General features: G+C 50.3%; 1 long non-coding RNA gene across 1 annotated transcript; it reads right to left on the minus strand.

The window, feature by feature from the left end:
- Positions 1-10,742: 10,742 nt before the first annotated feature.
- Positions 10,743-43,029, minus strand: LOC138248935 (uncharacterized). The gene is made up of 2 exons (XR_011194666.1): positions 42,953-43,029; positions 10,743-11,480 (listed from the first exon to the last, which is right to left on the minus strand). It is a non-coding gene; the product is annotated as an uncharacterized lncRNA (long non-coding RNA).
- Between the last annotated feature and the right edge of the window lie 29,060 nt (positions 43,030-72,089).

The raw sequence follows: 72,089 nt of genomic DNA on the forward strand, positions 1-72,089 counted from the left end.
CGGTCTTCTGTTCTTCTGTCTTCTGTTCTTCTGTCTTCTGTTCTCCTGTCTTCGGCTCTTCTACCTCCTCCGTCTTCTTCCCCCGAGCCTGCCCTCCTGCTCCTTCCTCATCCCCCTCCCTCACTCGCCTCCCCCTCTCTCACCCCTAGCTAACCCGTTCGCTATCTACCTCCCTCACTCCTCCTATCTTCCTATCTCTCTAGCTCCCTATCTCACTATCTAACTCCCCCACTCTCCACCTCCTCCTACCTACCTATCTGTCTATCTATCTATTTCCCTATCTATCGACTTCTCTATCTATTTTCTCTATCTATTTCTCTATCTCTCCCCCCCTCCCGCCACCCCCTCTACTACCTATCTCCCTATCCTCTCACTCTACCTCTCTCCCTCACCCACCTCTACAACCCCCCCTCCCCTATCTTCACAACCCTACTCCTATCTCTCTCCCTAATCTCCAAACCTCCTAACACTCACCCTCCTCCACCCTAAACCCCCTCCCCCAGCTCCTCTCACTCTACCTGTCCCCCCCCCTCCCTCGCGCTTTCCCGCCGCGACCTCCTGCACGCCCCCGCCCCCCAGCTCCCATTCGCCCCCAGCTGACCCCTCCCCCCCCTCCTACCTCTTATGGCGGCCGCTGCGCGACAGTGGTAGCGACCCTTGACCCAAGGGTAGGTCGCTCCCCCTGCCGCTGCAGCTCCTCCAAGTTCCCGAGTTCCTGTGTTCCTGAGACCCACCTAACTGTAAGTACCCCCCTCCTCCCAGCCCCTCGCCCTGCCCCGCGCCACTCACCTTCTCTCCTGCTCCTGCTTCTTTTCCTCCTCTCTGTCTCTTCCTCCTCGCCCCCCCTCTGCAATCTTCTTCTGTGTTCTTCTGTTCTTCTCTTCTGTTCTTCTGTTCTTCCCTTCTGTTCTTCTGTGTTCTTCCGGTCTTCTGTGTTCTTCTTCTCTGTTCTTCTCGGTGCTTCTGTGTTCTTCTTCTCTGTTCTTCTCTGTTCTTCTCTGTTCTTCTGTTCTTCTGTTCTTCTGTCTTCTGCTCTTCCGGTCTTCTGTTCTTCTGTCTTCTGTTCTTCTGTCTTCTGTTCTCCTGTCTTCGGCTCTTCTACCTCCTCCGTCTTCTTCCCCCGAGCCTGCCCTCCTGCTCCTTCCTCATCCCCCTCCCTCACTCGCCTCCCCCTCTCTCACCCCTAGCTAACCCGTTCGCTATCTACCTCCCTCACTCCTCCTATCTTCCTATCTCTCTAGCTCCCTATCTCACTATCTAACTCCCCCACTCTCCACCTCCTCCTACCTACCTATCTGTCTATCTATCTATTTCCCTATCTATCGACTTCTCTATCTATTTTCTCTATCTATTTCTCTATCTCTCCCCCCCTCCCGCCACCCCCTCTACTACCTATCTCCCTATCCTCTCACTCTACCTCTCTCCCTCACCCACCTCTACAACCCCCCCTCCCCTATCTTCACAACCCTACTCCTATCTCTCTCCCTAATCTCCAAACCTCCTAACACTCACCCTCCTCCACCCTAAACCCCCTCCCCCAGCTCCTCTCACTCGACCTGTCCCCCCCCTCCCTCGCGCTTTCCCGCCGCGACCTCCTGCACGCCCCCACCCCCCAGCTCCCATTCGCCCCCAGCTGACCCCTCCCCCCCCTCCTACCTCTTATGGCGGCCGCTGCGCGAACGCACGCAGCGGGCACGCCGCTGGCGCGCCAGAGGCAAGCCCGTCTGCGCCCGTCCGCGCCTGGCCCGCGCCTGGCCCGCGCCCAGCGCCACGACCCCTGGTCCCCAGCTCCCCCAAGCCCCGCTGATCCGCTACGACCCCACCACCCTCCACGCCCTCAACCCAGGGCGCTCCAAAACCTGCTTCCTAGCTCACCCCAAACGCACCCATGGACCCTTCGCCTGCAACTCCTGCAAACGCATCTTCCACCACGCAACTACCACGACCACAAGCCCACGCGCCATCAACCACCTCAAGTGCATCCTGATCAACGCTCGTTCCGTCCACAAGCACGCCGTTGAACTTTGGGACCTCCTGGACTCCACAGCCCCGGACGTCGCCTTCATCACGGAGACATGGATGAACGCCTCCTCTGCTCCAGACATCGCTACCCGCCATCCCCGAAGGCTACAAGATCTCCAGAAAAGACCGCACCAACCAAGTAGGAGGAGGTGTCGCCATCATCTTCAAAGACTCCATCAGCGTCACCATCTCCACCGAAGACCCCCCCCTCGCCGCTGAACACCTGCATTTTCAGATTCGCACCGACCCAAGGACCACCCTCAGAGGATCCCTCGTCTACCGTCCTCCCGGACCTCGCGCCTCTTTCAGCGACGCCATCGCCGACTTCATCTCCCCGCACGCCCTCGCCTCACCGGACTACATCCTCCTAGGCGACCTCAACTTCCATCTGGAACAAAACAACGACCCCAACACCACCACCCTGCTCGACAACCTCGCCAACCTCGGCCTCAAACAACTGGTGAACACCGCCACCCACATCGCCGGACACACGCTCGACCCTATCTTCTCCGCCAGCAAACACGTCTTCTTCAGCCACACCTCTGCCCTACGCTGGACCGACCACAGCTGCGTCCACTTCACATTCCGACGCGAGACCTCCCACCTCCGCACTCAACCCATCCCTCATCGACAGTGGAACAAGATCCCTGAAGAGCAACTCTTCTCCGCTCTCGCCGCCAACCAACCCACCCTCACCACCGACCCCAACGACGCAGCTCTCAACCTCACAAACTGGATCTCCAACTGCGCTGACAACCTTGCTCCCCTCAAACGCACGCATCGACAGACCAACACCAAAAAACCTCTCTGGTTCTCTGACACCCTCAAAGAATCAAAGAAAACTTGTCGTGCCCTTGAGAAGGCCTGGCGCAAGGACCACACCGCTGACAACATGACCGCCCTCAAGAACGCTACACGCGAACACCACCACCTGATCCGCACTGCCAAAAGGAACTTTTTCACCGACAGACTAGACAAAAACAGCCACAACAGCAGAGAACTCTTCAGCATCGTCAAAGAGTTCTCCAACCCCAGCGCCAGCGCCAACGCCGTCACGCCCTCACAGGATTTGTGCGAATCCCTCGCCACTTTCTTCCATCGCAAGATCAGCGACCTCCACGACAGCTTCGGACACCAGACCCAACCATACACCACTGAACCCGCTTCCCCGGACATCACCCTCAACAACTGGACCCACATCAACACGGAAGAAACCAAATCCATCATGAACTCTATCCACTCCGGCGCCCCTTCGGACCCCTGCCCGCACTTCATCTTTAACAAAGCCGACGACATCATCGCCCCGCACCTCCAGACCGTCATCAACTCTTCTTTTTCTTCTGCTACCTTCCCCGAATGCTGGAAGCACGCTGAAGTCAACGCCCTACTAAAGAAACCTACGGCTGACCCAAGCGACCTGAAAAACTTCCGCCCCATCTCTCTTCTACCTTTCCCAGCCAAGGTAATAGAAAAGACCGTCAACAAACAGCTGACCACCTTCCTGGAAGACAACAACCTGCTCGACCCTTCACAAACCGGATTCCGAACCAACCACAGCACGGAAACCGCCCTCATCTCAGTCACAGACGACATCAGAACCCTGATGGACAACGGTGAAACAGTCGCCCTCATTCTCCTCGACCTCTCGGCTGCCTTTGACACCGTCTGTCACCGCACCCTAATCACCCGCCTACGCTCCACCGGGATCCAAGGCCAGGCCCTGGACTGGATCGCCTCCTTCCTCGCTAACCGCTCCCAAAGAGTTTACCTCCCTCCGTTTCGCTCAGAACCCACCAAGATCATCTGCGGCGTACCTCAAGGCTCATCGCTCAGCCCGACACTCTTCAATGTCTACATGAGCCCCCTCGCCGACATCGTACGCAAGCACGACATCATCATCACCTCCTACGCCGACGACACCCAACTTGTACTCTCCCTCACCAAGGACCCCGCCAGCGCCAAGACCAACCTACAAGAGGGTATGAAGGACGTCGCAGATTGGATGAGGCTCAGCCGCCTAAAGCTGAACTCTGAAAAAACGGAAGTCCTCATCCTCGGCAACACCCCGTCCGCCTGGGACGACTCCTGGTGGCCCACGGCCCTCGGCACCGCACCGACCCCCGCAGACCACGCCCGCAACCTCGGCTTCATCTTGGACCCTCTTCTCACCATGACCAAGCAAGTCAACGCCGTGTCCTCCGCCTGCTTCCTCACTCTCCGCATGCTCCGTAAGATCTTCCGCTGGATCCCCGCCGACACCAGAAAAACCGTGACCCACGCCCTCGTCACGAGCCGCCTGGACTACGGCAACACCCTCTACGCCGGGACCACAGCCAAACTCCAAAACCGCCTGCAACGCATCCAAAACGCCTCGGCCCGCCTCATCCTCGACGTACCCCGCAACAGCCACATCTCCGCACACCTGAGACACCTGCATTGGCTCCCAGTCAGCAAAAGGATCACCTTCCGTCTTCTCACCCACGCACACAAAGCCCTCCACAACAAGGGACCGGAATACCTCAACAGACGCCTCAGCTTCTACGTCCCCACCAGCCCCCTCCGCTCCGCTGGCCTCGCACTTGCTGCCGTCCCTCGCACCCGCCGCTCCACGGCGGGTGGGAGATCTTTCTCCTTCCTGGCGGCCAAGACCTGGAACTCCCTCCCCACCAGCCTCAGGACCACCCAGGACCACTCCGCTTTCCGGAGACTCCTAAAGACTTGGCTGTTCGAGCAGCGATAACCCCCCCTTTCCCCCCTAGCGCCTTGAGACCCGCACGGGTGAGTAGCGCGCTTTATAAATGTTAATGATTTGATTTGATTTGATTTGAATACTTTAATCAAATGAAGAAGGCATTGACTTGAAAGGTCTTCAATTTTTGTTTGAAGATACCCGCGAGCCACTATAAAGTGAAATGGCAAATGAACCATGAAATGATCAATGCTGGATACATTTCCTGACCAAGAAGTAATCTGTTGCTCAAAATTATTTGAAGACTGACATTTTCTTCTTTAGAACTTTTTTGTTTTGATACAATTGATTTTCAGAAAGAACATACTATGTTTTAATTTAGCAACTTCGCTTTGATGATCTAATTCATTTTTGAAAGACTATTTTGAAGGAACTGAAGAAAGTGTCTTCAAGAAAGCAGAGGATTTGCATAGCTTTCCAATTATTGTTAATCATTTTTATTTCAGTTGGACTTATAGGCATGTTGGTGTTCACACAATCGTCTGGTGGGGATCTCCCAAACACTACTGGTAGCTCACTATTTCTGAATACTAATAAACATTGTAGGTTAGAACATAGAAATAGGTATGATAAAAACATTGAAGAAAACGTGTACCTACATAAGATCATGGATTAGTGGGAGAGGCAAAGATATACTAATAAAGATTAATGTTTCAGTAGCAATAACCGGTAGTGATAGTGAGTGTTGTTCTAATATTCAAGTTTTATCAGATAGGTCTTATGAGTTTTAGATTTAATTTTCAGAAACACGAAGAGGCAGACGATGAGATGATTGACGAAGGAGGAGATTGATCTTGATTAATAGATTAAAATCTATAACAATTTCATAGTTACAGAGGGAAATCTTTCAAGATCAAGAATGATGACAGAGATGTAATAGTGTGATGATGTAATGATTCAAGAAAGATGTCAGAGTTGAAATAGCGTCCTGGTGTGATGATTCAAGAATGATGCCAGAGTTGTAATGGTGCAATGGTGTGATAATTCAAGAATGATGCCAGAGTTGTAATGGTGCAATGGTGTGATGATTCAAGAATGATGCCAGAGTTGCAATAGTGTGATAGTCTGATGATTCAAGAATGGTGTCAGAGTTGTAATAGAGTGATAATTCAAGAATGATTCCAGGATTGTTGTAATATTGTGATAGTGTGATGATTTAAGAATTATGTCATAGTTCTAACAGTGTGATGGTGTGATGATTCAAGAATGATGCCAGACTTGTAATAGTGTGATAATTCAAGAATTATTCCAGGATTGTTGTAATAGTGTGATAGTGTGATGATTTAAGAATTATGTCATAGTTCTAACAGTGTGATGGTGTGATGATTCAAGAATGATGTCAGAGTTATAATAGCATGACAGTGTGATGATTCAAGAATGATGCCATATTTGTAATAGGATGATAGTGTGATGATTCAAGAATGATGTCAGAGTTGTAATAGTGTGATAATTCAAAAATATGTCAGAGTTGTAATATTATGATGGTTCAAGAATGATGCCAGAGTTGTAAAGGTGCAATGGTGTGATGATTCAAGAATGATGCCAGAGTTGTAATGGTGCAATGGTGTGATGATTCAAGAATGATGCCAGAGTTGTAATGGTGCAATGGTGTGATGATTCAAGAATGATGCCAGAGATGTAATAGTGCAATGGTATGATGATTCAAGAATGATGCCAGAGTTGTAATGGTGCAATGGTGTGATGATTCAAGAATGATGCCAGAGTTGTAATGGTGCAATGGTGTGATGATTCAAGAATGATGCCAGAGTTGTAATGGTGCAATGGTGTGATGATTCAAGAATGATGCCAGAGTTGTAATGGTGCGATGGTGTGATGATTCAAGAATGATGCCAGAGTTGTAATGGTGCAATGGTGTGATGATTCAAGAATGATGCCAGAGTTGTAATGGTGCGATGGTGTGATGATTCAAGAATGGTGCCAGAGTTCTAATTGTGTGATGGTGTGATGATTGAAGAATGATGCCATATTTGTAATAGGATGATAGTGTGATGATTCAAGAATGATGTCAGAGTTGTAATAGTGTGATAATTAAAAAATATGTCAGAGTTGTAATATTATGATGGTTCAAGAATGATGCCAGAGGTGTAATAGTGTGATAGTATGATAATTCAAGAATGATGCCAGAGGTGTAATAGTGTGATAGTATGATAATTCAAGAATGATGCCAGAGGTGTAATAGTTTGAAAATGTGATGCTTCAAGAATGATGCCAGAGTTCTAATAGTGTGATGGTGTGATGATTCAAGAATGATTTCAGAGTTCTAATGTTGTGAGGATCCAAGAATGATGTCAGAGTTGTAATAGTGTGATGCTGTGATGATTCAAGAATGATGCCAGAGTTGTAATGGTGCAATGGTGTGATGATTCAAGAATGATGCCAGAGTTGTAATGGTGCAATGGTGTGATGATTCAAGAATGATGCCAGAGTTGTAATGGTGCAATGGTGTGATGATTCAAGAATGATGCCAGAGTTGTAATAGTGTGATAGTGTGATGATTCAAGAATGATGCCAGAGTTGTAATGGTGCAATGGTGTGATGATTCAAGAATGATGCCAGAGTTGAAATAGTGTGATGGTGTGATGATTCAAGAATGATGCCAGAGTTGTAATGGTGTGATGATTCAAGAATAATGCCAGGGTTGTAATAGTGTGATAGTGTGATAATTCAAGAATGATGCCAGAGTTGTAATAGTGTGAAAATGTGATGATTCAAGAATGTCTGACTTTTAATAGTGTGATGGTGTGATGATTCAAGAATGATGCCAGAGTTCTAATAGTGTGATGGTTCAAGAATGATGGCAGAGTTGTAACAGTGTGATGATTCAAGAATGATGTCAGAACTGCAACTGTGTGATGGTGTGATGATTAAAGCATGATGCCAGAGTACTAATAGTGTGATGGTGTGATTATTCAAGAATGATGTCAGAGTTCTAATGTTCTGACGATCCCATAGTGATGTCATAGTTGTAATAGTGTGAAGGTGTGATGGTTCAGAAATGATGCCAGAGTTGTAATAGCATGATAGTGTGTAGATTCAAGAATGATATCAGAGTTGTAATAATGTGATTATTCAAGAATGATGCCAGAGTTGTAATAATGTGACAGTCTGAAGATTTAAAAAATATCAGAGGGGGGAATTATAGTAGAAGATTTATTTAGAAAAATTATTCATAAAATAAGTTTTGCTTTGTTAGCATAACTTGGTTGCTTTTCAAGAGTGCTTGTCACAGTGCAGAAAAATGAATGTTTATTTGTTGTGCACAAACTACACTTGCTTGTGTTTTTTTTTCCTTTCATAAAATGATCAAAATTCCGCTGCAATACATAGGTGGTCAGTATGATCAGTGCGGTGTGTACCGCCAGCCGGCATGACGGGCCACACCGCCACATAATGAACAGTATGCGGCCCTCACTCACCGCCAGGCTGCCTCCGTCAGACAGCCTGGCGGCGGTCGGAATCATTATCCAACAGGGCAGCGGTGCTGCCCTTTGGATAATGATTCCTCAGCCTCCAGCCTTTCCCTGGCTGGTTTCCCCACCAGGAAAGGCTGGCGGGAGGGGTGCACCGGGGCACTCCTGGTGGCCCCTGCACTGCCCATGCACTTGGCTTGGGCAGTGCAGGGGCTCCTGTGCAGTGCCCCATCGCACAGGTCACTGCCCGATTTTCGGGAAGTGATCTGCGCGACTGGTGCAGCTGCACCTGCCGCACAGATGCATTGGCGTCGGCTCTATGTGGAGCCGCCATCAATGTCCCGGCCAGGCCTTCCTGTGGGCCGGCGGGCGGAAACAAAGTTTCTTCCCACCGGCCCACAGGAATGTTCATTATACGGCTGGCGGGGATCCGGCGATGGTGGAGGTCAGTGGTTTGACCGCCAGCATGAACACGCAGTTTCGACCGCTGTGTTCATAATGAGGGCCGTAGTCTCTGACCTTTATGTGAAAATGTATCTCATGGTTGAGTTCCTTGGGAAGGAGTGTATTTCTGTTGCAACATTGCAAGCCTGTGAGCTTAGCCTCTGTCGTTGTGAATGTTCATAAGTAGAGCCCTAGTTCTAGTTAGGAGAGCCATGGCTATGAGATGGAAGGATACCCATCTTCCAGGCATAACACACTGGACTGCAGCAAAGCAGAGTCAGTGGCCCTGCGGAGGGAGGGGTTAGAGGGTTACACAAGGTCCCCATTGCGTTGGAGTGGGACACGCTCCTACACGAAATGCAGATCCTCTCCGAGGAAAACTAGACTTCTATTTCCTCCTCAGATGAGCGGGTCCTTCCTGCCCCCTCTCTCCCCAAGTGTTACCCCTCTGTCGCTGGTAGGAGTCGACTGTCAATTACAGAACCCATTACCCAATGGTCATACCCTCCACGTGTCAGGGATGCGAGCCCCACCTCATTGCCCCCTGCGCCATGCGGCTGTACATCTACTCTCCCCTAATAATACTATATACTTATGTACGATCTGACCTGCTAGTTGTGATGGTTTTGAACATTGTTAGTTGATTGTGATACTATGAACCAATATCTCTTGCTAAACCAAGCTGTAGAATGTAATGTGGCGAAACCCTTTGTGATAATACACATAGATACTGGAAAAGTATGTATAATCAAATGATGTCCAGTCTTTGTACCGCATAAACTGATGTAAAAATAAAAAAAGTTGGTTCAAAATAAGAATGAATGTGTAGAAGCAGTTTGTTGTTTCTCTTGTGTTTTTGGATTATTAAAACTTATGGCTTTTTCTGTGTAACAAGTTATTTATTAAACAACCAATGAGTATAATGTACAAGTACATCTAATTCTGAAATTAATGATGTGATCGGTTCAGTGCAAGTAACATTTTTCGTGCTGCCTCTCTATGTAAAATCATGCTATGAATCTGTGTATTTTCTTAGTGCAGAGCATTGTAAAAGACGTGCTTTTTGGGAAAGAGACAGCCTTTACTGACTTTCCTGTGAGACTTTAAATTTCATCTTATTCTGCATGTTGCTTGGAGAGGGCGCGATGCTTGTGGTCCTTTCTGTATTTAGGCTTATTTACTATTTACTGCTAGTAATATGACTGACTGCCAGGTGTACTGCTCTCGTTTAAGTTCTTAAAGGCACATTGCATCATTTAAATGTTTAGGATTTTGATTTTATGCTAATCCTCTTGGCTATAATGACTTGCTTTCTGTAATGACACTGTTATTTGAATCCATGTCCAAATACTGAGAGCTGGAAAAGCCTTGTTGTGCAGGTTTTCTCAGTGCTTTGACTGAAAGTTAAAGCTCAGGATTCTCCCTTCCCTGCCAATCGAGCCTCCCTAATTAACGAAGAGTGTAGCGTCGACAAAAGCACGTCCGGCGTGGGGTCAGCTGGAGACAGACAGGGTTTTGACTTCTCTAGAGTACTTCTCTCACAGTCATCACGTCTCTGTAAGTACTTGAACCTCCACAAACCGGCCTTTCATCCTTCAAAGGTTACCCTTAAGGCTTGAGCAGATGAAAGGCTGAGATGTCACTGATGACTGGGGAGGGAACTATGTGTTGACTTGTAGGAAAATATTTTCCCTGTGGAAGGAAAGTACTAGAAAGTGCCCCCCTTGTATTGTTGGTTTGCCCCCAAATACTGTGGAACATGAAAGTGCCTTGCAGAGAGGTGGGGAGAAAGCGCTGTCATAGCTCATCGATAACAGATTACTGTGTGCGTGATAATGTCATGGGTTAATTATGATAATTAGAGGTGTTGAAGGTTGTACTCCTGGGTTAGCGGGTGAACCATGGATATGTAAATATATACATGTAGGAGCTGTTTACATTGAAGTCAGGAGCTCTGGAAAGCTGGATATTTCCCTGTGGTTGGTGAGGGAGCACAGTGTGGTGGTTTGACACAACAGCACAATACTACCGACAAAGGACCGCACCATCCCACCCAGAGCCTGACGGCGGAGTACATGAAGACAGGAGGCGGTCACTTCTCTCTGATCTTTATTGCATTTGGTTAAACTATCATTGTTATAAGCTTCTGCAGAAATCTAGTGATTGGTAGAAACCACACACCATACACAGTCATTTGACTGTGGAGCATAAGATAATACAGGCATCTTCCTGACCAGGGTTCTACTACTGGAGGCAGCCATCCGTGGTCGCATTGTGTGCTTTCATGGCATGGGGGGGGGGGGGCTAGGCATCTTCTCAGTTACAGTTCTATGCACTGCTTGCAACCTACTACAGCAAGCATTATCAGCTTTTAGCCAGGCAGGATAGAGCAGCAAGGAATGAGCTCCTTCACAGTGTAGCATGGGATATCATATCCCTCTTCACGGCACAGCTATTATGCACTGTTGGCAGCCATCCCTGGAACGTACTATGTCCTTACAGTCAGGCGGGATCGGAGGGCATATTGGCGTGTAGGCACAGTAAAGCAGCAGGTTGCACTCACAGGTGCAGCGCCAGCTCCAGCGGGCGGACTCTCCAGAGGTGCTCTCCCCTAGAGGAATCAGGCCGTTCTGAAATTTGCCACATCCTCGGTACCCCTCCCTTCCGCAGGGGCAGCCAACATACTCCTTGCAGCACTGCTGATTCGCTTTTTGGCACCTGAATGCCTCAAGAGCGCAGCTCTCCTCCGAGCACTCCTCTGAGCGGACCTCAGGGACCAGGACGGTGGCCAACCAGAGGCAGAGACAGGGCACCGCCAGCGCTTGAACCAGTTTCTGAAAAAAGAAGACGAGGCATCGTTATACAGATATGGGCTGTGAATAATAAACCACATCTATTGTCACTAAGCGCAGTGCCCATATATGTTGAATATGAAATATCTACAGGGCAACCATGAGGCTGCCAGAAACAATATGCATGTAATAAATTTTACAGTCACATATAGTATGACTTCATCATAACATTTCTTAGTGAATCATTGTGTATGTCTGGTGTGTAAGCATGTCAGAACCCATCAGAAAAAACTCCAAAAGGGGGAACCTACCTGAAGGAAACCTCCTACCATGCCAAACCTCAAACACTGCCAAAACATCTCCACTCAACATAACCCAATTATCTTGGAATCAAGAAACGTTACCTTCAAGATCATCAAGTAACAAAACACCTAGGAGCAAAATGTTGATTTCGGAATTACTTTCTAGGACATCCTAAAGCCGGGGTAAGGGTTAGGCAGGATAATATACTGCTCTGTGAACAAAGCTGCCTTATGATGTGGGGGATTAGTGTTCAGGGCGGTAGGGATCCACAGATGTGCCCTGCTTTCATTTGCTAAATTCACTCCCCAATCTCTTCAGAACGTTCAGCTGTGGTTGAAGAATATAAGGTTCATCTAAGTTTCTTTTCAAATGATGCGGTCTCCGGCTTGTGTATCACTGCCTCTTGGCTGGTGTCACAGCTTGCTTTCAAGACGATGACAGAATCCAACAAGGCCATTGAGTGGTGGATACAGAGGTTTGGGGGTGCAGATGCCATGAGGTTTGGAGTGCAGGGGTGATCAGAAGACATTTAGGATCAGAGGTCATTGAGGACTTACTGATGTTAAGGTTTAGAGAATATTAGAAATTGGGTCTTTAGTTGGCACAGGTGTACCCCCTGTCCAAGTAGGGGCCACAAACCTAGTCAGGGTAAGTCAGTTACACACCATAAATTAACCTGTGCTCACCCTCTGGTAGCTTGTCCCAGGCAGGCAGGCTTAACTTAGGAGGCAATGTCTAAAGTATTTGTGCAACACCTAAAACCGGAAGACAGTTGAAACACCACAAAAGAACTCCACACCAAGTTAGAAAATTAGATTTATGGCCCGATTCACAAAGGCAAACTTAGACCTGAAGTCTTAGTTTAGACCTAAAGTCTAACTTAGACCAAAAGTCTAACTTTACTAGTACACAGACCAAACGTCTAAGGGCCAGATGGATCAAACAGTTTTGCTTTGGACCTTTTGCGATCGCAAAAACGCATTTTGGTATGTATCAAGTCCAATTTGTGATTCCGAATCGCAACTTGGATTTGCGACTACATACGATTCAGTATTAGGAAGGGGCGTGCCATGGGCATCCCATCCTAATACCGAATCACAGAGGTATGTATGATTGGTTTGTGACCATGAGTGCGATCGCAAAACAATCGCAGTTACTACCAATTTCAAATTGGTGGTAACCCATTCGCAATGGGGAAGGGGTCCCGAAGGGACCCCTTCCTCTCTGTGAATGCATGCGAAAACATTTTTTAGGAGCAGGCAGTGGTCTCACCACTGCCTACTCTTAAGAAATGTAAAGAAAACCTTTACATTTTCTTTTTTAAACGCATCCTGTTTTCCTTTAAGGAAAATGGGCTGCATTAAAAAAAAAAAAGAGTGCTTCATTTAAAATCAATCACAGACTGTGATTGTAGCCATTTGCAATGGGTCACAAATTGCGACCTATCTCATCAATATTAAATTAATGAGGTAGGTCCATTTGCGAGCCCTTGCGAATCGCTATATGAAACTCCTGGAGTTTCATACATTCCAATAACGATTACCTAATTGCGATTCACAAAAAATCGCAATTTGGTAATCGCTATTGGAAAGAATGATATATCAGGCCCTGAGTTTGCTATAGTAAAGTTAGACTTTAGGTCTAAACTTAGACTTCAAGTCTAATTTGGACTTTTGGTATAAGTTTACTTTTTGTGAATCAGGCCCTACATTTTTATGAGTTATACAAGACCAAACGACAAAAGTCCAGTAGAAGTTAGTATATGAATTTTTGAAGATCAAAGGAAACTGCGGTGCATAGAAATCATAAAGAACCAACCACAGCTTTCTGATCACGCTAGACTAGGGTAAATCCAAAGTTCACACTGACCACGGTGCAGTACGGGCTGGCAACAGGGACCAACACTGCCCCACTGAAAAAAGTACCTTGTGGAGGGCTCGAGTCAATGTTGAACATCTAATGCGAAGAGCAGAGGAGACGATGTGAAGGTGATGCACCAGTTCTAAGTTGTGCAGCCAGGGATGCGTTGTCATCGAGTTATGCAGTTGCCAATGTGATGTCCTCGAGCAGTGGTGCGGCGTTTAACCCGTTTTACGATAAAGGCACTACATTGACATTGAGCAGCCCAACCAGAGATGGGTTGATGCCGAACCTCTCAAGTGTAAGCGGTGCAGCGTTGTCGAGCCACACAGTTGATGATGCGACGTGTCCTGCAGCAGCAATGCGTTGCATTGAAGGAGATGTGTTGGTTCCAACTGGCACAATGATGGAAATGTGTGGGTTTTGTAGAACACAGCCAGCAAACCCAGCTCAAAGACCCAGGACTGGCTTGGCTCCACTTGGCAGTGCAGGACTCACAGTTGGCAGAGATCAGAGGCTGTAGCTGGGTTGTTGGAAGTCTTTGATGTCCCTGGGACTTCAATACAGGAGGCAAGCAAGCAAGTCCTTGGAGTCACTTTGGTTCTGGGGTTGTAGAGATGCAAGTCCAGTCCTTTTCATTCCAAGGCTAGGAGGGCAGCGGGCAGCAGGGCAGGCAATCAAAGCAAGAGTCCAGCAAATTTAAGGAGATTCCAGCAGAGTGGCAGTTCTTTCAGCAGCACAGCAATCCTTCATCTTGGCAGAATGTCCTCAGGTCTAAAAGTGTACTGATTTGGTGGTTTCTGAGGTCCAGTAATTATACCCAGTTCTGCCTTTGACGTGGGGGCATTTCAAAGAGAGGCCTTTAAAGTGCACAAGGTCCCTATCCTTCCTGCCCTGGATCCAGACTCACTACAGGGTGGTATGCAGCCCTTTATGTGGGGTCAGGCACAGGCTATTCCGATGTAAGTGTCATCTCCTCGATCCCATCCTGCCCAGGATGAGCCATCAGGATGCAGATGGGAACTCAGTCACAGCTACTCTCCCTGTTTGTGGATGTCTACAGGGACTGCACAAAGCCCAGCTGTGACTTACCGAGACATGTATTCGGAGACAGACAGAAGGCACAGAATGGTTGAAGTAAGAAAGTTCCAACTTTTTAAAAGTGGCATTTTCAGCTTTACAATTTAAAATCCACCTTCACCATAAATTAGGATTTTAAACTGTGATTCCAGAGATACCAAACTTGGGGGTCCTATCTCTCACCAATTGGAAATTACACTTATAAAATGTAATAAGGTCATTCCAATGTTAATCTATGGGAGAGACAGGCCATGCAGTAGTGAAAACGAAATTAAGAGGTTTTCACTACCTGGACATGTAAAACTTAAAATCACATGTCCAACCTTTTAAATACACTGCACCCAGCCCCTGGGGTATTTACACACTTGTATGAGTGTCTCTGTATAATGTGTTGTGTGATGTGAAGTGCCCTGATATCCTACACTGGTATCAGTAGCTGTTGGACATGGCCTGGTTGGGGGGATTTCCCTGAAACCTTTTGCTTTTTACTCTTGTTTTTTTGCTGACGCTTTGCACAGCTTTACGACTCTGGGCACTTGCCCACTGTACTGCAGTGAGAAAGTGCGAGCGCCCTTCCTACACATGCCAGGAAGGGTCATGCACTTGGGTGGTTGCGGAACTCTACCAAGGAGTGCCCTGTAAAGAGGTACACCACATACACAAGGCAGCCCTGGCTACTGGTGGGACGCTGCACTAAGTGTGCCGCCCCCCCGCATAGCCTGACCCGCATATATCAGGCCTGACCGCACAGGCCTGGGGAGGCGCAGGTGCATCTGCATCTAGGGGGGCATCTCTCATGCTTTGACCAACCCTAAGCAAGCCTTACGCTACCCCTAGGGTGCCCCGTGAAGGGCGGCGAGGATGGTAGGCGTAAGGCAAGGCAGGGCCACCAGGGTGTTCCCTGTCCATACAGGGAAGAACCCCTATGTGGAGTCTCCCTACCTAGAGGATTGGGCCCTCCTATAGGTTTCGCTGATTCCGTGTGAGTGGCCCTAGGGCCCGGGGCACTGTCCCACTGTGGCCCTCTTCCTACACCTGGTGGGAAGTGGTGCTAACCAGTATGTACTGAACCTGCCCCTGCGGGTCAGAGTCAGCACACTTGCAATGCTATTCTGACATGTGCTGAACCTGGCCCGGCAGGTCATTATGTGATCACTTGTCTCATGATGTCCGATAAGAGACTAGGGAGGTCATTACAACATTGGCGGTAAAAGGCGCTTACCGCCGTGCAGAAGACCGCCAATACACCGCCGCAGCGGCGGTATTCCGCCACAGCTATTATGATACACATCTCGGAATCCGCCGAAATTCAGACACCCACACAACACCGCCACACCAAAGGTCAGTGATAAACTGGCGGAAACAAATCCTCCACCTCCACGCCAACAGAAACACGCCCATGCTGAATCCACGCGGCGGTCATTCAGCCGCGGTATTCCATTGGCAGTACACACCGCTGCGCTCAAAATACACACACATCTCCAAAAAACCGCCACATTGGACAATTCAAAATACACACACCTGATACACATATAAACACCACTCCCACACACCCAATTCAATATAAAACACACACCCACATCAACCACAAACCCCTACGACCAAAAAATATTGGCGAAGGCCAGAGAGAGAGCACAGAATAGAAAACACCATCACACAGAGGCACCACAACACCATCACCCACACAACATCCACGCACAAAACACCACACACCACTACACTCACCACACTCATCACCACATACACCACCCCACACCTCATCCACACCACCCCATGGCACGCCAAAGACACCCCCGCTTCTCTGAGGAGGAGCTCAGGGTCATGGTGGAGGAAATCATCCGGGTAGAGCCACAGCTATTTGGCTCACAGGTACAGCACACATCAATAGCCAGGAAGATGGAGTTTTGGAGCAGAATAGTGAACAGGGTGAACGCCGTGCAACAGCACCCAAGAAATAGGGAGGACATCAGGAAGAGGTGGAACGACCTACGGGGGAAGGTGCGTTCAACGGTCTCCAGGTACAACATCGTGGTACAGCGGACTGGCGGTGGACCCCCACCTCCTCCCCCACAACTAACAACATGGGAGGAGCAAGTCTTGACCATCTTGCATCCTGAGGGCCTCGGAGGAGTCGGTGGAGGATGGGACACTGGTAAGTCAAATCTTAACTATCATATCCCCCACCCTACCTGCATGCTATCACACACCCCCTCCCTCACCCCCTCCCCTATCACTACAACTCCTCACTAATGTACCCATGACACTAACCACCCATCCCAACACCAAGCCTTGCATGACACAACTAAGCATGGACACCCCTCACTAAAGCATGCCTACTGCACATACCCAGAACACCCCCCCAACCATCATCACACAAACCCACACACAGGAAGGCTTGCACTGGGGTACACAAACACCCACCCATTTCACACCATTACACACACACACATGCAATAATCATGCTCTTATGCCCCTGCAGGAACCTGAAGGACCGTCACCACACCAGAGGGTCCAGAGAACACCACTCCACCCCCAGAAGAGGCCCACAGTGACGAGAGCAGCTCTGCCCTACTGGATCCTGATGACCAGCCCGGACCATCGTGGGCCTCGGGACAGTCGGTTCCCCTTGCACAGGCACAGCCCAACACCGGCCTTCCACCCTCTGGTAACACCAGCACAGCACCCACCCAGCGGGCCCAAACCTCCCTACCCAGGACAGGTCAATCAGCAGTGTGTCCACCACTACAGGGCACCCAGGCTAACCCACCACCCCAACAACAACAGGGACCTGGGGGCAGTGGTAGTGGGCACATGGTCCAGGGGACGGAGGCACAGTAACACAGGGGAACTGGGAGGGCTGCTGTGGGACAGGGGGCGGGCAGGCCAAGGGAGCCCACTCTCCACGAGGCCCTCACCTCCATCATGGGAGCATACCACCACTCCCAGGAGACGATGGCGACGGTCCTGGACAAGTTGCAGGAGACCCTGCGTCTGCAGGACGAACTGTATTTGGGGTTCAGGGAGGAGCTCAGGACCATCAGCTCCGCCCTGGGCACCATCGTAGGGGTGCTGAAGGACATACAGCAGACCTTGAGGGACACCGTGGCACTCCATGGGGCCCCTGACACTAGCCAAGACGATGAACTGCCCACCACCTCCGCCGGCGCTAGTGGACAGGACGCCCCGCCACAGGACCACCACACCAGCACCCCACCCCCTGCAGACGGTGAACCACCCCGCAAGCGGTCCCTGAGATCCAGGATCAGGACAGAGCAAGATGGCAAGACCCCCGCCAGGAAATGAGACCACCCTGATTGTCCTCCCACTGTCCCACTTTGTTACCCTGTCCATATTCAAACTGCCCCAGCTCCACTTCCTATGCCCAGGTGGGCAGTGCACCTGTGAGACTAATAGACTGGACTCTGCCATGGACATTTCTCCACCATCCCCCATTACCATTTTACAACCCCCCTCGAGTCAGTCTGTGATTTCGTAAATATGTATTATTAATGACAGTGTCATAATGGGTTTACCATTGTCAGGCTAACATACCTATGTCACACATCACAAGCCCTTGAAGGATGCAAGCAGTTGACACGTAGGAAACCACACCTGTGAAACCGTAATGGAAGGGTACAACTCAGTTACCAAGTAGTGAATTAAATCGAGAAACAGGATAGAGGTAGATGTGTGAAAGTTAATGTAATGTTAAACCTGAAAATGTTCTCACCTGTGTGTCACTGGAAATATTGCTGTATGACTGACTCCCTGTTGTCGTTGTCTTCTTCCTCAGCTTCATCCTCATCACTGTCCACAGGCTCCACAGACTCCACAGCTGCTACAACACCGTCATCTGGATCATCCTCCTGCAGAAAAGGCACCTGGCGTCACAAAGCCAAATTATGGAGCATGGAGCAGGCGATGATGATCTAGCACACCTTCTTCGGTGAGTAGAATAGGGATCCACCTGTCATATGGAGGCACCTGTACCTGGCCTTCAGGAGGCCGAAGGTTCATTCGATCACCGTCCTAGTCCGCCCATGGGACTCATTGTACCGTTCCTCTGCCCTGGTCCTGGGATTCCTCACTGGGGTCAATAGCCAGGAAAGGTTGGGGTAACCAGAGTCCCCCAATAGACATACATGGTGCCTCTGGAGTTGACCCATCATATCAGGGATGCTGCTATTCCGCAGGATGTAGGCGTCATGCACTGAGCCAGGGAACATAGCATTTACCTGCGAGATGTACTGGTCTGCCAAACAGACCATCTGGACATTCATGGAATGATAACTCTTCCTGTTCCTGTACACCTGTTCACTCCTGTGGGGGGGGACCAGAGCTACATGGGTCCCATCAATGGCACCAATGACGTTGGGGATATGTCCAAGGGCATAGAAGTCACCTTTCACTGTAGACAAATCCTCCACCTGAGGGAAAATGATGTATCTCCTTACGTGTTTCAGCAGGGCAGCCAACACTCTGGACAACACGTTGGAAAACATAGGCTGGGACATCCCTGATGCCATGGCCACAGTAGTCTGAAAAGACCCACTTGCAAGGAAATGGAGCACTGACAGCACCTGCACGTCAGGGGGGATTCCAGTCGGATGGCGGATTGGTGACATCAGGTCTGGCTCCAACTGGGTACATAGTTCCTGGATAGTGGCACGGTCAAACCGGTAGGTGATGATGACATGTCTCTCTTCCATTGTCAACAGGTCCACCAACGGTCAGTACACCGGAGGATTCCGCCATCTTCTCATATGTCCCAGCTGACAGTGCCTACGAAGGACAACAGCGAAGAACCAGTCATTATTCCTCCAGGTATGTACCCACAGTTACACACAAGACTACACCACTCACAAAACCCTTCCTGTATGTGTGTTGAGTGTAGGCCTAGCTATGTGTGACGCAGTAGTAAATGAAGCCATGTGGGCCCCTGAAATGGCGGCTGCCTGACCTCTAAACTGGGACAATGGGATTGTGGTGTAACTGTGCTGGCGTTGTACACCTTCGCGGTAGACGGTCGTAGACTGCGGCGCAATGCTACATTGGTTAACATTGGACCCTATGGGTCCCAGGAGCCAATGAACAGGTGCGCTGGCGGTGATGATGCGCACCGCCGCGGACGTCACCACCGCGGACGTCACCGCCATTTTCTAGCTGTTCAATCACTAGATACCTGACCTTCGACAGTAGAGGACCTACACTGCAAGTGCTGCTGTGACCTCGGTCTGGAAGCGACGATGGCTGCTGCGTCTGGGGAAAGGGCCCCTGCCTTCACTGCACAGGAGTTGGAGAAACTTGTGGATGGGGTCCTCCCCCAGTACACGCTACTCTACGGTCCTCCAGACCAACAGGTTAGTACACAGGGAGCACGTTGTATGGGCTAGGCCTGGGTGGAGAGGGCTGGTTGGAAGAGGGAAGGGGGCAGAGTTCATAGAACATTAATGCATGGGAATGAATGGGCCACATGGCCAGAGTAGGGAGGGGGCCACTCACAACGACGGTGCAGTTGGTAATGACTGTTCCTCTTCCCTTGTGCATGTCATGTAGGTCAGCGCCCACCAGAAGAGGGACATCTGGCGTGCCATCGCCAAGGAGGTCCGGACCCTGGGGGCCCACCAGAGACGGGGCACCCACTGCCGGAAGAGATGGGAGGACATTCGCCGCTGGAGCAAGAAGACGGCGGAGGCTCAGCTGGGGATGGCCTCCCAACGTGGGAGGGGTGCCCGTCGCACCATGACCCCCCTGATGTTCCGGATCCTGGCGGTGGCCTACCCGGAGTTGGATGGGCGCTTGAGGGCATCACAGCAGACACTAGGGGGTGAGTACAACCTCATTCTGCAGACTTTGCATGCAGTGGAGGTGTCTGGGTGGGGAGGTGGGCTGTGGGTGTCCCTAGGCCAGGGCGAGTTAGGTAGGCAAGGCCCCTCCATAATGTAGGCCATTTGGCACTCTACCCCACCTCAGCAGAGTGCCAAGTCGAGGTATAGTTCCCCCTGTGGCATCCATGTGCGCAGATGTCCACCATTGCCATGTAGGCCATATCCCAGAAATTGCGTGTGCAGAAGTGTAGTGCTTTCCTCTTATTTAGTTTCTAAGCACTAACATAACACAACAGAAATGCACTTCTGAGGTCAAAGAAGACTTTTATTGTTGTAATTCTTCCCCAACCACAATTTTTATGTATGACGAATTAGTAGCTTTCAAGTCCGCGTTAATCAAACAAAATATATCAGTTTGCAATATATACAGCAGGTTATATTTATAAGATATTGAATGCAAAGCAAAACAAATACTTCACCGTGTGGGAACTATCTACAGCTTCATCTTTCTAAGGTCTGCAAGCTGATGACCCCTGTCAGCCGCGAGAAAGAGAGATTCATCTACCCACACGGGATTGCTGGCAGCCTGCGCCAAGCTCCAGCACGAGGTCCGGCAGATTCGAATCTGACTCTCTGCAGCCTGTTACATTCGTTACAAAGGTGTGCCCCCTCCTCTCAGACCCGGGAAACTGAGCAAGCCTTTTGGAGACTGGCCAGGTCTCCAAGACTACTCCTGTTCCCAAGCTCAAGCGAAGAAAAAACAACACCCATGTACTCTCTCTTATCATGTCTAGTCTACTGTGAGAAAAACATCTTGGTTCTCTTGTGCAAAAACACTGCTTGGAAAAATACAGCTTGGATTCTCAACTGCAATGTCTAACTCCACGTTAAAGGCAATGGGCAGCTAACCTAAATATCAAATGCAATGTCTTATATCATGTCAAAGCCCATAGGCAGCTGAGCTGAATACAAAATGCAATGTATAATATCATGTCAAAGCCAATAGGCAGCGGAGCTGAATATAAAATGCAATGTATAATATCATGTAAAAGCCAATAGGCAGTTAAGCTGAATACAGAAAGTAATGGCTAATGCAATGTCAAAGCCCATAGGCGGCTCAACTGAACAAAACATACCATGTGCTACTGGTGAACATTGAGCAACTAAAATGCGCAGTGGTGAAACACAAAGTCATTGGTCAAAACAAAATTCAACAAATGGCAGTACAAGAGGGCAGGAGCACGGCGTAATGCAGGGGGCTGCTGCGTCTGTCTTGTCCGCCAGCGGTAGCGGTATGCCATGCACTAAAACTCTCTTTCTTCTGTCTCCCCCCCCCTTTTCCTGCTCTCCCTGTCCTTTTGTACATCAGCATCAACAGGCGGAGGTACAGTGGCACCGGAGCACGAGGGAGCTGCATCCCACATGGCCATGGAGGGCCACACCACGGACTCTGAATGCACCAGTGGGACGGAGGGCGAGGGGAGCTTCACGTCGCCCACCGGATCACTATGCAGCGACACGGACTCGTTCGCTGATGGGGGCTCCCTTGTGGTGGTGGCACCATCTGTGCTCCCCACCTCTACAGGTACAGCCGCCACCTCTCCTTCCAGCCCCGCCCTCCCAGCAGCCCCTCAGCGTTCGCCCCGTGCCCGCTCACCCAGGAGGGTGGGCATCACCTTCGCCCCAGGCACCTCAGGCCCTGCCCCAGTCACCCCTGCTGCCCTCAGTGAGGAGGCCATTGACCTCCTCAGGTCACTCACTGTTGGGCAGTCTACCATTGTGAATGCCATCCAGGGTGTAGAACGAGAGTTGCAACACGGTAATGCATTCCTGGAGGGCATTCATTCTGGTCAGGCTGCCCTTCAGCGAACCCTGCAATCTCTGGCCTTAGCACTGATGGCAGCCATTGTCCCTGTGTCTAGCCTCCCCCCTCCAGCTTCCTCCACCCAGACCCAATCCCCTTCACCCCAGCCCATCCTAAGCACACCTACAGACCAGCATGCACACAAGTCACCACACACAAGTAGCTCAAGCAAACATAGGCACCACACACACCACAGGCCCTCACGCAAGCCTCACCCACATACAGACACAGCAACATCCACTCACTCCACTGTGTCCTCCTCCTCCTCTTCTCCCGCCTCCCTCCCAGTCTCGTCTACACACACACCTGCATGCACCACATCTACAGGCACCATGAATCGCACCAGGACACCCAGCACCACAAGCCGCTCACCTGCACTCACCACCTCCACTGCCATTTACACGTCCCGTGTCCTCTCCCAGTGTGTCTGTGACGCCCCCTCCCAAATTACACAAACGCCGGCAATCACTCACCCAACATCCATCCACCTCACGACAGCCTCCAGTACCTGCACCCAAAACAGCTAAAGTGACACCTCCGACAACTACCTCCTCTTTCTCCGCTCCCAGACCTCCTCCAGCTACCCATCCCAGTGTTCGTCAGAAACTGTCCCTCTGTGAAATTGACATTTTTGCCCCCACCCCCCCCTCCAATTCAACAGTCCCGTTGTAGCGCCTCAGCCAAAACAGCCTCCAATACCAGTGGTGTGTGTTCAAGGCTTGTGGAGTGCACCGGCCACTAGGGCAGGCAGTAGGACCCAGAGCCAAGGCACTGGCAGCCCACCCCCTGTAAAGGCTCTAAAATTGGAGAGTGGACGACGGGACTGTGTCAAGACTCCTGGTGGGAAAACAACTGACATGGGTTCCAAGGGGATTGGAGAGTCAGCTGTGACTCCACCAAATCTGGGGAAGGGCCAGAGGAAGTCTGCCCAGCCTGTTGTGAGTGTCACGGCGGAGAAGTGCGCCATCATTTCCGGTGGTCGAGACACAACCACCAGCACCGTCGTCACTGGTCCAGAGACCACCGCCAGAGTCACAGCCCAGGAGGGCCCAAGTATCATCACTGGTCCAGAGACCACCACCGGAGTCACATCCCAGGAGGGCCCAAGTATCGTCACTGGTCCAGTGACCACCACCAGAGTCACAGCCCAGGAGGGCACAAGTATCGTCACTGGTTCAGAGACCACTGCCGGAGTCACAGCCCAGGAGGACCCAAGTATCGTCACTGGTCAGGAGACCACCGCCGGAGTCACAGCCCAGGAGGGCCCACGTATCATCACTGGTCAGGAGACCACCGCCAGAGTCACAGCCCAGGAGGGCCCAAGTATCGTCACTGGTCCAGAGACCACCGCCGGAGTCAGTGCCCTGGAGGGCCCAAGTATCGTCACTGGTCCAGAGACCACCGCCTGAGTCAGTGCCCTGGAGGGCCCAAGTATCGTCACTGGTCCAGAGACCACCGCCGGAGTCAGTGCCCTGAAGGGCCCCGGCTGCCACAGCCCCGCTGGGCATGGATGGAACGTCATGCCACACACCAATGCCCAGTGTAGAGAACGTCATGCCACACACCAATGCCCAGTGTAGAGAACGTCATGCCACACACCAATGTACAGTGTAGAGAACGTCATGCCACACACTAATGTCCGTATCAGAACCGCCATGTCAAAGCACCGCTGAACAGTCCTGAACCGCCATGGCAAAGCACCGCTGAACAGTCCTGAACCGCCATGTCAAAGCACCGCTGAACAGGGCAAAGACCGCCATGGCAAAGCACCACTGAACAGGGCAAAGACCGGGTAGGAATGAATGGACCACCACATCAGGCATCCTTATCCCATGTGCAGCTGGGACAGTGACAGGACAGGAACTTTCACAGGGAGACTCATCCAGTCTGGGCACCAGTCCCCCCAAGTACCAGTAGAGACCTGCATCTACTTGAGAGACTGTGGCTTTGCACTCCCCAGGATGGCACAGTGGGCAAACCACCCACTGTAGAGACTTGAGAGACTGTGGCTTTGCACTCCCCAGGATGGCACAGTGGGCAAACCACCCACTGTAGAGACTTGAGAGACTGTGGCTTTGCACTCCCCAGGATGGCACAGTGGGCAAACCACCCACTGGAAAGACTTGAGAGACTGTGGCTTTGCACTCACCAGGATGGCACAGTGGGCAAACCACCCACTGTAGAGACTTGAGAGACTGTGGCTTTGCACTCCCCAGGATGGCACAGTGGGCAAACCACCCACTGTAGAGACTTGAGAGACTGTGGCTTTGCACTCCCCAGGATGGCACAGTGGGCAGACCACCCACTTGTGAGACTTGAGAGACTGTGGCTTTGCACTCCCCAGGATACATCAATGGGCATGGAGCCCCGTTGTGGATCTGGCTTTGCAGTCATCCGGCTGAGGTGCCCCCCCTTCGCTTCCCCCTGAGGTGCCTGTAGTATTTCTATCTGATGCCCCAGCAGTGTTCTCTCCGATTGTGGTCAGGTATCGTTTGTGGGCCTCGCCCATGCATTTTTGGACTGTTGGTGCATGGACATTGTTGTGTACTTATCTGCACTACTTCTCGTATTGTATATAATTATGACTGATTTTCAATTATATATCTGTATATTTTTGTATGACATGTATATTGGCACATTACAATGTTTGAACGAATTTCGCATTGTCTATTCAGTCTTCCGGGGGGATTATGGGTTGTTACTGTGATTTTTGTGAATGCATTGGTGTGTATGTTGTAATATGCGAGGGTGGGGGTGTTTGGTGGATGTCCCCCTAACTTTTGCCTCCCCCCTCCCCTGTGTTGTAGGTGCAGTACTCACCGTTGTCTTCGGCGCCTACGTAGCTGTTGGTCGTAGAGGAGCAGAAAGACAAGGGCAGGGAGTATTTGGAGTTCCGGCTCCATGGAGTCCTCGTTCCTCGTGGGATGTGTTCAGGTGAGCGTTTTCCCATAGCAAAAGCTGTTTCCGCCGTGTTTTTATCCACAGTGAATCCGCCCCGGAAAAGGTGGCGGATTGGCGGGTTGTAATACTGTGGGCGGTACATTGTCTCCCGCCTGTCTGTTGCCGGTGACCGCCGCGCTGCTTGTCTGTACCGCCGTGGCGGGCGGTGTGTTAAAGTGGCTGTCTTAGTTGGCGGTTTCCACCAGGGTCATAATTCCCTTTTTTTGTCTGCCGGCCTGTTTGCAGTATTTCCGCAGCTTTAACACCGTCCGCCAGGGTTGTAATGACCACCTATGTTTTTCAGGGAATGTGTTATTCTTCTCATGTGTGCATACTGCAAATGTTGTTTTAACTCAGTTGGGCCTAGTACTGCTAGTGTTGTTTCGAATGGTGATTCCTGCCTAGAGTTACATGCTATTCATGCTGTGTTAATGTGTGTGTTGAATACAAAACCTATTTACATACAGCTCATGTGCAGTCTCTTTTGTAATGCTCAGTGTAATTGCTGTGTGGTAAAGCTGTGCCAGTGCTTTACACGTTGCCCCGTGACAAGCCAGACTGCTCTGTGCCAAGCTACCCAAGGGTGAGGTCAGGCTATACAGTCAGTGTAATCAACCACCCCTCATGGGAGTGGTAGGTTCTGCCTGGCAGGTTCCCTTGTGTCCTCTGCCAAGAGCCTGGGCATCTGGTAGAAAATCAGCTGTCCATGATCCCTCAGATCAAGGCAGTGACAGCGAAGTGGTTCATCCTATTGAAAGCCAGCAGGGAGGTCGCTCCTCTTCTGTCACCAGTTGAGGATCCCTCGGTTCAAGTGACAGAGGGCGGGAGCTTCTCTGTCCTGGCCCCATCTTATGGAACTTTCTTCCTTTCCCGGTCAGGCTGGAACCCAACTTTGAGAGGTTCAGGAAACATTTGAAGACCTGGCTACTTAAGCAAGCTTTCATTAGCGTGAGGTATCTGTCCCTCCCTCCTGGTTGTTGCAGCACTACGGCCCTGATTTAAGAAAAGTGGTGCTGCACCCAGTGCAGCGCCACTCTTCTTGCGCTGCTTGGCGCCCCCTTAACGCCGGCATGTGTGCGCCGTTTCTTAGATACAGCGCACCACGGCGGTAGTTAGGGGAGCTAGCAACAACATTGTTGACACTAGTTTGGAGCTTTGCAGGATTAGCGTCAAAAATGTTGATGCTAATCCTGCAAAGCCCATTGAGGCTCGTTGTAAACAATGGTGTGCCTCCTTTTAACAACTGCTCTGAGCAGATGGTAAAAGTGCCCGAAATAAATTACGCAAAGAAATCTCTTAGATCTCGTTGCACCATTTTTTCGCGCCCCTAACGGGGGAGCTCCCCCTTTGCGTACATTTTACCTGGCGCAGGTCATATTAAACCTCATGAAAGAGCCCCTTCTTTCAACCTCTATCTTCATTTAAAAATACTTCCTGTGTCAGATATTTTTGACTATTTTGCAGGAAAAATCTCCGTTTGCATCCTCCTGAGGACCGGGTGCACCAGGAGAGTCTAACTAACAAAGGCCAGACCTGCCAGGGTGGGGCACAGACTTGTCCCACAGTGACCTTTCAGCCCCCACCAGATCTGTTCCCTGAAGTCTGTTGTAAATCATATCTGACTCCAAGGAGCCCCCACCGCAAGGATACAGCCTTGGACTTTATCCCACTGTGGAATTCTTAGGTTGCACATCAAAGAGCTTTAAAACCAATAGTGCAAAGTGAATGTCCGGTTGTGATGGGAAATCCGCAATTGGTAAAATGGCGGGTCCAGTTATTCCACACTTACGGCCTTATTATGCGATTTGGCCTTTGTTCCACTACCAGAACTCTTGTGTTCACTCAGGGGTCATAGGAAGCATTTAGGGCCTCTGGGAGTCCATTGTGAATAAAGTCTCCAGGCTGGAATTACAAACATTTCTTGCTCTATGATGGTGAATGATGTCCTTGGGATAGACCCAGTGTTTCAGCCGACCACATACACTCACAGATGCTCCATTTTGGGTGCCTGGACCCCCGTCCATCCTTTTAGAGACTTGTAAGCCTTAATTCACACTTTGGTACTTGGAACAACCAGCCACCAGCGAGACCGAGGAAACACATTCCCAACACCAGAGGGGAGAGGTTTGCTGCACTCACCCTCCCTGACAGTGGGTTGTGCTTTTGTCCCTGAGGTGATTTCTGCTGACATGGCAACAGCCACCTCTGGGAAAACTCAGTGACGGATATGCCACCATGGCACTGATTAAAGTATGGTGGATTTACATGCGAAGATACCAGGCGGCAACATTTATGATTCTGGGAGGTACTTCGTTGCTGCCCAGCTCTGCAGGTTCATGCGTGAGGTGCTGCCCCAGGCTTTTTTCCTTTGAATTCTTGGATTAATAATCCCATTTTATAACGGAAGCAACAAGACTACAAGTCCCAGAATTCAAAGAAAAAACCCGAACTGGGGTAGCATATCACGCACGGCTGAGATTTATTCACCTGAATCCACCTATTGTGCGTTAATTGCCATGGAATGGTATGGAACCAGTGCTTAATTTTGTGAAAGAAAGGGTGCCGGTGCATGAAGCACTGCTCAGAAGTCAGCGGCCGGTGCAATTAAACGTTGGGATGCCGCATACTAAACTGGTCTTTGATCCAATCACAGACACTCCATGCCAGTGGTTAATTTCTTAATAAAAAGTGCCGGTGCCCAAAGCACTCCTCTGAAACATGTGGTTGCTGCAGTTAAATGTGGGAACAAGGAACACTGAGGCAGTGTAATCCTAAAGCCATCTCAGGCCTCTTTAATCCATGTACAGCCACTCCCTTTCCCTTCAGCTCACTCTTGCAGCTTTCCGCTTTCTCCCTTTGTGAGGGTTTTCCGTCTTTCTTTGCTCCGTCTTTCCCATATGTGCCTTCTGCTCCTAGTAAATGCCTAATCCAGAAAGTGCCGGCCCTCAAAAATAAGTGCCGGTGCCCCGCAACAGAAACCACCAGCTCAAATTAAGTACTGCTCCCTGCCCCTTTGTCTCGCTGCTTTCTCTCTCTGTGCCGGTTTTTCTGACTTTCTCGTCTCCCATCTTTCCGATCTTTGTGTGTGTCCCTCTCTTGCACTAGGGAAATATCTGACGGGGAAAAAATAGGTGCTGGTCCCCAAAAAGTGTCTCCCACCAGCAACCACCGGCTCAAATTAAGGGCTGGCTATAACTGTACAGAGCTGTTTTCCTGGGTGGAACTCTATATGCTCTCATTTAGCACTTGCTGTGACGTGCTGAGCAGCTGGTAGGTGTAAGTGGGAGGCCGGTGAAGGGTTGTAAGGGTAGCAGTTAGACCCAGCTGTCATATAATTTACACCGGTGTAATCTCACATAATCTTCAGCAGTTTGAGTTACAATTGTTATGTGAAATGCCAGAGATTACACCATTACCACACCTTGCACATTTGAGACTTTGTTCAGGCAGAAATCCTATAGAGAAACAAAGAAAGAAGGAGATTTAGCAGAATACAAGCAGCTGTTCGTGTTACCTGTGATGTTGTGCCCGTGGCGGCTGCTGTCAGGAATGTGTGGAGGGGCAGAGTGTGGAGCAGGAGGGGCAGCGTGCTGTGCGAAGCGGAATAATAATCACATTTTTTTTCAAAAGACTTACCTGCCACTTCCGGCCCTCTGTTTTCTTCTGCTCCCGTCGCAGGTCCTTCCCTTGTTGCTCCCCTCCCCACCCAATCCAGACCCTTCTCTCATGTTGTTACCCAGCATGAGAGAAACGCTGGGATTGGCTTGAGCGGGCTGAAATGCCGCTCAGAGAGGGAGTGAGAGCCTGCACTTGGTCTCCACCCAGCTGTGAAAAACAGCTCGGGTGGAGAGCTCTAAGTGCGCATGTAGGTTTGGCCAGCCTAAGACGGCCAGCCACACCAACATGCACACCCAGCGGCTGATTTTAGAGCCCCTAGTGCCTCCTTGCGCCACATTAGCGTCATTTACTTGTGCAAATGTGGTCAAGCCAGGCTGAAATAAGGGCGCTAAATTTACAGAGTGGCACAATGCATGCACTGTGCTACTTTGTAACTCTTTGTGCTACATTATGCCTGTGCCAGGCATAATGTATGCAAAGGGGGCGTTCCCCCATTAGGGGGGTCTGAAAAAATGGTGCAAATAAATCTAAGAGATTTCTTTGCGTCATTTTTTACGGCACTTTTAAGACCAGCACAAAGCAGGAGTTAAAAGGAGGGGCACCATTGTGTTCAATGGGCCTCAATGGGCCTCGCAGGATTAGGGTCAAAAATGTTATGCTAATCCTGTGAAGCTCCTAATTAGCGTGACAAATGTTGCTGCTAGTTCCCCCAACTACTGCCATGGTGTGCTGTATTTTAGATATGGTGCACACATGGTGGCGTTAGGGGGCGCTAAGGGATGCAAGAAAAGTGGCGTTGCACCAGGTGTAGTGCCACTTTTCGTAAATCAGGGCCTTAGAGTGCACTTAACGCTCCTCCTCCCCTGCTGACACTGTGGATGGCCCAGCCCTACACCAGTCAGCAGACTGGCTAAGCAGAAAAATAAAATGATGATAAATACTTTTATTATCATTTTATTTTCCACTTTTTGCTGCCGTTCTGCAGTAGGGCGACGCTTCTCTGCCGTAGCGGAGGGGCCACCCCTGGCCAGTCTCACATACAAGAAACTGGCTCTTCTTGGGGCTAGCCTGGGAGGATTTGTTTGTGTTTAAGATTTATTTATTATTTTGCTGGTGGGATGACTCAGTGATTTGAATGCTCGTCTTTGACAAATGCTGTAATGTGAAGGTGACAAGCCTGAATACTGGTAAGCGAGACTGAACTTTCCATCCCTCTGAGACGGATAAATTAGGGCCCAGATTTAAGGGCCCCTAGCGCCATTCCGACGCCACATTAGCATCATTTTTGTTCACGCTAATGTGGCGTTGGAACGCCAAAAATGCGACGCCATAATTATAAACTGGTGCAATGCATGCATTGCGCCACTTTGTAACCCCTTGCGCCACAATATGCCTGTTCCAAGCATAATCTATGCAAATAGGCATTCTAGCGCTAGGGGGCTGAAAAAATGGCACGAAGAAATCTAAGAGATTTCTTTGCAGCATTTTTATCGGCATTTTTAATGCCTGCTCAGAGCAGGCGTTAAAGGGAAGCTTCCATTGTTTTTAATGGTCTCTGGGTGCTTTGCAGGATTAGTGACAACATTTTTGGCGCTAAACCTGCAAAGTCCCGGGCTAGTGTAAAAAACGATTAAGCTAATACCTCTGACTATTGCAAAGGTGTGCCGTATTTTAAATATGGCACACAGGTGGTGGCGTTCCGGGGGCGCTAAGGGGCACAAGAAAAATTGCACTTTTCATAAATCTGCCCCAAAGTATCATAAATTGGGTAGTGGTAAAACTGGTTATTTATAGAGCTTAAAAATGGCAGAAGAGCTGTACGAAGCTCTACATAAAACAAGTTACTGTTAAGAGAGGGTCTTACAATTCTTCTTAGATGGATTCCCTTTAGTTGTTCTCTTTGCTCAGTGTAATCCCATTCAGGCTCCCTCTATCTCTTGTTATCGCAGGGTGGTGGCCACCTTGTGGTCACCCTCTGGGGATGAGCGAGCTTGTCCTCGCCTGGGGCACTGACTCCCACCACTCCAGTTCTTTCTTTCAGCAGATGCTCTCTCTTCTCCTTGTGCATTTACCGAAATAGATGGTCTGATGTACATTTCTTATTGCTAGGTAATTGATTTGGATTTGTCGTTTCCATCCCTTATTTTTTCCTCTGGACCACGGTGATCTCAATTTTTGACATATAGAGCGAAACTCTCTTCTGTGTCCCAGCCCCTCCTCTTGCAATGGCATTTACTGATTTGCTAGAGAGACTCCACTGCATGAAGTCTTAATAAGTCTCAAAGCTCATCCAGCCATCATTATACAAAGAGGCTTTCTGAATCCTTGGGCTGGGGATGGTTTGCAATGCAGGGAAGGGTCACTTGAACCTGTTTGCTAATTTCCAATAGGTGGCTCTGTTCCCATCCAATACATGGCAATGAACATGGCCTGGGCTTTTTGGCAGCAAAGTTTGTTATATCCTAGCACGATTCTGTCCCCTTTGGCTGTGATGTGCAATCTGCTTTTAGGGGCGCTCTGGGTGTTGTTAGATTTTGGCGCTGCCTCAGGTTTACGAAAACTCGTAAATCTGGGGCAGCGTCAAAATGCAATGGGTGTTGTTGTTGCACGCCCACAGAATCACCCATTGGGGCATAGTTACGAGCCCCTAGCACCACTGAAGCATCACTTTTCATGACACTCTAGTGGTAGTGTCGAATGGTTGAAAATGCAGTTTTTGCTTTTGCATCTTCTGATAATTTGATCTGCTAATACCCTGCAGTCAAATCAAAAGTGCTTAGATACTTGGCAGATGCCAGTGTATCTATTAGCTCATCTGCCCTGGGTATAGGTTGAGCATCAGTTTTGGTTACCTGGTTGAGACCTCTATAGTCTACGCAAAACCGCATTTCCTTCTTTCCATCCTTGGAATTAGGTTTTGGTACAAGTACCACAGGAGAGGCCCATGGACTTTCAGAGTGCTCAACCACTCCCAGTTCAAGCATTTTCTGCACTTCTTGCTTTATGCAGTCTCTGACATGGCCAGGCTGCCTATAGATCTTACTTTTGACAGCCAAGCTGTCTCCAGTATCTATAGTGTGCTCACACCAAGAAGTGGTGCCTGGCACAGTAGAGAAGAGTTCAGAAAACTGACCTAGGAGATTTATGCAGTGGTCTTTCTGCTCAGCAGTAAGACAATCTGCCAAAACTACACCTTCCACTAGAGCATCTTGTTCTGTGGAAGAGAAGAGATCAGGGAGAGGGTCACTCTCTTCTTCCTGTCCCTCCTCTGTTGCCATGAGCAGGGTGAGATCAGCCCTGTCATAGTAGGGTTTCAGGCGATTGACATGGAGCACCCTAAGGGGACTCCTGGCAGTGCCTAAGTCAACTAAGTAGGTGACTTCACCCTTCTTTTCAACAATTATGTGGGGTCCACTCCATTTGTCTTGGAGTGCTCTTGGTGCCACAGGCTCCAAGATCCACACTTTCTGCCCTGGTTGGAACTGAACCAAAACAGCCTTCTGGTCATGCCATTGCTTTTGGAGCTCTTGGCTGGCCTGAAGGTTTTTACTGGCCTTTTTCATGTACTCAGCCATCCTAGATCTTAGGCCAAGTACATAGTCCACTATGTCTTGCTTTTGAGCTTTTAAAGGTTGTTCCCAACCCTCCTTAACAAGTGTTAGAGGACCTCTCACAGGGTGTCAAAGGGGCTGAAGCCCACTCCTTTTTGGGGTACCTCCCTGTAAGCAAAAAGGAGGCAAGGTAACAGGATATACCATCTCCTGCGGAGTTTTTCAGGGAGTCCCATTATCATACCTTTGAGAGTTTTGTTAAATCTCTCCACCAGTCCATTTGTTTGTGGATGATAGGGTGTGGTGAACTTGTATGTCACACCACATTCCTTCCACATGGCCTTTAAGTAAGCAGACATGAAATTGCTTCCCCTGTCTGATACCACCTCTTTTGGGAAGCCCACCCTGGAAAAGATTCCCAGGAGGGCCTTTGCCACTGCAGGAGCTGTAGTGGTCCTTAGAGGAATTGCTTCAGGATATCTGGTGGCATGGTCCACTACCACCAAGATAAACCTATTGCCTGAAGCAGTAGGAGGGTCAAGGGGGCCAACTATGTCAACCCCTACCCTTTCAAAGGGAACCCCAACCACAGGCAGTGGATTAAGGGGTGCCTTTGGAGTGCCACCTGTCTTGCCACTGGCTTGACAGGTTTCACAGGACTTGCAAAATTCCTTTGTGTCCTCTGACATTCTAGGCCAATGAACCAAGGGGACGAGCCTGTCCCAAGTTTTCATTTGCCCCAAATGTCCAGCTAAGGGAATGTCGTGGGCTAGAGTTAGGAGGAACTTTCTGTACTCCTGAGGAATCACCAATCTCCTGGCAGTTCCAGGTTATGGATCCCTTGCTTCAGTGTACAAGAGGTTGTCCTCCCAGTAAAGTCTGTGAGAGTCACTGACATCCCCATTTGCTTGTTTGACAGCTTGCTGCCTTAGACCCTCTAGTGTGGGGCATGTATGCTGTGCCACACTCAGCTCCTCCCTGGCAGGCCCTCCTTCACCCAAAAGTTCAGCAGTGTCTGCTTCCAGCTCCTCTGGTGTAGGTTCTGCACAGGGTGGAAATTCTTCTTCCTCAGAAGTTGAATCCACTGTAGAGGGAGGGATAGTGGGTAGTGTTTTACCTTTACTAACCCTAGCTTTAGGGAGCACTTGGTCCATTCTTCCAGGATCCAAGTCACCCTGTCCTTTTTGCTTTTTGGCCTGAGCCCTTGTCAAAGCAAAAATATGCCCTGGAATGCCCAGCATTGCTGCATGAGCCTCCAACTCCACTTCTGCCCAAGCTGATGTCTCTAAATCATTTCCTAATAGACAGTCTACAGGTAAATCTGAGGCAACCACAACTTTCTTTGGACCAGTAACCCCCCCCCCCCAGTTGAGATTCACAACAGCCATGGGGTGGCTAAGAGTGTTATTATGAGCATCGGTTACTTGGTACTGGTGACCAAGTAGGTGTTGTTCAGGGTGGACCAGTTTCTCTATTACCATGGTAACACTGGCACCTGTGTCCCTGTAGGCCTGAACCTCCACACCATTTATTAGGGGTAGTTGCTTGTACTTATCCATGTTAAGGGGACAAGCAACCAAGGTGGCTAAATCAATAGCCCCCTCAGAGACTAACACAGCCTCTGTGGTCTCCCTAATAAGATCAACCCCAACTAAGTTACCAAAAGTGAGCCCAGCTACTCCCTTGGATTGGCTATTAGTAGGTTTGCTCCCACCACCACTGCTATTACTAGGGGCACTAGGTGTAGCAGCAGGGGTTGTAGTGGTAGGAGGCTTGGTGCTTTTCTTTGGACTACTGGGATCTGTTGTCCAATGGCCTTTTATTTTACATAAATAGCACCATGGTTTATTTTCTTTGTTTTGATTTGAAGAGGATTTGGGCCCACCACCACCACCAGAGTGTTTTTGTGGGCCTGATGAAGACTCAATTTTAGATTTGTCCCCACCCTTGTCAGAAGACTTACCATCCTTCTTCTTGCCATCTTTGTCACCCCCTGTATGAACTTTTCTGTTCACCCTTGTTCTGACCCATTTGTCTGCCTTCTTTCCCAATTCTTGGGGAGAGGTTAGATCAGAGTCTACCAGGTACTGGTGTAACAAATCAGACACACAATTATTAAGAATATGCTCTCTCAGGATTAAGTTATACAGGCTTTCATAGTCAGAAACTTTACTGCCATGTAACCACCCCTCCAAGGCCTTCACTGAATGGTCAACAAAGTCTACCCAGTCTTGTGAAGACTCCTTTTTGGTTTCTCTGAACTTCATCCTGTACTGTTCAGTGGTTAAGCCATAACCATCTAGGAGTGCATTCTTAAGAACTGCAAAATTATTGGCATCACTTTCTTTTACAGTAAGGAGCCTATCCCTACCCTTTCCACTGAAAGATAGCCATAGGATAGCAGCCCACTGCCTTTGAGGGACCTCCTGTACAACACAGGCCCTCTCAAGTGCAGCAAACCACTTGTTAATGTCACCCCCCCCCTTGTAAAAGGGAACTATCTTGTGCAGATTCCTAGAATCATGCTCTTTTTCAGGATGACTATTTGGAATACTGCTGCTGCCACCATGGGTTTCAAAACCCTATTTCTGTCTTTCTCTTTCTATCTCTAAGGACTGCCTATCTAAATCCAGCTGTTGCTTCTTGAGCTTCAGCCTGGATTGTTCCACTCTCAATCTATTGAGCTCCCTTTCTAACACTCTGTCATCAGGGTGGGTGGGTGAGGCATGTCTTGAGACAGAAGTATGGTGAGAATGAACAGAGGGAGACCTGACCCTAACAGATAGCACTCTAACAACCTGGCTAACAGAAGTAACACTCCTACTATGATGGAAAGGAACACTCTTACTGTGATGTGAGGTAACACTATTACTGTGGTGTGAAATCACATCAGTACCAGTTATGCTAGGTGGTCTGCTGATGGACAGGTTGGGAAGGTTCCCTTCTAAATCCTTTGCTATGGGTGCCCCAGGGTCAGATTGGGAACCATCAGCTAATTTCTTAACAGAAGTGCCAACTCTGGTCTTATCTTGTTCAATGAGCATATTAACCAACAGTTCTCTACAGGGATTCTTCCCTACCCCTAAACCTCTTTCAATGCAGAGACTCCTTGCTCCTTTCCAGCTAAGGTGATCATAAACAAGTTTGGACAGATCAACAGTTTGGCCTGTGCCAGACATTTTAGAAAGTGTTTAAGGGATAGAAAAAGAAAGAAAACGTTTTTAGAACTTTTTAAAGAACAGAAAAAAAACTTTTCTAATTTTTTAAGAACTTTTTAGAAAGTTTAGAGGTACTTTTCAGCACTTAGCAAAGAAGTGAGAGAAGAAAAGCAAAACGTTTTGGTTAGGTGTACATACACTGAACTTGTTTTGTATATTTTTCTCTTATGAAAAGTACAATGACAAAAGTGGTAAGTAGTTGCAAAGTACTTATCCCACCGCTGCACAACCAATGTAGGAGGCTGGACTGGCTGGTAGTGAGTACCAAGGGGTACTTACACCTTGCACCAGGCCCAGGTATCCCTTCTTAGTGTATAGGGGTGTCTAGAAGCTTAGGCTGATAGAAAAGGTAGCTTAGCAGAGCAGCTTAGGCTGAACTAGGAGATGAGTGAAGCTCCTACAGTACCACTAGTGTCATATGCACAATATCATAAGAAAACACAATACACAGATATACTAAAAATAAAGGTACTTTATTTTTATGACAATATGCCAAAGTATCTCAGTGAGTACCCTCAGTAGGAGGATAGCAAATATACACAAGATATGTGTACACATTACCAAAATATGCAGTAATAGCAATAGAAAACAATGTATAGTCACAATAGAATGCAATAGGGGCACATAGGGATAGGGGCAACACAAACCATATACTCTAGAAGGGGAATGCGAACCACGAATGGACCCCAAACCTATGTGACCTTGTAGAGGGTCGCTGGGACTGTAAGAAAACAGTGAGGGTTAGAAAAATAGCCCACCCCAAGACCCTGAAAAGTGGGTGCAAAGTGCCCCTAAGTTCCCCAAAGAGCACAGAAGTCGTGATAGGGGAATTCTGCAGGAAAGACCAACACCAGCAATGCAACAACAATGGATTTCCAGACGAGAGTACCTGTGGAACAAGGGGACCAAGTCCAAACATCACGATCAAGTCGGCAGTGGGCAGATGCCCAGGAAATGCTAGCTATGGGTGCAAAGAAGCTGCCACCAGATGGTAGAAGCTGAGGATTCTGCAAGAACGACAAGGGCTAGAAACTTCCCCTTTGGAGGATGGATGTCCCACGTCGTGAAGAGTCGTGCAGACATGTTTTCCCGCAGAAAGACCGCAAAAAAGCCTTGCTAGCTGCAAGGGTCGCGGTTAGGGTTTTTGGATGCTGCTGTGGCCCAGGAGGGACCAGGATGTCGCCAATTGCATGAGGAGACAGAGGGGGGCATCCTGCAAGACAAAGAGCCCACTCAGAAGCAAGCAGCACCCGCAGAAGTGCCGGAACAGGCACTACGAAGTGGAGTGAATTGGTGCTCACCTGAAGTTGCACAAGAGAGTCCCACGCCGCCGGAGGACAACTCAGGAGGTTGTGCAATGCAGGTTAGAGTGCTGGGGATCCAGGCTTGGCTGTGCACAAAGGAAATCCTCGAAGAGTGCACAGGAGCCAGAGTAGCTGCAAGACACGCGGTTCCCAGCAATGCAGTCTAGCGTGGGGAGGCAAGGACTTACCTCCACCAAACTTGGACTGAAGAGTCACTGGACTGTGGGAGTCACTTGGACAGAGTTGCTGAGTTCAAGGGACCTCGCTCGTCGTGCTGAGAGGAGACCGAGAGGACCGGTGATGCAGTTCTTTGGTGCCTGCAGTTGCAGGGGGAAGATTTCGTCGACCCACGGGAGATTTCTTCAGAGCTTCTAGTGCAGAGAGGAGGCAGACTACCCCCACAGCATGCACCACCAGGAAAACAGTCGAGAAGGCGGCAGGATCAGCATTACAATGTCGCAGTAGTCGTCTTTGCTACTTTGTTGCAGTTTTGCAGGCTTCCAGCGCGGTCAGCAGTCAATTCCTTGGCAGAAGGTGAAGAGAGAGATGCAGAGGAACTCTGATGAGCTCTTGCATTCGTTATCTAAGGAATTCCCCAAAGCAGAGACCCTAAATAGCCAGAAAAGGAGGTTTGGCTACTTAGGAGAGAGGATAGGCTAGCAACACCTGAAGGAGCCTATCAGAAGGAGTCTCTGACGTCACCTGCTGGCACTGGCCACTCAGAGCAGTCCAGTGTGCCAGCAGCACCTCTGTTTCCAAGATGGCAGAGGTCTGGAGCACACTGGAGGAGCTCTGGGCACCTCCCAGGGGAGGGGCAGGTCAGGGGAGTGGTCACTCCCCTTTCCTTTGTCCAGTTTCGCGCCAGAGCAGGGCTGAGGGATCCCTGAACCGGTGTAGACTGGCTTATGCAGAAATTGGCACCATCTGTGCCCATGAAAGCATTTCCAGAGGCTCCTCCCCTGCCTTAACACCTTTTTCCAAAGGGAGAGGGTGTAACACCCTCTCTCTGAGGAAGTCCTTTGTTCTGCCTTCCTGGGCCAAGCCTGGCTGGACCCCAGGAGGGCAGAACCCTGTCTGAGGGGTTGGCAGCAGCAGCAGCTGCAGTGAAACCCCTGAAAAGGCAGTTTGGCAGTACCAGGGTCTGTGCTAGAGACCCGGGGAATCATGGGATTGTCTCCCCAATACCAGGATGGCATTGGGGGGGCAATTCCATGATCTTAGACATGTTACATGGCCATGTTCGGAGTTACCATTGTGAAGCTACACATAGGTAGTGACCTATGTGTAGTGCACGCGTGTAATGGTGTCCCCGCACTCACAAAGTCCGGGGAATTTGCCCTGAACAATGTGGGAGCACCTTGGCTAGTGCCAGGGTGCCCACACACTAAGTAACTTAGCACCCAACCTTTACTAGGTAAAGGTTAGACATATAGGTGACTTATAAGTTACTAAAGTGCAGTGGTAAATGGCTCTGAAATAACGTGGACGTTATTTCACTCAGGCTGCAGTGGCAGGCCTGTGTAAGAATTGTCAGAGCTCCCTATGGGTGGCAAAAGAAATGCTGCAGCCCATAGGGATCTCCTGGAACCCCAATACCCTGGGTACCTCAGTACCATATACTAGGGAATTATAAGGGTGTTCCAGTATGCCCAGGTAAATTGGTGAAATTGGTCACTAGCCTGTTAGTGACAATTTGGAAAGAAATGAGAGAACATAACCACTGAGGTTCTGATTAGCAGAGCCTCGGTGAGACAGTTACTCATAACACAGGTAACACATACAGGGCACACTTATGAGCACTGGGGCCCTGGCTGGCAGGGTCCCAGTGACACATACAACTAAAACAACATATATACAGTGAAATATGGAGGTAACATGCCAGGCAAGATGGTACTTTCCTACAGGCGTTAACCTACTTTTTGTGGCATAACGCCACCTTGTAAATACGGCCCCTTCACATGCAGCACTTTGTTCTGTATTTACTCGTACAAACCCATAGAAATTCAGCAGTTATAGTTACAGTCCTTTCAAGTCACTAAAACTCGCACCGTAAGGGAACTATAACTCGCGCCCTCGCCATGCACAGCCAATTACTCCATGTTATAACATTGATGACATCTTCTATGCCATTTTTCATACTAACTGGGGACCGCCCCCTTTGCATACATTATGCCTGGCGCGGGCATCTTGTAGCGTAAAGGGTTGCAAAGTGCTGCAATGCGTGAATACAGGCAGCTGTTTACACACATTCCTAGTATATACGTGCTGATTAATTTGCTAAAACCGACAGGCGTCTAAGAAGAGGTAAATACATGGGAAAATGCAGCATTCTACGACTCCGTTTATTGTCTAAACACAAAACAAAACTGGATAAATACCAAGAAGTCAGCAAAAAAATACATCTGGATAAAAACAGAAAGAAATGGTAAGAAGATAAGTACCATAAAACCGGGAGCCCTCTTTATAAGCAGCCTACAGGGTGCAGGAGGGTATATTCCCAGCAGGACCCTGCATTAGGTACGCACTGCCCCCACCCCCCCCGGCACGGGTACACGCCTGAGGCTTCACACGGACGCAGGAGTCTTTAGGGTGCTGGAGGGTATATTCCCAGCAGGACCCTGCATGACTTACGCACTGGCCCCCCCTGGCACGGGTACACACCTGAGGCTTCACACGGACGCAGGAGTCTTTAGGGCGCCTGAGGGTATATTCCCAGCAGGACCCTCCATGTGTTACGCACTGGCCCCCCCTGGGGCGGGTACACACCTGAGGCTTCACACGGACGCAGAAGTCTTTAGGGTGACTGAGGGTATATTCCCTGGATGACCCTGGATGAGTTACGCACTGGCCCCCCCTGGGGCGGGTACACACTTGAGGCTTGACTCGGACGCAGGAGTCTTTAGGGTGCCGGAGGGTATATTCCTAGCAGGACCCTGCATGACTTACGCACTTCCCCCCCCCGGGGCGGGTACACGCTGAGGCTTCACACGGACGCAGGAGTCTTTAAGGTGACTGAGGGTATATTCCTAGCAGGACCCTGCATGAGTTACGCACTGGCCCCCACTGGCACGGGTGCACACCTGAGGCTTCACACGGACGCAGGAGTCTTTAGGGTGCCGGAGGGTATTTTCCCAGCAGGTCCCTGCCTGAGGTACGCACTGGCCCCCCCTGGGGCGGGTACACACCTGAGGCTTCACACGGATGCAGGCAGTCTTTAGGGTTCCTGAGGGTATATCCCCAGCAGGACCCTGGATGAGTTACGCACTGGCCCCCCGGCACGGGTACACACCTGAGGCTTCACACGGACGCAGGCAGTCTATAGGGTGCCTGAGGGTATATTCCTAGCAGGACCCTGGATGAGTTACGCACTGGCCCCCCTGGGGCGGGTACACACCTGAGGCTTCACTCGGACGCAGGAGTCTTTAGGGTGCCGGAGGGTATATTCCTAGCAGGACCCTGCATGACTTACGCACTTCCCCCCCGGGGCGGGTACACGCTGAGGCTTCACACGGACGCAGGAGTCTTTAGGGTGACTGAGGGTATATTCCTAGCAGGACCCTGCATGAGTTACGCACTGGCCCCCCCTGGCACGGGTACACACCTGAGGCTTCACACGGACGCAGGAGTCTTTAGGGTGCCGGAGGGTATATTCCCAGCAGGTCCCTGCATGAGGTACGCACTGGCCCCCCCTGGGGCGGGTACACACCTGAGGCTTCACACGGATGCAGGGAGTCTTTAGGGTTCCTGAGGGTATATCCCCAGCAGGACCCTGGATGAGTTACGCACTGGCCCCCCGGCACGGGTACACACCTGAGGCTTCACACGGACGCAGGAGTCTTTAGGGTGCGGAGGGTATATTCCTAACAGGACCCTGGATGAGTTACGCACTGGCCCCCCTGGGGCGGGTACACACCTGAGGCTTCACACGGACGCGGGAGTCTTTAGGGTGCCGGAGGGTATATTCCCAGCAGGATCCTGGATGAGTTACGCACTGCCCCCCCCCCCCCCGGGCGGGTACACACCTGAGGCTTCACACGGACGCAGGAGTCTTGAGGGTGCGGAGGGTATATTCCTAGCAGGACCCTGCATGAGTTACGCACTGGCCCCCCCTGGCACGGGTACACACCTGAGGCTTCACACAGAAGCAGGCAGTCTCTAGGGTGCCGGAGGGTATATTCCCATCAGGACCCTGCATGATTTACGCACTGGCCCCCCCCTGGCACGGGTACACACCTGAGGCTTCACACAGAAGCAGGCAGTCTCTAGGGTGCCGGAGGGTATATCCCCAGGAGGACCCTGCATGAGGTACGCACTGCCCCCCCTGGGGCGGGTACACACCTGAGGCTTCACTCGGACGCAGGAGTCTTTAGGGTGCCTGAGGGTATATTCCTAGCAGGACCCTGCATGAGTTAAGCACTGCCCCCCCTGGCACGGGTACACACCTGAGGCTTCACTCGGACGCAGGAGTCTTTAGGGTGCCGGAGGGTATATTCCCAGCAGGACCCTGCATGAGTAACGCACTGGCCCCCCCTGGCACGGGTACACACCTGAGGCTTCACACGGACGCAGGCAGTCTCTAGGGAGCCGGAGGGTATATTCCCAGCAGGACCCTGGATGAGGGGCACTGCCCCCCCTGGGGCGGGCACACACCTGAGGCTTCACATGGACGCAGGAGTCTTTAGGGTGCGGAGGGTATATTCCTAGCAGGACCCTGCATGAGTTACGCACTGGCCCCCCCTGGCACGGGTACACACCTGAGGCTTCACACGGACGCAGGCAGTCTCTAGGGTGCCGGAGGGTATATTCCCAGCAGGACCCTGCATGAGGGGCACTGCCCCCCATGGGGCGGGCACACACCTGAGGCTTCACACGGACGCAGGCAGTCTATAGGGTGCCTGAGGGTATATTCCTAGCAGGACCCTGCATGAGTTACGCACTGGCCCCCCTGGGGCGGGTACACGCCTGAGGCTTGTAACATTCACACGGACGCAGGAGTCTTTAGGGTGCCGGAGGGTATATTCCCAGCAGGACCCTGCATGAGGTACGCACTGGCCCCCCTGGGGCGGGTACACGCCTGAGGCTTGTAACATTCACACGGACGCAGGAGTCTTTAGGGTGCCTGAGGGTATATTCCCATCTGGAACCTGAGGTACGCACTGGCCCCCCTGGGGCGGGTACACACCTGGGGCTTGTAACATTCACACGGACGCAGGCAGTCTTTAGGGTGCCTGAGGGTATATTCCCAGCAGGACCCTGCATAAGGTAGGCATGGCCCCCCTGGCACGGGTACACACCTGAGGCTTCACACGGACGCAGGCAGTCTATAGGGTGCCTGAGGGTATATTCCCATCAGGACCCTGCATGAGGTACGCACTGGCCCCCCTGGCACGGGTACACACCTGGGGCATGTAACTTTCACACGGACGCAGGCAGTGTGCGCTTTGAAGAAGCATTGGTGCTGTGCACTGTGCAAGCCATAAAACATTGCAGTATTGATTAGTTCAGTTTGGGAAGATCCGTAAACCCCAATACATGGACCCCCGAAGAGTAAGGCGCACTCCTTCGTCTACATATGATGCCTGTAACTGCTCACGCTGGCCCTTTAAACCGCACGCCCTTGAGCTACAGAACACAAATAATTCCTACTCCTGCACGTCCAGGAAGCGCTTCAATGTCATGCCGTGGACAGTAAGCGCTATATAAAAACCAGTACAATTTACTTAAGTTAGTTAGAATACGGCATTTACTTGTCCCAGCTCAGAGCTTTGTTGTAATGCAAATAATCGATGCTATCACATGGCATGTAAATGGTACTCATTTTATCAGCCTTGGAAGGATGACAGGCTGAGCCCATCCTGCAAAGATTCCAAACAAATCCTTGCAAGTTAAGCACAGATCTCTGCAGCAGGCACATTAACGCACTGAGCTAGGAAGCAGGCTATACTTACCCCCATGGTGAGTGTGTGCAGATGAGGCTGTGTGATGCAATGTGTGCTCCTCGGCGGACTAGCTCGGGGCCTTCAGTGCTCCGCAGCAGACACAGCAGGTTATATGTGCTCCATGACCCGAGAGGCCACGCCCACCACCCTGGGTCTGTCACGACAGAAGCAGCAGAACCGGTTCTTTTCCTGTGTCCTGACCTGGCTTGGAGCCCTGCCCTGGAGCGGATCCATCAATAGGGGCTTCAGTCACACTGATAGCCCAAGGGGGGCTGTGACTGATGCAAAGTGAGTGCAGGAATTGTGCAGGCTTCTGCCTCTATCCAAGCAGCTGTCCTTGTGTCAAGCGTTCAGCGCCTCCTCAGGGGTAGCAAGCGCTGTATAAATGTAATTTGAACGTGATCACTGCAAACATGCAGGTGTATTCACCAATATATGAAGCTCGTTATTCCGTTTTACATGTGCGGGGTAGCACGGGGAGGGGGGCGCTGTGTTCGTTCCCCTGGCATGCAGAGAGAATGTTCCAGAAAGCGCCTTGAAGCTTGCCACTGACTGGCGAGTAGTGACTGAGGCACCCTGGTCAGCATGGGAGGTAATGAAGTGAAACTCAGGGGAAGTTCCCTCTAAGAGACAGTTCCACGCGGGGTGAGGGTGTTGGGGGGGGGCGGGTAAGCACATGTGTGACCCCACCATAAATAGCTCGGATCGGTGCACAGAGGTACAGGCTTCTAAACTGTGCACAGATTAAGGAAGCTATTTGCACTCTGTAGGTATGGCTTCTCTGATCACTCACTATGTCTAAGACTCGACAAAGTCATAGAAGGGGCATATCTGCCCTTGCAGATATGTCCACACATATAATGCCCCCGGTGACTTACATATATTGCATGCAGTGTTAGGGGACAGGGCACACAGGCTGTGTGCCATGTCGTGTTCTCACTCTTAGCTGCACCAAGGCACGCAGCCTGCAATGACAGTCTGCATGTGCTAGGAGAGGGGTCCCTGAGGGTGGCACAGTACATGCTGCAGCCCTTGGGGACCATCTTTGGTACCCCTGCCCTTGGTACCTGGGGTACCATTTACTAGAGACTCACGGGGGTGCCAACCGTATCGCCAATTGGGGAACAATTGCACAACTTAGGGAAAGAGATCTGACCCTGGGGACCTGGTTAGCAGGAACCCAGTGCACTTTCAGTCAAAATTAAATCGAATACCAGGCAAAAAGCGGGGGTGACCATGTCCCAAAGGGGCACTTTCTACTCTCTAGCCTCCCTTTTTTATTTGTGGTTTATCCTCGGACTCATATTAGTTAAACTAACCCTTCCTTTCGTTTTCTAACCTTCTCTCCCTCCAGGGACCATTTACTTCTCCCTTTCATGACTGTTTCCCTTACTACTGATCTGTACCGTATTAGGTTGTTTTCTATCCAATGTTTTTGATATCCCAGTATAATTCCACACAGAGTTTCGTAACTTAAACTGAAAGAAGGACGCCACTGAGTCTGTTGAAACAACTGTACAAACAGTGCATGGCAAACATTCATAGAACAGACCTTGCACACGCGACAGTGAAAGGATCTGGAAAAGTAGAGGCAGGACAAAACCGATCCATGAACTAAAAACTATTCTGGAGGAGACAATCTCTAATGAATCACTGAAGAATACATACATCTATCACCCTTATAGATGTTAAACAGACAGGAGGTGCGAGGACACCGTGGTCCCCGACCTCAACTATACAGACCAGTGGTCACCAAAATTGTAAACTTAAGATTCTATTTTCCCATTCAATGGTCACCAAATCCCATCCATAAAAACGTAAATTCTGTTGCATGTAGATTCCAGGCCAGCCATACCAAAGCGTCCGCCCAGATGTCCACAGGTCCACGTCCTCGTCTATGAAATACACGTCCACCAGCGGTCACCAGACGCCGTGTTCATGAAAGCACTCGACCACAAATACTCAAATGATGCCTGTGGCAGGTGGTCTCAGTACAGACTATAGACCACTCAGGACCACACACTCCATGAGCGCTCTACCCTGATAAACTATACAGGGCCTTATGGGATACTCTGTGAAAATGTGGAGTTTATCCGGTCTGCTGTATTACAAGTGCCATAGGCTATAACACACTTCTAATGTGGAGAACGGGGCACCTACTGTGTTTGTGAGAGAGTGTCCCATCTGCCAACCTCTGAATAAGGCCCTTAGAGACCACATTTATCAAAACATCACGCAGTGCAGCAGGCCAGCTTGCAGGACTGCGTGATAGGGAAAGGGCAAGGATGCGCCGTACTTAATATTATACAGCACATTAGTTTATTTTCCCTGCACTGAGACACATTGTGCTGCCTAGCGTCAATGCAGGCACACTTGCGCCATGGTGCAAGGACGTCTGCGTTGTAAACAGGATTGCTTTTGTGCATGGAAGGCCACCTTCCTGCACAAAAACAACCCAGAGAGGCATTTTCCTTATTCTATGTGTGCTGCAGAATGCAGCACACGTAGAAAGAGGACGTAAGGAGGAGAGTAAAGATACATCTCAGCTGGGGAGGCGTAGCATTTTGATGCATTCTCAGGTCTACCAGGTCTACCAGTAATCACATATCTGGGGATGTGCCAAAATCCATGGGTGGATGCATGGGAATACCCACGCTCCACCCATGGAATGCCTTTCCAAGGCAGATTAATGCAACGCAGCGATTTGCGCGGTGCAACATTATCATAGATTTATCAAGTCACACAAGACCACGCAAGGTGGCCTTGCTTGGCTCGATCAACCTAACTTAAGGGTTGCTTCACACTTGCGCCCCGTTGCGTGGCGCAAGGTGACGCAACTCTTTTACAAACATGCCCCTAAGTCTCTGCCACCAGATGAGTAATCTTGTGCTTCTCACGCTATGGAGGCCCCACATACACACTGTTAGGACAAGAAACATGTAGTTCAAGTTTGAAAAACTACGCACTCCTGGCCACCAGTCTAAGGAAAGCACATTCTCCCCACATAACCTCACGCACACTTCAAGCACACATTATTATGACTAAGGGCCTGATTTAGATTTCGGCAGATGGGTTACTCCATCACAACGGTGACAGATATCTCGTCCACCGAAATATAAATCCCATAGGACATAATGGGATTTATATTTTGGAGACGGGATAGCTGTCACCATTGTGACGGAGTAGCACGTCCGCCGAAATCTAAATCCGGCTCTGTGTACTCCAGCCACATGCACACCACCCAACAGACATGCAAGTGAATGAACATCAAATGACCCTAACTCCAGCACGCCAGGGGCAGACTGACCTACAGAGCAATCAGGCAGTGCCCAGCGGGCTGGTCTGACAGGTCAGTGTGTGCACCAGTGTTTTGCCAGTTTGTGGGCCTGTTTCCTGTCTGCTGGGCCTATTTGTACTGGTGATTTTCTTAATATTAAAACAAGCATTGCCTGCAGCAAGCTCAAATCCAAGCAGTCTGCCACACCTTGCAAAACAGCCATGCCGCGTGGCTTTACAAGTTAAGAACTGACCCAATTTGCAAACATGGGCCACTTGCTTAGCTTTCTAACTCACTATTGGGGACTACCTTTATATTGGCGCCTGGGCCTATTTTTGTCCCACTTGGACCCTGTAGCACCTGACAATGGTGCCTGATTCTCAGTCATTCATCTGGTGTAGCTCCTTTAAGTGCATTATGAGAAATCGTTTAGAAAGTTCAGTGAAGCCTGTATCACATTCATGGGAGATCTAACACCCACTGGTAAGTCTTTAGAAGGAAACCAAATACAATGTTTATAAAAAACAAATTTTTCCACCGATAGAAAAAAGATCAAAAAATAAATTAAAATAGAAAAATTGAAATTCTTGAAGAACATTCCAGAATAGAAATCTGTTTGCATATTTTTTACAAGCTCTACAGATGAACCAAACTCATCCATGGAATCATCAGCTCCACCAGGTACGGGTGGTTCAGACAAGGGGACACTTGGGTCTCAGGGTAGCTTGTGTCTGATATTACTTCCAGTACTAGGTCAATTGACACTTTGAATGTGATGATGATACATACAGTCACAGTGTAACTTTCTTCTTTACTAGTTTCAGGATTGGCAAATACACTGTGTCGGCATCCGTCTGTGCTTCGACCGTGCCTAGTGCCAGGAACCCTAGTTCTCCCACCACACACCGATACACCGCCACTGAACTCCGAGCCTTGGATCCCGGAATCCATAACAACAACAAATGCTGCTGCACTTTTTAATGATGAATGGTAGGACCTTTTATATGCCAGCACTGTCTTTTCTCCTGCAACACCGGACCACCCGCACACAGACTCACCACCATACCAACCACAACTGCTTCAGACCAACTCCACTGCCTCCTGCTCAACGCACAATCACTCAGCAAGCACGCCATTGAGATCTGGGACACCATCACCTCCATCACCCCGACGTCGTCTCCCTCACCGAGACCTGGTTCAACCCTGCATCCACTCCCGACATTGCCTCAGCAACTCTAAATACAGCATAGCTCACCAGGACTGCATCAACAAATGCAGAAGCAGAATTGCCATCATCTGCAAAGAAGTGATCCCCTGCACCACCGCCACGGATAACACCACCCTGATCATGAAACATATCAATTTCCAATTCCAAATCAATGGCAAATCCACCCTTGCCTACAGACCTCCAAGACCACGCCCTAGTTTCTGCAACGCCATCCCTAAATCCATCGCCCCACTCGCCTTCTACTCCGAACACTACATCTTGCTCAGAGACCTCAATTTTCACCTCAACGACCTCAATGACGCCAATAACTCCAGCCTCCTTGAAAGCATGAATAACATCGGCCTCACCCAACAAACCACCGACTCCATACACTATGCAGGACACACACTCAACCGTATCTTCACGGTCAGCTCACCTACACAGACCACACTATCATCCACTTCACCATCACAGGATCCCTTGGCACCGAGCCTCCCAGCACCTCACGCCATAGCTGGAACAAAGTATGAGAGAGCCCGTGGACAGACACCCTCAGCACCACCCACAGACACCCTCAGCACAACCCTCCCTGACACTATAACCACCCTAGAACAGGCTGTCAAGAACTTCTCTGCGTGGATCACGGATTGCGCCAACAGATTTGCCCCCATCAAGCCACCAAACTCAAGAGACCCTCCAAACAAGCCAGTTGGTAGACCACAGAAGTGAGAACTGTGAAACGAACTGCAAGCAACTAGAAAGGAAATGGCGTACCAGCAAGGAGCCCACAGACCGACCCACCTTCAAGTCGTCCCTCAACTAATACTACCAACTACTGAAAGAGACGAAGAGAAGCACCCAGGCCAACCACAACAAAGCCAGCCTCTAACACAGCAAAGAACTCTTCAACATCGTCAGAGAGTTTTCCAACCCCCTCAGCCACCAAACACATTATCAACCCTTCTCAGGAACTCTGCGTCGACTTCTTCCATGACAAGATCTCCACCATCTACAAAACATTCAAACCCCAACCCACCATCACTGACACGCTCAGCCTCCTTACTCTCACAGATGCAAAGCCGATGCTACCTTCGACCATCTGCTCACCGCCTGGGACCAGCACCCCACACAAAACACCACAGCAATTATGAACTCCTTCCACTAAAGAGCACCCAAGGACCCCTGTCCCCACCATATTTTTGACCTCAAGAGTAAGATGATCAGCAGTGATCTCATTGCCATCTTCAATTCATCCATAACCACGGCCATCTTCCCCGAAGTAAGGAAACATGCAGAAGTCAAACACCTTGTCAAGAAACCTTCTGCTGACCCCAGAGAACTCAAGAATTACTGTCCAATCCCTCTGCTTTTCTTTACCACCAAAGTCTTTGAAAAGGCCATCAACCACCAACTCACAGAACATCTAGAGATCAACAAACTGGACCCTTCTAAATCCGGATCCCGTACCAATCACACCACCTAAACCGCCCTGATCGCTGCCACTGATGACATCAGAACCCACCTGGACGGGGGAGAAACGTCAGCCCTGACCGTCCTTGGCGTCTCAGCAGCATTTAACATTGTATACCACCACACGCTTACCAAGAGGCTTCATCATCTTGGAATCCAAGTAGATGTCCTCAGATGGATCGCATCCTTCCTCACCGGAAGAACCCCTAGAATCAGCCTGCCACCTCGGAACCCAAGAACATCATCTGCGGCGTCCCTCAAGGCTTGTCCCTCGGCCGTACACTGTTCAACATCATCATTACCCCCTTGGCCCCCGTTGTCAGAACCCACAAACTACTGCCCATCTCTCTGCCCTCCTTTCCTGCCAAGACCACTCCACCACAAAGGCCAACTTCCGCAGGTGCATGACAGGCTTCACTGGATGAATAACAACTGCCTAAAACACAACACAGAATGGAACTGCTGATCTTTGGGAACAACACCTCCCTGTGGAACGACTCCTGGTGGCCTACTGAACTAGGACCAGCACCCACTCAGATAGACCATGCTTGCAACCTTGGCATCATCCTGGACAGCAAGCTCACCATGAAAAACTAGATCAACTCAGTCTCTTCCGCCAGCATCCTCCCTTGTTACATGCTCAGTAAGATCTTCAAATGGCTTCATATCAACACCAGATGAACCATCACCCAAGCCCTAGTCACCAGCCGGCTGGACTACACATTCTACGTAGGATTCACCACGCAGCTCCTGAGGAGGCTGCAGACCATTCAGAACTCTGCGGCCAGAGTCATCCACGACCTCCCCAAATGGACCCCCACCATCCCCCCTGAAGAAGCTCTGCTGGTTTCACATTCAGAGCAGATGTCAATTTGAGATGCCGATCCACACCTGCAAGTCCCTTCACAATCAAGGACCAGCATACATTAGCCACCACCTGAACTTCCTCTAACCCTCCAGACACCCACATTCCGCTTCCCTGCCCTTTGCACACACACTCTGCATCCGCAGAAGCGGAGGATGCCCTTTCTCCTATCTTGCTGCAAAATTCTGGAACAATCTCTCACTGCACCTACGGACCCCATCCGCTCTTCTGAAATTCAGGAAAGGACTCAAGACCTGGTTGTTTAACTGAACCCCTTAGCAGATATTTTCTCAGCGCTTGGATACCCTCACAGGTGATAAGCCGCACTTTACAAATCCTGTTTGATTGATTGACTATTCTTGTCACACGTGAAATTTTCTCAGCATTTACCATCTTCTGTGATGACACTTCTTTTGTTCACTTAGGTTTGAAAAATCTGCATTTATCTTTTTCCACTATCTTGGAATTTATGAGTTGCATGATCCGAGGCATTGCATTTATTTTGGTGATGAGAAATTCTTCTTTGGGTATCACAAGGAATCCCTTCTAACATAGCTTTATCAGATGTGGGATGTCTAGATGTGAGCAACCAAGTACAAACACTAGAGGAGTGTGGGCTTCTTTTTAATAATATGAATGGCGACATCCCTTTGACGGAGTTGAGGTAATTCTATATGCTCACAATCTTTTCCTGGTAGAAAGGATTTGGACATTTTGCCCATGACCCTCTAGAAAATCCCTCCGGGAACACTGGCCGGACAAGAAAGAAGCATCTATTACCCACTAAGTGAGTCTCCTGCATCGGTTGCCCTGCGCTTGGGCACTCTCAACACTGCCCCTCAGTTGACTTTATCCAGTGGAACATTAATATTCCACATGCAGAGTCTTATGAGACCCTGAGATGGAGCATCATCCTGATTAGCCGTGGGGAGAGGTAGAAACATCATTACAACACGTACCAAAAATATATGTGGAGAGACATTTTTCAAGTTGCCCATGTGGGGACTCTCTGAAATCAGGCTCAAAACCAGGAGCGTAACCCCTCTACCCTCTCGACACCCTATAGTTTCGAGAACTAGAACTAGCTGTTGAGGTATACACTAAGGACAATTGCCAAAAGGGCAAACCAACTACAACTCGGTCCCTCTGCATCTCCAATCCCATTACGATGTTGCGTAGGCTCTCACTATTCTAATGAGACTACTGGATTTTGAGCAGCAAGATCATCCACGGTGTGGGAGACTGAGTCTGACCCACTGCGGTTGACACTTGTCGCTCCAAATCCAGGTTTTGCTCCGGCTAACTAGCAGTGCCTTGTCTCCATCACGGGATAGAGAAGATTGGGCAGCCGAGTGCATGACATGTTATACTTCTCAGGGAAGTCGTGGTCACTCAGGTCGCATCCAGTTCTCTCATACACAATTCAGTCTCATATATAAATGACAATAAGAACAGTATAGGTTTTAAAGACTGGTTTAATAAAACAACTACTTTTTAGATAGCAAAGCGTGAGCTGCAATAACCAGAATGACACAACATGACAATATTAAAATGGCGACTAGGAGAGTGAAGCACAAGAATAACGCTATCATATTGTCACTGTTTTTTGTGGACTATTTCCTATCTAGGTCATAATCTGAGCACAGCATGGTAAGCTCTAACTCTGCCTTTCAGGTTCCCCCGGTAGGACATCGACCCTCATACCTGAACAAAGGCCTGTAGTCTGCGTTAGCATCTGCAGCGAAGCATTCAGCATTCAGCGTACAGTCGTGGTTCCCTGGCTGGAATCTCCCTCTTGACGTGCACTGGGACTAGGAGAACAGCTAATGTTCTGAAAAAATGTCCCTACGTAAGGATGTGTAATGTCTACGAATGTTGGAGACTAAACTTCTACCACGTTCACTGGCAATGTACCAAACTGTAGCCTTGACTGAAGCACAAAGTGATCAAGAATGTCGTGTTTGAGAACACAGTGCTGGACTAAGCAAAACAGTTAGATAAATGAAAATAAAACCAGACCGTAAAACTGGTTATTGTAAGAATAATAATGCAAAGCCGAATAAAATATATCTAGGTGAAAGTGCACAGCGGCCTAGTGTGTTAAATTAATGTGCATGGAGATATAACTAAAATGACTCCCATGATTCAAACTCTACAAATACAAAGGTTTGGACCTAGCCAAGACCTGCAGTACCATCAAACAGGACATTTCAAACACAACTGAATTTGCACGGGGAGAGGAGACAACAGGGTTAACCAACATCAAATTCTGCAGTTGTAGAGTATTGAGTCTTCTTTCAGCCAGATTGGCTCCCCCAGATGAGGGACACTGGTGTTTCAGGCTTTTTGTCTGCATCTTCTCGATGCAATGTCTTCTCCCTGTCCTCCGCATACACTGTGGAAGTTGTTTAAATGCCTGATCTCCGCACTGTCTGTCAGATGTTTCTGCCTGTGACGGACGTATCAGCGAGAAGTTTGGCTGTTCTTCAACCCAGGCCCATGCACGTTCTGGAGTATCAAAGAACAAGGGCTTCCCATCAAAAATAAACTTCAGAAGCACCGGAAAGAGTCGCATGTATTGAATATGCATTGCCTTCCTTTATGTTTTTCCTCCAGAAATGTGTAACATTGCTGTTGGACTTTCAAAGTGTTGTCCAGGAACAGTATGACATGGGAGGACCTACATTGTAATGATTTCTGTTTAGGAGTGGCCCTCAGAATAGCGTCTCTGCCTGCGAAATTAAATATACAAGCGATGATAGGCTGCGGTGGTGTCCCCAGAGGGAGGTGGGAAGTCTTGTATCTGTCAGCTCGCTCCGTTGTGCAACACATATCTTCACCTGGAACCTAGGACTTCAGTCAGTGTCTGATAAATTGAGTGGCGAACCTGACCTCTGCACTTTCCGGTTCCCCCACAATCTTGATGTTGCTCTTTCAAGAGCACCCTTCGCTATCTTCCATCCTGGCTTCAAGTTGTGATACAGTTGTTTTGCAAGAAGGTGATGTTAGTGTGAAATTCCCAACCAGAGTACTCAGCCTCTGAGTCCCTTCATTTGATCTCTGTGACCTTTTCCACTGTACTGTTGAAGTCTTGTTTGAACAACAAAAGGTCAATGCTGACGTTGCCAATTTTCCCCTCCAGAGAGTGTCTGAACTCCTGACTGGCCTGGAAGATTGAGCCTTATTTACCATTGTGGATTATTCAGTGGTTGCAGTGGGAGCGGGCCCATTGAGTTCATCAGTTTTTGCCAGTGAACTGTTGTTTATCTGCTTTTTTTGTGATTGTTGCCATCAATCTGGATCATCCCTCCCTCCCTCATTCTACAATATCCACCTTGGATAACTCATTGCAGCACAGTGGGCAGCAGCGACCATATCCAGGAATTAGTCAGTGGGTGACAGTATTAAATGATTTATCTGAGCTATGGGTCTACATCACTGCACAAGGTTAATGTGGCTCATAGTACAGAGGGGCTTGCCTTCTCTGCCCACTGGCACTTAGCCATACGGAATCCGTTTTCAGATTGGGGCTAACTCTATGTTGTCCCAAGGGCGATCCCCACCTGTGAAGATTTATTGCTAAAAGGCAAGGAAAGTCTCCAGGAGTTCAGAGGCCACCATGTCTACCCATAGTAGGTCCCATTTCTGCATGCACATAGTCTGCTACTCCCCAATCAAATGACCACTAGCATGTGGGGTGACACATATGAGAGTAGCCAAACCACCCACAGTCCCGCACGTTGGGCCCATTAGTCGATTCCACACTGGGAGGGACTCTGCTCCACAAATGGGGGGAGGGTTCCACTTACTGGTGCCACCACTAGGGGCCTATTTGTCCACCTGGAAGATCCTCCCTGGTATGCGTCATTCATCTGCCTTCCAGGGCCCCACTTACCAGGCCTAGGTGGCAACTGCCCAACACTGAATCCAGGTTGGTGGCGCACCTCATCCCTAATTCCTCTGCCCATGATAGTTTTTCCCAGCCGCTGCCTCAGCCTCTCCACGCAGCATGTTCACAATGCCGTGGTAGTACTTTGAGTCTGGTTGGGCCAACCCGTAGGATCTATCTATCTCTACTTTAGCATGACAGTGTCTGGTTACTCACCATTACCCATTGCACTTCCTCCCTGTACTTCTTGCGTGTGGGGACTCTCAGTCTTGAGGGCCATCGATGTCCCTGGACCTCGGTGTCCACACCTCGTGGCTACCTGTCAGCAGTTTCACCCAGCATGACATGGCCAGCATGGTGTTTGTGGTGCCATCCTCCAATTTCCACTCCTGAAGCATACTCTAGGGGAGCATGAAAACGTGGAGTGCTGACCCCTCAACCAACGTGATCTGATGATATAGATTTAGGCGGATAGTAATGGATATGGCGCAGTTTGTTGCGTAGCTCAGAAAGGAGTGACTGCCATCTTTGGTGTCTTAGCAGTACCCCAAAATGTATCATTTTTGGGCTACAGCTAGAGTTTGACATGGTCAAAGGATGAATTGAAGGATCTGTCAGTTTGAGCGTTTACATTTCTGCAGCTCGAAGCTTCAAAGAGGAGCTTCACTCTCTGTGCCAGATGGTGCTGGAGGGGCAACATTTTGATGCCACTGAAGTTAGGTCCTAAACCCTTTACAGGAATAGATATCTGTCAGAAGTGTGCATGCACTGTATGAGTGACACTGATTTCTGTTTTTTCTTACTAACAAATATTCAATTCTAGTCATATAATCCGCCAATTTTTTGTTTTTGTTTTGTTTGACTGATGTAACACTACCTCTTATACCTTAAACAACAATACAACTTAGGGCTCAGTGACTCGGATCACAAGACCTGAAGAAGGCCACTGACCCATCCGGACTTCAATGTTGGCTGAAACATGTCGACTTGAGGATATAGGAATAACTGACATTCTGAATCATTGCCTTGCTCTTTTTTGAGGTCTTTTAATCGTATCTAGGACACTCCAATTAAAATTTCTTGGATGACCCACAAGGAAATTTTAAATTCACTGCCTGAATCCCATCCATTATCTAATACCGAATGTACACAAGCTTCCAAATTTGGCTGAGCCCATTCAGGCAATAATGAGCCTTGAATGTGCATAGGACCCATTGATGAAGCATTCCACTAATTGTGGGTGAGGGTGTTTTGTCCAAACTTAATGATCTCAGCAAAATGCTTGTCACACCTGCCATCTTCTTTCCCTCTACCTTTGGTGATGGGCCTCATGGGCTTTAGGTGAGAATTGTTAATGTGTTATTGGGGTCCAGGGACAACTAACATCATTGACATCTATGTGAATGTTTACCCCTCTCTGCTCCAGGCGGCCACCATGCTCTTAATTAGAGGACGCGTTCTTTGTGTCTTTTCCACATTAGTCAGTTGATTTTCTTTAATCAGATCAGCTCATGTGCCTGTTTGTTATGCACAGAGGTTGTTTGCTTTAGGTAATAAGACAACGTGATGCATGTGTAATTTCTGTACAATAACTATCAATAATGTGAGTTACGAAAGCTAATATGCAAGCTGACAAATAGATTCAAAAACAGGATTATATATTGAAATAGGCAGAATTTATTAAAAAGAATCTCTATTCATGTCTACATGAGTCAGTCTTTCAATCGATCAATCAGTATAAAACACTGTGTAATTCAGTGGCCAACATGATTTCTTAGCCCCCTCCCTCTGGTAAAAGCAAGTCCTTAGCATTTCAAAGTGCTAGCAACATGACTAGGGAGAGTGTAGCTTTCAACAGGAGATCATGGCATCAAAAACCAATAAATGTGATTCCCTCTCAATGTTGCTCAGTCAGTATCGTGACCTGCATGGGTAGTCAAAGAGACCAAATACACTACTCTGTTCAGACCTCAGAGGGCCTCACAGGGACCACGATGAACTGCACAAAGCAGACCCCCACACCTCTTCCCTCTTAAAATAATAGAAAACAGTTTATTACTTAGGAGAACAAAAACAAAAACAATAAAGCTAAGATTATACAAAAAATGTAAGCAGAAATCATGGTTAATGGTAAAAAATTACACATCGAATTTGCACAGTATACCATCCTACTAACATATGTGCAAATAGTGTGCTATTACTCAAGCTTCACTTAACATAATACTGTTTACATAATAAAGGGCCTGATTCAGGGGCTCATTACGCCTGCTGACGGTCAGACCACCGCAACTGTGCTGCTCCGACCACCACATTACAAGAGAGGTGGGGGGACTCGCCAGGAGACCGCCGTTCCCACTGGTAACATTGTTCCCGATGCAGTGAAGGCGGTCTGAGTTGTACTCTGCCAGGGCTGATTACAACTCACTTTCCAGACAGCTTTTTCATGGGGAGTACCACATCATGAAAAGGCTGATGGTAAGGGTGCGCTGGGGGCCCACCTGCCCTGCACCCAACGGAATGCCCATTGTCTGCACGCTGTGCAGACAGTGCACATTCCGAGGGTGCTAGAGTCAGCCTGGCAGGAACCACGCACTACAATGCTCCCAATGGTCAGCTCGGCAGGAACATTGTAATACGCTCTTGGGGGAACGTCACCCCCACGGCTGTAGGGTGCTCCCCGCTGCTTTGGTGGTCCGGTGGTGGGACCGCCAAAGTCTTAATCAGACCCTAAGTTTGCAGAGGGAGTTATTCTGTCACAAACGTGACGGATATCCCGTCCACCATATTACAATCCCATTACAGCCTATGGAGATCGTAGAAGGGCAGACGGGATGTCCGTCATTCTTGATGGACTACTCATCTGCCAAACTCTAAATCAGGCCCAGAGTGTTTCTAATGTGTAGACATGCACCAGTCCCTCCATATTGCTAGGTACGAAAGAAATCATGTCCTTATTCCGAACATCGCCACCACTGGTATGTACTGTATTTGGCAAGCAACGATCAATGTGTACAGCTTTTGTAAACTTGGACAACCATTTTCCGACTGTATCAAGAATTTTATTCCTCTCTTAAAGTCCAACAGACAGATCTCAAACATCCCTTTTTCCATGCAGGTTATATGGACTCTCCTCCTCACACCTACATCATTAGAAAACCTAGATGCGTTGAATACATTTCGATCCATCGATTCCCTATTCAACTTGGAACCAGTAATGTACCCTTTCTAGAGAATGAATGGTGATACTCCACTGGAAGCATTAGGTGTTGCCCGATAAACCAATAACATGCATTCCTCAACCAATTTACGATCAAGTTTGTTACAAATGCCAACTGCCATTGATCTGTCAAGGTAAGGTTAAACCCCCAGGCGCCCCGTCATGCACAGTTTTTTCATCAGAAATGTTACTGCAAATATTACATTGATTTTATCAATGATGTTATCAAAGATCTCAAGACTGCCGTAATTTGTCGGGTAATTAGCAGTGCATGGTGTGGACACAAGTTACCTTAGGGCACAAGTTACTTGAGATAACTATCTATAATAGTTGAATTTTTATGGTTTTGTACTTTTGAAATGTGAGCCTAACTATAATGTCCCTGTAACCTTTTGTTTTTTAAGTGAATTTCTACGTTTTTAAATTCTATTTCCTAACTAAAACGTCCCTGTAACCTTTGCTTTTTTCAGTGAATTTCTATGTTTTTTTAACATGAAGTAATTTTTATTGCTATATGCTATCCACACTGCTGCGCTTGGCCTTTGGCCGTGCGTGGCAGGAGTTGGCCTCAGGGCTAATCCCCTATAACCACCCAACCTTGTGCTACACACGGGCTGCAGCCAAACTCTGCAGCTAACCACCCAACCCCATGCTGCACACAGCCTTTGGCCAGGTGCAGCAGGATTTGCCTGCAGGTCCGCATGGCACCCTCTCCCAGCTAATTTCGGTGCCAGGGACCCCATTCCCCGAGCCCCACTACAATTCCATTGGGGGACCATGTGGCCCCCCTTCCCCATCCAATTTGGGCCCCCAGGGACCCCATCCCCCAGCGTCCGGCCTTTTGAAAACATTTATTGGGTGGGAGGGGTGCCCCTCCCTGAGCGGTTCTCGGCCCTGGAGACCCCATCACCCAGCCTTCTAAAAATGTTTGGGGTAGAGAAGGGGGCCACATAGCCTCCTCCCCTGGCTAATTGCGACCTGAGGACCCCATCCCCGAGGGCCTGGCATCCATATATTATTTTTTGGGAGATGATGGGGTCCACAAAGCCCCCCTTCCCGGGCCTGGCCTAAACATTTAATTTTTGGGGGAGAGGGGCATGCTGCCCTCCTCCTCAGTTCAATCTTGGCCCCGGGGACCCCATACCCTAGGGCCCGACCATGTTATCTGGGTGTCTCCCAGGGCACTCAGTCAAAATGGTTGGGGACCGCGGGGGAGCCTGAAGACCCCTGCGGGAGCAGGCATTGTTGTCACAGAGAGGGAGCTGCTAAAGATGCAGCTCCCTCTCTGTGAAAGCAACAGTTTCTTCTGTTTCCCTGCCCACATATCTGTGGGCAGTGAAACAGATGAAACCTCTGCTTCTAGCGGGCGGGAGTTGTTTGACAGCTCTCATGTGCTGGAACCGGAGTGTTTGCTCTGACTGGGCAGGTGCTATGTCCCCGGGTGCCCCCGGGGACGGGCACCCTGGGACATAGCAGGAGCTGGCCCTGGGGGCTTGCGTTCACCAGGACCATCATTGGCTCCATGCGCCCCCCCTCCAATGTTAAGCAGCTCTGGGGAGGTGGTGGTGTCCAGGGATGCCGGGGGCTGCACACCCCCACTTAATTATATTTTATGCCCCAGGAAGGTGGAAGGTCCCCTGGGCTGTGGGCGGAGGACTATGCGGTCCCCCCGCATTCATTTTCAATATATAGCCCTGACAAGGTGGCAGTCCCTGGGGCTGTGGGGGGGGCCGTGCGGCCCTTCTGTTATCTATTTAAATATAGCCCCAGGGAGGTTGCAGTCCCCAGGGCTGTGGGGGGGCCATTGGGCACGCATTAAATTTGATAATAGCCCTGGTGAGGTGGTGGTCCCCAGGACTGCTGGTGGGCACCACAGCCCCCCGCATTTTCACCCTCTTTCTTGGCATGGTTACCCCCTCTTTCTGCCTGATGTCAGTGTGCTTGACTGTGTTCACTGGGATCCTGCTAACCACGACCCCAGTGATTATGCTCGCTCTACCAGAACTCTGTATTTCACCCACAAGTGGCACACTGGTGCGCCCATTATAAGTCCCTAGTATATGGTACCTAGGTACCCAGGGCATTGGGGTTCCAGGGCATCCCTATCGGCTGCAACATATATTTTGCCACCCATAGGGAGCCCTAGCAAAGATTTCTGCAGGACGGCCATTGCAGCTCGTGTGAAAAGGTGCAAGCACCCTTTCACTGCCATTTTTCACTACACCAGGTCACTTATAAGTCACCCCTATGGCAGGCCTTCTAACCCAGAGGGCAGGGTGCAAAGTACCTGTGTGTGAGGGCACCCCTGCACTAGCAGAGGTGCCCTCATGAACTCCAGGTCCATTTTTCCAGGCTTCATGAGTGCGGGGACACCATTTTATGTGTGTACTGGACATCGGTCACTACCTATGTCCAGCTACATAAAGATAACTCCGAACATAGGCATGTTTGGAATCAAACATGTTAGAATCATACTCCAAGGCTTTTGCAAGCATTGGTTCTATGGTTCTATGCACTCTGGGGGCTCTTTAGAGGACCCCCCGTATTGCCATTTCAGCCTTCTGATGGTTTCCAGGCAGCCCAAGCTGCTGCCACCTCCCAGACAGGTTTCTACCCTCCCGTTGCTTGAAAAGCTCATGCCCAGGAAGGCAGAACAAAGGATGTCCTTTGGGAGAGGGGTGTTACACCCTCTCCCTTTGGAAATATGAGTTACAGGCTTGGGAGGGGTAGCCTCCCAAAGCCACTGGAAATGCTTTGAAGAGCACTTTTGTTGCCCTCCTTGCATAAACCAGTCTACACCGGTTCAGGGACCCCCAGTCCCTGCTCTGGCATGAAACTGGACAAAGGAAAAGGGAGTGACCACTCCCATGTCCATCACTGCAGGAAAGTACCATCTTGACTGGCATGTTACCCCATTTTTACATGTATGTCAGTTTGTTTTTGCCTGTCTCACTGGGATCCTGCTAGCCAGAACCCCAGTGCTCATAGTTTGTGGCCTGAATGAATACCTGTGTAGTGACTAACTGTGTCACTGAGGCTCTGCTAATCGAAACCTCAATGCTTATGCTCTCTCTGCCTTTAAATTTGTCACTATAGGCTAGTAACCCCTTTTACCAATTTCAATTGGCATACTGGAACACCCTTATAATTCCCTAGTATATGCTACCTAGGTACCCAGGGTATTGGGATTCCAGGAGATCCATATGGGCTGCAGCATTTCTTTTGCCACCCATAGGGAGCTCAGACAAACCTTTACACAGGACTGCCATTGCAGCCTGAGTGAAATAATGCACATGTTATTTCACAGCCATTTTACACTGCACTTAAGTATCTTATAAGTCACCTATATGTCTAACCTTCTCTTGCTGAAGGTTAGGTGCAAAGTTGCTAAGTGTGAGGGCTGCAGCATTTCTTTTGCCACCCATAGGGAGCTCAGACAAACCTTTACACAGGACTGCCATTGCAGCCTGAGTGAAATAATGCACATGTTATTTCACAGCCATTTTACACTGCACTTAAGTAACTTATAAGTCACCTATATGTCTAACCTTCTCTTGCTGAAGGTTAGGTGCAAAGTTGCTAAGTGTGAGGGCACCCTTGCACTAACAAAGGTGCCTCCACATCATTCAGGGCCATTTCCCTGAACTTTGTGAGTGCGGGGACACCATTACACACGTGCACTACATATAGGTCAATACCTATGTGTAGCTTTGCAATGGTAACTCCGCATATGGCTATGTAACATGTCTAAGATCATGGAATTGTCCCCCCATTCCAAATCTGGTATTGGGGTGCCAGTCCCATGCATCCACGGGGTTCCAGCATAGAGCCAGGGTACTGCCAAACTAGCTCTCTGGGGTTTTCAATGCAGCTACCGCTGCTGCCAACCCACACAGGCTTCTGACCTCCTGGGGTCTGGGCAGCCCAGTCCCAGGAAGGCAGAACAAAGAATTTCCCCTGATAGAGGGTGTTACACCCTCTCCCTTTGGAAATAGGTGTTAAGGGCTGAGGAAGAGTAGCCTCTCCCAGCCTCTGGAAATGCTTTGAAGGGCACAGATGGTGCCCTCCTTGCATAAGCCAGTCTACACCAGTTCAGGGATCCCCCAGCCCCTGATCTGGCGCGAAACTGGACAAAGGAAAGGGGAGTGACCACTCCGCTATCCATCACCACCCCAGGGGTGGTGCCCACAGCTCCTCCAGTGTGTCCCTGTCCTCTGCCACCTTGAATGCAGAGATGTGAGGGCACAATGGAGGTCTCTGAGTGGCCAGTGCCAGCAGGTGACGTCAGAGACGACAGAGACCAATCCTCCTCTGAGGGCTATTTAGGGTCTCTCCTGTGGGTTTCTCGTCAGATAACGAATGCAAGAGCTCACCAGAGTTCCTCTGCATCTCTCTCTACGACTTCTGCTAAGGATCGACCGCTGACCGCTCCAGGACACCTGCAAAACCGCAACAAGGTAGCAAGGCGACTACCAGCAACATTGTAGCGCCTAATCCTGCCGGCTTTCTCAACTGTTTCCTGGTGGTGCATGCTCTGAGGGCTGCCTGCCTTCACCCTACACTGGAAGCCAAGAAGAAATCTTCTGTGGGTCGACGGAATCTTCCCCCTGCTAACGCAGGCACCAAACTTCTGCTTCACCGGTCCTCTGGGTCCCCTCTCATCTCAACGAGCGTGCTCCCTGGAACACAGGAGCTGGATCCAAGTGACCCCGACAGTCCAGTGGTCCTTCTGTCCAAATTTGGTGGAGGTAAGTCCTTGCTTTCCGACGCCAGACAGTAATCCTGTGTACTGCTTGCACTTTTGCAAGGAATCCTTCATGCACAGCATAGCCCAGGACCCCAGCACTCCGTCCTGCATTGCTCAACTCGCTGAGTTAACCACTGGCTTCGTGGAACCCTCCTTTGTAGTGTTGAGATGACCACTGTGCTCAGATTTCTTGAATGCCTGTTCAAGTGCTTCTCGGGGTGCTGCCTGCTTCTGCATGGGCTCTCTGTGTTGCTGAGCGCCCCCTCTGTCTCCTCCTCCAAGGGGCGACCTCCTTATCCTTCCTGGGCCCAGGCAGCACCCATTTTCATCAACCGCGACCTTTGCAGCTAGCAAGTCTTGTTTGCAGTCTTTCTGCGTAGAAACGACTCTGCGTTCTCCAGCATGCCGTGGGACATGTTCTGTGCAAAGGAGAAGTTCCTGGCATCTTCTGTTGTTGCAGAATCTTCAGCTTCTTCCACCCAGAGGCAGCCATTTTGCACCTTCATCCGGGGTTTAGTGGGCTCCTGCCCCACCGGACACTTTTGTGACTCTTTGACTTGGTCCCCTTCCTTTGCAGGTCCTCAGATCCAGGAATCCATCTCAGTGCTTTGCAGTCAGTTGTTGTCTTTGCAGAATCTCCTATCACGACTTTAGTGTGTTTCTGGGGAAGTAGGGTAACTTTACTCCTACTTTTCAGGGTCTTGGGGTGGGGTATCTTGGACACCCTTAGTGTTTTCTTACACTCCCAGCATCCCTCTACACACTACACTAGGCCTGGGGTCCCTAAGTGGTTCGCATTCCACTTTCTTAGTATATGGTTTGTGTTGCCCCTAGGCCTATTGCATCCTATTGTATTCGACAGTGTTTGCACTACTTTTCTAACTGTTTACTTACCTGATTTTGGTTTGTGTGTATATTTTGTGTATTTTACTTACCTCCTAAGGGAGTACATCCAATTAGATATTTTTGGCACATTGTCACTAAAATAAAGTACCTTTATTTTTAGTAACTCTGAGTAGTGTGATTCTTATGATATAGTGCTATATGATGTAAGTGGTATAGTAGGAGCTTTGCATGTCTCCTAGTTCAGCCTAAGCTGCTCTGCTATAGCTACCTCTATCAGCCTAAGCTGCTAGTACACTACTAATCTACTAATAAGGGATAACTGGACCTGGCAAAAGGTGTAAATACCATCAGGTACCCACTATAAGGCAGGCCAGCCTCCTACAGATGGCGGTAAGGAGGCGCAGATGCCGGCAGCAGCACCACGCCAGTAGACCGCCGCAGACAGTATCATGACACATGATACGGCCTGGCAGTGTTCTGCTGAGGGTCGCTGCTGCTGGCAGCAGCGCCCGTCCCTTCTCCTGCCGGAGGACCCCCTGACAGCCAGTAAGTCGGGTGCTCCGACAGGGGAGGGGAGTGGGGAGTGTTGTGTGTGTGTGTGTGTGTGGGTGTGTGTGTGTATGTCTGTGCATGCTTGTATGCGGGTGTGTGTTGCGTTTTGTATGTGTGTGCATGTATGGATGTGTGAGTGCGTGTATGTTGTGTGAATGCGTGTGTGCTTATATGTATGTGTGTGTGGATGTGTGTGTGAATGGATGTATGCATGCATGGATGAAAGTGGGAATGAGTGTGTGTATGCATGTGTTCGTGTGTGAATGAAGGTGCGTGTTTGAATGGTTGGGTCTGGAGAGTAAGGAGGGGTCGGGGGAAACCTGGGGAGGGGGTGGGGAAGACCCCTACCTGTGACAGGGAAGGGATTCCCTGTCACTAATAGTGCCTACCACCATGGTTTTCATGGCGGTAAGGTTGCCCCGAAAACTATGGCGGTAGGCAGAGTCATAATCCCGCAGGCTGGAAAGTGATGGCCGCCGGGCTGGAGAGTGAAGTCTCCAGCTCAGCGGGCACTACCGCCATGGCAGTCGGTGTGGTACATTGGCAGTTTGGCTTTAGCCAAACCACCAATGTCTTAATATGGAGAAAAGTACCGCCAGCCTGTTGGCAGTACTTTCCTCCATGTTAACGCCGTCCGCCTAAGTGTTTTCTTTCATGTGTGTAACTACTAAGTGTGACTACAGTGGTATTGCATGTGCTTTGCATGTCTCCTAGATAAGCCTTGGCTCCTCATCCACAGATACCTCTAGAGAGCCTGGCTTCTAGACACTAACTACACTACACTAATAAGGGATACCTGGTATAAGGTGTAAGTACCACAGGTACCCACCGCACACCAGACCAGCCTCCTACATTGGTGGCAGCAGTGGGATAAGTACTTGCAATTGTCTTATTACTCTGTCACCTGGTGCTTTCCACAGGAAAGACAACTCCTTACCTAGAGACATACATAGTACCTAGTGCAGGAAACTAGTCCCTAAAGTCTAGGCAAACTAGGGTATAGGTATAGCCCTTGCTATAAACTCCTTTCTGAGAGACTAGGGGTTAGGTAGGTTAGGTATACCCTACACTATCCTAACAAACACCATGTCTACAGCTGGACATAGCTCTGAGGTCATGGAGGCTACTTATGAGAACCTGACCTTCAAGGAATTGAAGGGGCTGTGTGCAGAGAGGAAGTTGGACATGGGGAGGAATCCTAACAAGAGTCTGCTTTTGGGCCGCCTCCTCCAGGATGACGAGGATCCAGCTGGTGACAAGGAGGAGGAGGAGAGAGAAGACCCTGACCCCACTGAGGTAGAGAATGACATTTCAGGCCCAGGGGAGGGTTCCTCAAAGGATCTTACAGTTCCTAGCAGACCAACTAGTGTAGCTGGTAGTGGGAGGGGTAGTCACACAGGTAGGGCTCCCTTTATACCAAGAGGACAGGTAGAAAGGGTCACTAAGACTACGGAACGATCTACCTCTGCTCACTCTCATGTCACTTCAGTGTCTAAGGGGTCACACTGTACAACTCCAGGGGACGACTCTATAGATCGAGAGCTCAGGAAACTGAGACTGGAGGAGGCCAGGCTGAGGCTGCAGCAGCAACAGCTAGCCCTAGATAGTGAGGCTGTGGCAGTGGAGAGAGAGAGAGAGAGACAGGGGCTGTGGTTAGCACCCCTTGGTGGCAGCAGCTCGAGTTTCAAGGATTACAGAGTCAGGGAGGACTTCTTGGATTCCAGAAACTTGCACAAAATTGTTCCCCCATACAAGGTGGTGGATGATATCTACAAGTGGTTTGCTGCTCTTGAGAGGGCCTGTAAAGTTCATAGGGTCCCTCAAGAGCAGTGGGCTGCTATCCTCTGCGTGTCCTTCTCTGACAAGGGGAGGGATAGACTTCTCACTGTCAGAGAGGAGGATGCAGATAATTACAGCATACTCAAAACAGCACTCTTAGATGGTTTTGGTCTCACAAGTGAGCAATAAAGAATTAAGTTCAGAGAGACCAAAAAGAGGCCTCACAAGATTGGGTTGACTTTGTGGACTGTTCTGTTAAAGCTTTAGAAAGCTGGTTAGATGGCTGCAAAGTGTTTGACTATGAGGGCTTGTATAAGCTATTACTGAGAGAGCGTATTTTGAATTATTGTATGTCTGACTTGTTGCACCAGTACTTGGTAGACTCAGATCTGACCTCTCCCCATGAATTGGGAAAGAATGCAGACAAATGGATCAGAACAAGAGTGAGCAGACAAGCTCACACAGGGGGTGACAAGAATAAGGATGGTAAGTCTACTGACAAAGGTGGGGACAAAGAAAAGAAGGTGTCGTCATTAGGTCCACAAAACTCTTCTGGGGGAGGGTCTAAATCCCCTTCACACCACAATCAGAACAAAAAGCCTCGGTGCAATATTTGAAGGAAGAAAGGCCATAGGGCAGGAGACAGCTCTTGCCCTAAGAAAGCACCAAACCTCCCACCACCACTGCCCCCACTGCTACAACTAGTACCCCTAGCAATAGCAGTGATAGTGGGCAAACTAATACTAGCAATAGTCAATCCAAGGGTGTAGCAGGGCTAACTCTGGGAATTGTAGTGGGGGCTGGTTTAGTTAGGGACGCCACTGAGGCTGTTTTAGTCTCTGATGGTGGCATTGACCTTGCCAACCTTTTTGCTTGTTCCCTTAATATGGATAAGTACAAGCAACAACCTCTAATAAATGGTGTTCAGGTTGAAGCCTACAGGGACACAGGTGCCAGTGTCACCATGGTGACTGAAAAACTGGTGTCCCCTGAGCAACACCTACTTGGTCACCAGTACCAAGTGACTGACGCCCACAGCTATACTGTGAGCCACCCCATGGCAGTTGTTGATCTCAGCTGGGAGGTTACTGGTCCTAAGCAAGTTGTAGTGTCCACAGACCTACCTGTAGAGTGTCTAATAGGGAACGACTTGGAGGCTTCTGCTTGGGCTGAAGTAGAGTTGGAGGCCCATGAAGCCATGCTGGGCATTCCTGTGCATATCTTTGCTTTAACAAGAGCTCCGGACAAAAAGCAGAGAGAACAGGGAAACTTGGATCCTGAAATTAGGACCAAGAGCTTCACAAACGCAGGGCTAGGAAGGGTAAGAAATTATCCCCTATCGCTCCCTCCACTGATGATTTCCCCTTGGAGGAGTAGGAATCTGCTCCTTGGACAGAACCTATACATGAAGAACTTCACACTGACACAATTGAATTCTTAGGTGCAGGGGGGCCTGCAAGGGAGGAGTTAAGCGTGGGTCAGCAAACTTGCCCCACACTTGAGGGTTTGAGACAGCAAGCTGTCAAAGAAGAAGCAGGGGGTGTCAGTGGCACCCACAGGGAGTACTGGGCGAGAACCCAAGCCTGGTACCACCAGAAGATTGGTAACCCCTCTGCAATACAGAGAGTTTTTGTTGGTCTTAGCCCATGACATTCCCCTTGCTGGTCACCTGGGGCAAAGTAAAACTTGGGACAGATTGGTCCCTCACTCTCACTGGACCCATATGTCAGAAGACTCAAAGGAGTTTTGTCACTCCTGTGTCACCTGTCAAGCCAGTGGCAAGACAGGTGGCACTCTAAATGCCCCTTTAATTCCACTTCCAGTGGTTGGGGTACCCATTGAAAGTGGAGGGGTTGACATTGTTGCCCCCCTTGATCCTCCCACAGCTTCTGGAAACAGGTTTATACTGGTGGTGGTGGACCATGCCACCAGGTATCCAAAAGCCATACCTCTTAGGACCACTACAGCTCCTGCAGGGCCAAAGCCCTCCTGAGAATCTTTTCAAGGGTGGGTTTCCCAAAAGAGGTTGTATCAGACAGAGGTAGCAACTTTATGTCTGCATACTTGAAAGCAATGTAGAAAGAGTGTAGTGTAGCCTACATATTTACCACAACTTACCATCCCCAAAGAAATGGGTTGGTTGAGCTTTTTAATAAAAAAGGTATGATATTGGGACTCTCTGAAAAACTCAGGAGAAGATGGGATGTCCTGTTACCATGCCGCCTCTTTGCCTACAGGGAGGTACCCCAAAAAAGAGTGGGCTACAGCCCGTTTTAAATACTGTTTGGTCACCCTGTTAGGGGTCCAGTGGCTCTTGTGAAGGAGGGTTGGGAGCAACCCCTGAAATCCACTAAACAAGATATAGTGAATTATGTACTTGGCCTCAGATCAAGGGTGGCAGAGTGTAGGAAGTTGGCTCTGAATATAATATATCAAAATGAGATATAGGGGGTGATTCTAACCCTGGCGGTCGGTGATAAAGCGGCGGCCAACCCGCCAACAGGCCGGCGGTCCAAAAAATGGAATTCTGACCCTGGCGGGAACCGCCAACACAGCCCGCCACATTAACACTCCGACCGCCACGGCGGTACAGACAAACAGCGCGGCGGTCACCGCCAACAGCCAGGCGGCAGACAATGTACCGCCCACAGTATTACAACTCACCAATCCGCCACCTTTTCCAGCGCGGGAGCCCCGCCGATAAAAACACGGCGGAAACAGACTACGGACGGGAAAACGCTCACCAAAACACACTCCACGAGTACGGAGGACAGCATGGAACCCGAATTAAACATCCTACCTGCTCTCGTCTACCTTCTCATCTACCACGAGTACGAACGCCGGCGCAGACGACAACGGTGAGTACTGCACCTACGACACACGGGAGGGGGGAGGAGGAAAGGTTACGGGCACACACATATGCGACCCCCACCCCCCCAAACTATGTACACACCAATGCAGAGCAACAATGCACAGTGACACCACCCAAACCCCTCTGAAAAATGCAAAGACATAATTAAATTGTGAAGAAAAATTTATATAAAAATAGACTCTGATATGTATCGGTCAACTATGCAAAATATCCATAACAAAATAATACTATACACACTGCCATGGAGAACCGAGGCAATTAGTCCTCTACATCAAAGTTAAATAGAACAGTCCGTGGGCTACAGTGTAGCGACACAAGGGCAAAGCCCACACAGGAGACCTGAGTCCTTTGGAGAGAACACAGCAGGGGCATCTGATGAAAAAACTACAGGCACCTCAGGGGGAAGGGAAGGGGGGGGCACCACAGCCACATGAGTCCACAACGCCAGATCCACGAAGGGGCCACCATGCCCACTGTGCCATCCTGGGGAGTGCAAAGCCACAGTCTCTCAAGTCTCTACAGTGGGTGGGTTGCCCACTCTGCCATCCTGGGGAGTGCAAAGCCACAGTCTCTCAAGTCTCTACAGTGGGTGGGTTGCCCACTCTGCCATCCTGGGGAGTGCAAAGCCACAGTCTCTCAAGTCTCTATAGTGGGTGGGTTGCCCACCCTGCTATCCTGGGGAGTGCAAAGCCACAGTCTCTCAAGTCTCTACAGTGGGTGGGTTGCCCACTCTGCCATCCTGGGGAGTGCAAAGCCACAGTCTCTCAAGTCTCTACAGTGGGTGGGTTGCCCACTCTGCCATCCTGGGGAGTGCAAAGCCACAGTCCATCAGGTGGATGACAATCTCCACTGGTCAAGGAGGAGGCATGGTGGGCACAGTGAACCATAAACAGTGCTTGACAGGAAGGGCCCAGCGGAGCGGTGCTTGAGACGGCGGGGCCCAGCGGAGCGGTGCTTGAGATGGCGGGGCCCAGCGGAGCGGTGCATGACAGGAAGGGCCCAGCGGAGCGGTGCTTGAGACGGCGGGGCCCAGCGGAGCGGTGCTTGAGACGGCAGGGCCCAGCGGAGCGGTGCTTGACAGGAAGGGCCCAGCGGAGCGGTGCTTGAGACGGCGGGGCCCAGCGGAGAGGTGCATGACAGGAAGGGCCCAGCGGAGCGGTGCTTGAGACGGCGGGGCCCAGCGGAGCGATGCTTGAGACGGCGGGGCCCAGCGGAGCGGTGCATGACAGGAAGGGCCCAGCGGAGCGGTGCTTGAGACGGCGGGCCCCAGCGGAGCGGTGCTTGAGACGGCGGGGCCCAGCGGAGCGGTGCTTGACAGGAAGGGCCCAGCGGAGCGGTGCTTGAGACGGCGGGGCCCAGCGGAGCGGTGCTTGAGACGGCGGGGCCCAGCGGAGCGGTGCTTGACAGGAAGGGCCCAGCGGAGCGGTGCTTGACAGGAAGGGCCCAGCGGAGTGGTGCTTGAGACGGCAGGGCCCAGCGGAGCGGTGCTCTTCTGCACGGCGGGCCCTGTTCAGCGGTGCCTATCTTCCCGGCGGGGCCCTGTTCAGCGGTGCTCCTCTGCACGGCGGGCCCTGTTCAGCGGTGCCTATCTTCACGGCGGGCCCTGTTCAGCGGTGCCTATCTTCCCGGCGGGGCCCTGTTCAGCGGTGCTCTTCTGCACGGCGGGCCCTGTTCAGCGGTGCCTATCTTCACGGCGGGCCCTGTTCAGCGGTGCCTATCTTCACGGCGGGGCCCTGTTCAGTGGTGCTCTTCTGCACGGCGGGCCCTGTTCAGCGGTGCCTATCTTCACGGCGGGCCCTGTTCAGCGGTGCCTATCTTCACGGCGGGGCCCTGTTCAGCGGTGCTCTTCTGCACGGCGGGCCCTGTTCAGCGGTGCCTATCTTCACGGCGGGGCCCTGTTCAGCGGTGCTCTTCTGCACGGCGGGCCCTGTTCAGCGGTGCTCTTCTGCACGGCGGGCCCTGTTCAGCGGTGCCTATCTTCCCGGCGGGGCCCTGTTCAGCGGTGCTCTTCTGCACGGCAGGCCCTGTTCAGCGGTGCACATCCAGTAGGTTCAAGGGAGCCAGACCTGGGCTGGACTCCCTGCTCAGTCGCCCTCCGACCGTGATGTTTCTGGACCCTTCGGTGACGGAGTCCTGGGCCCTTTGGTGTCCTCCTTTACAGCTGGGATGTGGCATGTGGGGCCCACCTGCTCCGCGCTCCTGCTGGCTGACTTCTCCGCCCTGCTGCCCTTACGCTCCTTAGATGGGGCTCTCGGGCCCTTGCCTCCCCTAGATGTTGTGGCTGGTGAAGTGGGCGAACTCTGCTCCTTGGGGGCAGCCGTGTCAGTCCTCGCACGGCGGCCCTTGTGTTTCCTGGTCCTCTTGCCGGGGGGGGGGCTGGATGTGTCTTTGCTGCTGATGGAGGTGTCACTGCTGGCAAAGGGTGGACTCCATAACCCATGCACAACAGTGACACCCGAAGCTGGGCTGGTGGTGGCTGTGGTGCTCTTGGGACTCTTTGCAGATGGAGGGGGTAGGTCATCGGAGGGAAAGAGGTCAAGATTAGCCAGGAAAAGTTTTTTAGGGCCAAGGTAAAGGGTAGGAGAAGTGGTGATGGGAGTGGAGGAAGAGGATGTGGTTGTAGGAGAGTCAGGTGTGCTGTCATTGGGTGAAGGTGCAGGTGCTGTAGGCTGTCGTGAGGTGGATGTCTGTTGGGTGGGTGGCTGCCTGCGTTTGTGTGTCTTGGAAGAGGTGGTGACAGACACAGTGGGAGAGGACACAGGGGACGTGTAAATGGCAGTGGGGGTGGTGACTGCACGCGTGCGGACTGTACAGGAGGTTGTGGTGGTGATGGAAGCACTGGCTGATGTTGGTGTGCATGCAGGTGTGAGTGTAGACGTCACAGGGAGGGAGGAGGGAGACGAGGAGGAGGGGGACACAGGGGTGGTAGTGACTGTTGGAATGTCTGCATCTGGGTGTTGCTTGGGTGAGTGTTTGTGGGATCTGTGGTGCTTGTGTCTGGATGAGCTGCCCTTGGGTGTTGAGGTGTGTGCAGGCTGGTCAGATGGTGTGGATGGGATAGGCTGAGGAACAGGAGACAGAGACAGGGTGGAGGCAGTCAGAAGAGGGAGGCTGGAAACAGGGACAATGGCTGCCGTCAGTGCTGAGGCCAGAGCAGTGAACGATCGTTGATGGGCAGCCTGACCCGAATGAATGCCCTCCAGGTAGGCATTGCTCCGATGCACCTCCCTTTCTACCCCCTGGATGGCATTCAAAAGGGTAGTCTGCCCAACAATGAGCGTCCTCACAAGGTCAATGAGCTCCGCACTGAGGGCAGCAGGGGTGACAGGGGCAGGGGCTGAGGTGACTGGGGCGAAGGAGACGCCCGCCTTCCTGGGCAAGCGGGCACGGAGCGTAGGCTGAGGGGCTGCAGGGAGGGCGGGGCTGGTGCGCTGGGTGGCGGCTGTACCTGTAGAGGCGGGGGGCACGGATGTTGCCGCCACCTCTAGGGAGCACCCATCCGAGGACGTGTCTGTGTCGCTGCTCTCACCACCGGTCCCCGTTGTGGTGCTCCCCTCGCCCTCCGGCTCACTGGTGCCCTCGGTGTCTGTTCCTGGGCCCACCGGGGCCTTGTGGCTTGCAGCTCCCTCGTGCTCCGATGCCAAATCTCCTCCGCCTGATGATGCTAATGCACACATGCACAAGAAGATGAAGAAGAAGGGTGGGGGGAGAAAAAGAAGACCTGGTTGAGTGCATGCAATGTCAACACCGTTGGCGGAGAGGACAGACACAGGAGCCGCATGCTCTAAGCCGCGCATTCGGGGTACACTGCTCAGTACTTCTGACTCGGACAACAGGTCAAGAGACGACAAACGCGCACATGTGTGAGGCTGGACCATCAATAGCTGTACTTGTCACCCTACAGAGGTGGGGGCCGGGAGCACAGGGCCATGCCTAAGGGAGAGGACTACACTACAGAAAGCGCCCTGGCCTAATGTCACCCACAACCCTCCTCCCCCACCCAGACGCCTCCACTGCGCAGAAAGATAGCAGAATGTGTTGATACTCACCCCCTTGTGTCTGCTGTGATGCTCTCAAGCGCCCATCCAAATAAGGGTAGGCCACCGCCAGCATCCGGGACATCAGGGGGGTCAGGGTACGACTGGCACCCCTCCTAGGTTGGGAGGCCATCCCCAGCAGTGACTCGGCGGTCTTCCTGGTTCCACGGCGGATGTCCTCCCACCTCTTGCGGCAGTGGGTGCCCCGTCTGACGTGGACCCCCAGGGCCCGGACTTCCTTGGCGATGGCACGCCAAATCTCGACTTTCTGATGGGCGCTGACCTATGTGACATGTACAGGGTGGGAAGGAAACATTAATCAACTTACTGCATGTTAGATGTGATTGGCCCCCCCTCCCCAACCTTGCAATATAGCACATGCTCTCAT

This window comes from Pleurodeles waltl, chromosome 8 (genome assembly GCF_031143425.1).
Source record: "Pleurodeles waltl isolate 20211129_DDA chromosome 8, aPleWal1.hap1.20221129, whole genome shotgun sequence".
Lineage (NCBI taxonomy): Eukaryota > Metazoa > Chordata > Amphibia > Caudata > Salamandridae > Pleurodeles > Pleurodeles waltl.